Consider the following 72089-nt stretch of genomic DNA (forward strand, 5'->3'; position numbering starts at 1 on the left):
TGTTATCTTGCATGATTTATTATCACCAAGTAATACTTTTCCTCCATCTTCTTTATGGAATAACTCAAACCAAGATTGATTTGGGGTCATGTGAAATGAACATCCTAAATCCAGGATCCATTCATTGTTAGAAGTGCAAGATGACACCAGCAATGCCTCATATGATTCATATCCATTACTTACTACAGCAGCATTAGGAACCTGCTTCAGTCTATCAGGGCATAACCTTGGAATGTGATCTTCTTTGTGACAATGATATCATTTGATGGTGCTCGACTTTCTTGACACATACTTTGATCTAGACCTTCTTGATTTCCCATGACTCTAGTGCTCCTTCTTCTCTGATCTTCCCCTAACAGTGTGTTAAGTTTATTTTTATACTATTTTAGAGTGTGTTTTAGGTATTGTTTTTAATCTTTTAAATTTTTTTGTGCAGTATTATGCTTGTGTTTTGTGTGTTTTCAGGTTTTAGAAATTACTCAAGGGGTTGGAGTGGATGTGGTGTAAGATGCGCTAATTTGGGGATAAAATGTTGATTTCATGCATTAAATGGTGTTTGGTCATGTCGGGATGCTTGAGAAGCTGTCTGATAACTCTACAAAATAGAGTTATTTTACCATTTTTTATGTACTAATTATTGCTTAATTCTTGAGTTTTTAATTGATTTATTAAGTTTAAAAGTAATTTTGAATTTATTGGGTTTATTTTGATTTTATATATTTTTTGTGTGTTTTTATAGTTATTTTGTTGTAAAAAGTTGTAGTTAAGTAATTGAATTATTATTATTTAGTTTGAGGTAAAAAAATGTTGTAATATTGAACTCAAATGTTAAATATAAATTAAGTTATAATTAATATTTTCAAAGAATTAACTTGATTTATTTTATAGTGAAAATATTTTATTATGGTTTATTTTATGTTTATTTTGTTAGGGAATTTGTGATATTTTTGTGTTTGGAAAAAATGATAGAAAACAAGAAAAGAAAGGAGAAAAAAATAATGGCAAATTTGAAAGTAAAGGCCCACGCCAGCACTTCTGCCCAGGCCCAGCTGAGCATCCCAGCTCCTCTTCTCCTCCACGGTGCCAGCTGAAGCCCAGCTCAATTCGGCCCAAAGCTCCAGCCAGCCTCTTCACGTGCCCCTGCTGCCAGCTTCCCTTCAGCAACACTCAACAACTGAAGCTCCCATCCGAAGCACCCAACGCCCCAGGCCATCCAGCCCAGCCTCCTGGGCTCGCAAGCTGCCAATCCATCCCACCTTCAATCTCCACGGCTTAATCCTCAATCCCAGCTACTCCACCTAATGCACACAGCCCACACGCCTCTGCCCAGACCAGGCTCACTGCCCCCTTGCACCCCAAGTGCCACAAAGCTGCCATTTCCCATTTTTGAGCCCACAAATTGTCAAATTGTCCCCTTGTCCCACAATGTCCCAAAATACCATTTTTTTTGCCCAAACTTTTCTACACATTTTACCCCAAAACATCATCATTACACCTTATAATTTACCCCTATTTTCCATATTATTATTAATTTAATTAATTTAAATTGATTATTTTAATACTCTTATTTTGGCTATAAATAGGGAATTTTCAAGACCATTTGGGGTGGTTAATTTTTGAGAGGTTACCATACCACAAGTTCTACACTTTCAAAACCTCTCAATTCTTTTCATCTTTTTCTTCTTTTTGGTCATTTTTCTATGAGTTTTTAGAGGAAAAATTTGGGGGTTCATCCTCCAAATTTTCACATTTATGTTAGTAATTTTTTTGTTTGTACTATTCTAGTTATGAGTTTCTAATCTTTTTAAGATTATTAAGGTGATGATGAAACAATATGTAACTAGATAGTGTTTATCTTGTATGTTGATTTCCCATTTTGTGCAATAAAGTTTATTGATTTTCTTCTTCAAGTATTTTCTTTCATCTTAAATATCTTGTATTTTAGATTGTTAGAACATATTTACACTTTGTTCTTCATTTGTGCAAAAACATAATATTCTTTGTGTAAGATGTGTCATTAAATTGTACACATCCAATGCTTAGAACAAAAATATTATGTTTTGCTTATAAATAATGTTCATTGATTTATTTGTTATTTCATTAGATTGATTTACACTAAATGCTTTGAAATTATAATTTTAAAAGTGAAGATAAATCCTATATTTTTATAAAAACTTGTGCTTAAATAGAATATCTAATTTGAATAAGTGATGGTTTGATTAATTTCTACTATTACCAAAACTTGGAAATCAATGTACTTATAAATCTTATTTAACTTATATTTTGTGGATTCTATTATCTTAATAATCTTTCTTTTACCATCTTGATTTCTATTATTAATTTATGTTATATATATTATCTTTAATATCTTTATTATTATCTTTTATTTTATTTTTATTGTTACAAATTCTCATTAATCTTTGGAACTAGGTTAGAATTTATTAATTTTGGTTTAAAATAGTTTTCTTTTCGATTTTAGACAACTCATTTGGGTTCGACATCCTTGCTTACACGATCACTATTCTATATTAACGATTCATGCGCTTGTGATTTATAAATTTTTAAAACATACCCGTTTTGGGTCCATCAAGTTTTTGGCGCCGTTGCCGGGGAGTTGCAAGAAAAGAAACGAAATTTATCTCAAGGTTAGTAAATTCTTCTACTAGTTATTTTAATTTTTGCACTTAAAAAAAACTATTTATACAAAAATATAAAAAAATATATATCTATAAAAAAAAGATAAAAAGAAAATTTGGGACGGTTCTACCACCCATAAAAAAAAAACTTACTTATATATTTATATTTATTATTTTTTTTAGTTGACGATACTTGTGCTTCCTATCTATCTTTTTAATTTTTATAGTCAATGACACTTGTGCCTCCTAATTTTGTTGTAATTTATCTTGTTGTTATTTTTATTTTATTTTTGCAAGTTGCTAGTTGATGGCAATTTTGCCTCCTAGTATTTTATTTTATGTTTTAGTTGATGGCACTTGTGACTCCTAATTTTTACCTTAATTTTGTTATGGTTGATGGCATGCTATGCCTCCCTACTCTTGCCTAATTTTTTATAATCTTACTTAATTTTACCTTATTTTTCCTTGTCTTTTATCATATTATCGTGAAATTGTTTAATATCTTAACATTGTTTTTGTTCTCTTAATTTTATTTTCTTGTTCTTTTTTCTTTAATTGTCATCTTAAAACAAAAAAATATATAGTTTGTCATTTAGTTTTTACCATATGGATCATTTTAATTATAGTTGGAATTCTGAGTACAACTATTATGAGCAATCAAATTTAAATTATGGAGAAACTAATGATATGTATGATATGCATGAATCCTTTGATATCCATTTTACCCCCACCTATAATCCAAATTTTTCATGGAGCCATGCCCAATCTCTAATGAATCAAGGGCATGAATTCAACATGCCTAATCCAAGTCATGCCAAATCTGACCTATCATATCCTATTGAACAAGAAACGGGCCCATCTTTAGAGGATACCCTACAATAGTTTATGCAATCAACCTACCAAATCTTACTAGCCCAGTCTCAGTCGATCTCAAAAATTGAGACAATAGTAGGACAACTTGCAACTATTATAGAGTCGGAAAAACAAGTTTACCCCAACCAACACATTCCCAATCCAAATAGACAAATTGAAAATGAAAAGGAGAATGAAGTTGTTGAAGAACTTGTAATATGCATCCAACCCCCTAATGAAACAAAAGAGTTGGATGAAATAATTTTCGAGGCTCATGAAGATAATAAAAAAGATATAATTATATCTCAAGAGCCCATAATTGAATAAATTTGTATATTTACTCAAAATGAAAATGAGTCTAATATAGATATGCAATTTTCTTATTTTATTGATATTCCCTTAAAATTGCATATTTCTAATTTTCTTGTAGGTGTGATGTTATCAATTATTGTTTATGGCATTTACACCAATGTCATAACTCACCCTACAAATGAAATTTTACACCATCGATTGGGTGTAGGTTAAAAAAAAATTATAGTCGAGCTAAAGACAATAAACTAAAGCGCTTTGTGGGAAGCAACCCATACTTTTTATGTTTCATTTTCTATTTCACTTTATGTTGTGTGTTTCATGTTTTTCAAATTCCAAAAAGCTTGAAGGAAACTTCTTGCCCAAAAAGAAAATAAGAGAATAAAACAAAGGAGTCAAATCAAGGAAGCATTCATCAAAGAGAGTAGTTCTTAATTTTTTCCATTTTATTAAATATTGAGGACAATGTTTCATTTAAGTTTGGGGGTAATGTGTATGTATTTTTCTTTGTGTTTATGTGTTTTTCTTTGTGTTTATGCATGTTTTTTATTTGTTGTAAAATTCAAAAAAAAAATTATTTTCTTTGTTTTATTTGAAAAAAAAAATATTGGTGATTTTCATTTTCTAATGATAAGAATTATGATTGAAATTGTTATTAGTTCTTAGAAAAATATAAATAATTATTAAGCTTTACTTTCAATTTCTAAGTTAGTTTTGTTTAAATATATATTTTTCATAATATATAACTTTTCTATTCTATTCGAATTTGTGATATTTGGATACAGTTTATTTAAACATTAAATTCTTTAAATCTCTAAAAAAAATTGAAAAATCCTAGAATTCGCTTGATTATCTCTTGAGATTTAATTTATTTTTGTTTGCATAAGCTTGTCTAAATGTTCACATGATGATTTGATGTTTTTGTGTTAAATATCTATTTTGAAAATAATTTTAACTTTTTAATTAATTAAATAAGCTTTACTTTTATTTGTGATTTTCTTTGAACTATTTCCATTATTTAATTTTTGACGAAAACATTTGACATCACCGATTAAAAAAAATATGTGTGTGTTTTTAATTTTTCTTTTGCTTGAGGACTAGCAAAATATTAAGTTTGGGAGTGTGATAACTCTACAAAATATAGTTATTTTACCACTTTTTATGTGCTAATTATTGCTTAATTCTTGAGTTTTTAATTGATTTATTAAGTTTTAAAGTAATTTTGAATTTATTGGGTTTATTTTGATTTTATATATTTTTGTGTGTTTTTATAGTTATTTTGTTGTAAAAAGTTGTAGTTAATTAGTTGAATTATTATTATTTAGTTTGAGGTAAAAAAATGTTGTAATATTGAACTCAAATGTTAAATATAAATTAAGTTATAATTAATATTTTCAAAGAATTAACTTGATTTATTTTATAGTAAAAATATTTAATTATGATTTATTTTATGTTTATTTTGTTAGGGAATTTGTGGTATTTTTGTGTTTGGAAAAAAGGATAGAAAACAAGAAAAAAAAGGAGAAAAAAAATGGCAAATCTGAAAGTAAAGGCCCACGCCAACACTTCTGCCCAGGCCTAGCCAACCATCCCATCTCCTCTTCTCCTCCACGGTGCCAGTTGAAGCCCAGCTCAATTCGGCCCAAAGCTCCAGCCAGCCTCTTCACGTGCCCCTGCTGCCAGCTTCCCTTCAGCAACGCTCAACAACTGAAGCTCCCATCCGAAGCACCCAATGCCTCAGGCCATCCAGCCCAGCCTCCTGGGCTCGCCAGCTGCCAATCCGGCCCACCTTCAATCCCCACGGCCCAATCCTCAATCCCAGCTACTCCACCTAATGCACACAGCCCACACGCCTCTGCCCAGACCAGGCTCACTGCCCCCTTGCACTCTAAGTGCCACAAAGCTGCCATTTCCCATTTTTGAGCCCACAAATTGTCAAATTGTCCCCTTGTCCCACAATGTCCCAAAATACCTTTTTTTTTTACCCAAACTTTTCTACACATTTTACCCTAAAACATCATCATTACACCCTATAATTTACCCATATTTTCTATATTATTATTAATTTAATCAATTTAATTAATTTAAATTGATTATTTTAATACTCTCATTTTGGCTATAAATAGAGAATTTTCAAGACCATTTGGGGTGGTTAATTTTTGGAGAGGTTACCATACCACAAATTCTACACTTTCAAGACCTCTCAATTCTCTTCATCTTTTTCTTCTTTTTGGTCATTTTTCTATGAGTTTTTAGAGGAAAAATTTGGGGGTTCATCCTCCAAAATTTCATATTTATGTTTGTAATTTTTTTGTTTGTACTATTCTAGTTATGAGTTTCTAATCTTTTTAAGATTATTAAGGTGATGATGAAACAATATGTAACTAGATAGTGTTTATCTTGTATGTTGATTTCCCATTTTGTGCAATAAAGTTTATGGATTTTCTTCTTCAAATATTTTCTTTCATCTTAAATATCTTGTATTTTAGATTGTTAGAACATATTTACACTTTGTTCTTCATTTGTGCAAAAACATAATATTCTTTGTGTAAGATGTGCTATTAAATTGTACACATCCAATGCTTAGAACAAAAATATTATGTTTTGCCTTATAAATAATGTTCATTGATTTATTTGTTATTTCATTAGATTAATCTACACTAAATGCTTTGAAATTATAATTTTAAAAGTGAAGATAAATCCTATATTTTTATAAAAACTTGTGCTTAAATAGAATATCTAATTTGAATAAGTGATGGTTTGATTAATTTCTACTATTACTAAAACTTGGAAATCAATGTACTTATAAATAATATTGAACTTATATTTTGTAGAATCTATTATCTTAATAATCTTTCTTTTACCATCTTGATTTCTATTATTAATTTATGTTATATATATTATCTTTAATATCTTTATATTATCTTTTATTTTATTTTTATTGTTAAAAATTCTCATTAATCTTTGGAGCTAGGTTAGAATTTATTAATTTTGGTTTAAAATAGTTTTCTTTTCGATTTTAGACAACTCATTTGAGTTCGACATCCTTGCTTACACGATCACTATTCTATATGAACGATTCTTGCGCTTGCAATTTATAAATTTTTAAAACATGCCCGTTTTGGGTCCATCACTGTCCAGGGTCTAAAGGAGCTTAAAATGTAGAGATTTAAAAAAATGGCAATTTTGAGCTGCGGCGCTCAAAGCTGGGCTGCGGCATGGGCAAAGTCAGAGAGGATGCATTTTCCCAGGCTGTTGAACTCGTAATACCAGGGTTTTATGAGTATGGCAAGCACTTAACCAAACAAATTAAATATAACGATAATATGAAATGCCGAAAAATTTAAAACTTTTATATAATCTTATTAATAGAAACTATTACACATATGAATAATTTACATTTTATAGCAATACGAAGAAAAAAAAACCCTAAAACACTATCCATTACTACTGAGTCTGTGCTCCATAAGTTGCCCAACATCTAAAGCCACACCTGGAAAAAAGTTGGAAAATAACATTATGAGCTAACGCTTAGTAAATAAATCTCATGCACACATACACATGAATGTTGTGAGCTTGAAGTGCACATATACTTATATGCTAACTTTTATGCTTTTTCTTTTACTTTCACATTTTTATGGGCCCATTATATTTTGTGCACACTGTTCGATTTAGCCAATGATTGCCAGGCTTGTTACACATATAATATAAAATCTAATGGGTTCTCCTCCGGTTAGCCATCATCGCAGCTGGGCTCATCGTATTACTCATTTCATTGTTTCCATAGTTGCCATACTTATTACACATATAAATGGAGGAGAAAGACGGGAATATGGCAAACATATCTGAATGGTCAACTCTAACCTAGCCCACATTAGTGGGTTGCCACTATAAGCCTTATAGACCTCTGTCTTCTTTACTAAACTTACTTAATTGCTTCATTGAAACAGTGGCACCCTTTTTAACATCTTATTATCACTTTGCTTAAGTCTTGTTGTCATTAAAATGTTTAACTTTACATAAGACTTTTCAAGGCATTTCATAACTTTTCTCATATTCTTATGCATTGTCTTATATCACATAATAATGTATCACATAACTGTACATGACATGCATACATGATGATGCTGAAATGTCAATATTTATGTTCATGATTCATGTTTGATGGTATTCAATCAAGGCATTGTATCACATCTCATATGACTCAAAACATATTTAGTCATAATACATGAAACTTTGGGTTGGTGGCATTGTTATACCTTAACATAGAGCTATGGTTCAGGTCTAAGGTGTTGGGGGAGAGTGAGATAACACCACCACAAAAATAGAATTTTCACAAAATTTGGATTGACAGAAACTTAAAAAGGATTAAGAAAGAACATGCAAACCCAAGTAGAACAATGGTGTTCTTCAAGTTTTGATGAAGCTTCAAACCCTAGGCAAATTCACCACTTTGAACAATCCTTTGAGCAAACCAAAACACAAACCAAGGCTTATACATGTAGTAGAACGCTGTCCTAATACTCTATTTCCCAGCCATCATTGATGCTTGAGGCCTTCTCTTTGAGGAAATGAGGATTGAGATTGAACAAACTTTAAACTCTCTAAGTCAAGCACTTTCTTGTAGAATTCTTGGAGAAAACTAGAGATTCTTGGAGCTAGAGAGAGAATGAGTGTAATGCCCCAAATTTCCTAATAAGGTTGAGGACCTTGATTAAGAGGCCGGGAGGGCCATAATTGATTTATTATGTTATTAAATGATTATATGCATGGTTATGTGAATTATATTATGATATGATGATAAATGCATGCGTATGGGTTTATTTTTAATTATAAATGGCATTTTGGTAATTTGGCCCGTTGAGGGCGTAATTGTGTATTTTCGTGCATGTGGGTGAGTTATGAATGGTACCACATTATATGTGGATTTGTTCGAGCCTTTCGGCATGAGACGATCATGAAATGCAAGTGTTCGGTTTGATCATAACGGGTTTAAGTTCGGGGCTCGGGGTGAGTCTCGATGTGATTTTAATGATTAGAACATTACCGGGAATTTTAGGGTAATGGGATATGATTTATTGGTATTTGAGAATATTGAGAGTAGCGGGAATTGGAGGGTGTTAATTATGATTAACGAAATAGGTGCGAAATGACGATTTTGCCCTTTGTGGCTGTTAAGGTTTTATTTTAGACTTGAGGGCATTTAGGTCTTTTCACCCTTAAGGATTTATATCAGCCATTAAGGTTATAGAAGCTTACCAAAAACAGAGTCCCACTTCCTCCTTCTCTCCCGATGGTTTTCTTCCCCATTTCTCTTTGGATTTTCAAGCTCTTTTTTGAGGAACCAAGCTGTGATAAGCTAGGGTTATGCTCTACCATTGAAGAGGGTGTGTTGTTGAAATTGAGGTGAGTTTTAGCCATGAGAACTCTTGTTTTTGCTCTATTTTCCTAGTTGAGTTTCAGCTGGTTTTTTAGTTGGAAAGTTGGGAATTGATTGGAGTTTTGGCTAGGTTTCTTGGGGTTGTGGTGCCTAGGACATGTGGGGATGGTTTTTGGGTTCATTTGGGACTTAATTTGATGTTTGGAAGCTTTTGGTTTGGGTTGGAAATGGTGGAATCGAAGGAAGAAGTTGCTAGGCTTTTGCAGGCTGGAGGTAGCGCTACAGCGCCCAGTAGGTGGCGCTACAGCGCTACCTGATGAGGTGTTGGGGCGGTTTGGTTCTGCCTTGAGCGTTGGGGCGCTAGGAGGGTAGCGCTATTTCTTCAAAACCCCGTTTTGAGTGTTTTTAAGGGTTTTTGGCTCGGGGTTTCAATCCTTAAGCTCGGGATCGAATCTACTCACCGTGTGGGTACATTTTGGGGTCCCGAGAGTGGGGTTTAGATCAAGACCATATCTTTGTTGATTTTCATTAATCGGAGATTGTATTTGGTTATGACTAGGTGACTGCTAAGGCATTAAAGGATCGATCGTTCTCAAGGGTCGTTCTTGTTCTAATTCTCGCTCAAACCAGAGGTAAGAAAACTGCACTAGGTGTATATGTGACATGCATGGTTATTATTGATGCATGTTGGATGTCTAAATGTGATGCATGTGATGCACGAGAAACATGTGATTAGGGCATGCCGTGAATATTGGGTATGAGATTGGTCAGAGCTTGAGCCTCTGTTTTTATGCATGATCCTAATTGTGCTAGCAATTGTTAAGTAAGCATGCCGAATGCCCTGTATTCAGATATTTGACATATGACATATGCTTGGTAACATTGCTTACTTGTGTATTGCACTGACTAGTCAGGGTCGGCACTGGTCGCGTATTACGGACCGAAGAGCCGAAAACAGCATAAGCGTCATGAACGCAGGGCCGATAAAAGATTAGATCTAATCAATATCAGCGTTGAATGACTCTGGGAGCATTAATGCTGGACCGACCCTAAGGTCGATGAAAATTCTAAGCGCTCGACTAGTCTAGGACTAGTTACTTGGAGCCAGGGCCAAAGGCCTAGGTGACGATTTGTCACATGGCTAGGGAGCGGAATCCCACAGTTGTGACTCTATGGTCATGTGATAGGTTATATTGGTGACTAGTTCATCGAGCACCTATCTTGTTCAAGCTAGTGAAATGATCACTTATCTATAAAGCTCCGGTGACCCTATCGTCACATGGCTAATGGGAACGTAACCCATTTTAGTGACTATTACAACTGTCACTCTTCTATTTAGGGCTTTAAGCCCGGTATGGTTACCGGAACCACCAGTGTAAAATCATTTATCTGATTTGGATTGACTTGATAGTCATCCACTCAGGAGGGTAGGATTCCTTATCCTGAATACCCATCATTACGTGGATTTATTTTCCTGCTTGAATAGGGCTATATTTGCTAGGCGTGTGCCTTATGATTTGATGACATGTTATTACTAATCATGAGCATATTGAGTTTTCTTGATGGGCTTCAGCTCACGGGTGCTATGTGGTGCAGGTAAAGGCAAAAGAAAGCTGGACCATCCTTGAGTTGGAGAGCTTAGGTGACGATGTGTACATATACGGCTGCTCGACCGCCACGGCCAAGGGTTAACAGAGGAACTAGGGTTAAACTCTGTTTTGCCGCTTAGATCGGCCTGTTGTAAATATTTTCTTGTAATAGACCTTTAAATTATATTTTTGGGATCCCAATGTATACAGTAAACGTTCTAATGAAACGTTACATCTTAACCAAAAATTTTAATCCCTAAACCGCTAATCATATTTAGTTACACGATTTTGGCCAAATGACTCGATTAGAGAGTTTAGCACTGTTTATAAAGCACACCGTAATGGTCCCTGGAGTTTAAGGCGTTACAATGAGGGTAGAGAGAGATTAGAGAGAGTGATCAAGTCTCCCAAATCACTGTTTTTGACCCATATATACAGTATGCATCGTAATTAGGTCTAACCAATAGGATTAGACTTGCAAAACACGTTATTTTGAGCATTTACATAAATCCACGTAATACAGCAGGCGACGTGTCGTGTGCTAGGGTTTCTGGAAACCCTAGCTTCTAGGTGATGTGTCGCCTCCTGGGTGGCGACGTATCACCACCCCTCTGACTTTGGACACTTCCAAAGGTCCAAAAAATGCTCCAAATGCCACCAAACTTTTTGGGAACCCTTAGATACTTTTATGTATCACTTTAGACTCAAATTTGCATTTTATAAGTGCCTACAATTTGAAACTCAAATTCACATCTTCACTATGTGAATTAACACAAGCACATGTATAACAGTTCATATCATAATATAAAGATATGTGCTTTTCATAACACATTAGCTTACAATACCCATACATTCGATAACACCATAATTCATGCTATCATTTCAATTCACACCTTTCATAATAAAATTCATAGAAATTCTAGCTAATTTCCTTACCTCAATTCCAAGCAAAAGTAAAGTGCAGGATACTTCACAACCAGCATAAAATCACAATCAAACATTTGTCTTAATATCAAGTAAGATTACACATGCCCAACATACATACCCCACATGTTCATGGGCCATGCACACGCGACACAAGTTGCACATACCTTGCTTGTATGTCCATTCTATTATGTAATTCCCCACATGTGTTTATACATTGCTTGTATTTTAACACTTTATCATTTGTATTTAACCAATCATAACATAAGGTTTCCAGCCTAAAAACTTAAAGGCTTCATATATCATAACAGGTAACAAAATTATGAACATAAAAGGTAATCCACATATGCATCAACATGAGAACACATACTTGCACATAACTCATATCAAACTTAACTATTTAAGACAACTTTCACATATCACGAAATTCATCTATTATATGTCATACAATCCAATATGATATTCATACCACACATAACTCATATAATCATTCATCACATACTCATCATATGCATCATCATCCCATACTTAACTCATCAGACATACACAATGAATGTAGTCATGCATCTCACACTTAAGCACAAAATGTGAAATTTACTTACCTCAGGTACTTAGCTTATTTTAAAACTGCTCACCAAGAGTCAATCAATTCGATCCATACAAATCCTATTCAAGACACATCATTTATTAAATTCTATCAAAATCGTAAATATACACTATTGATAGTGTATAAAAACAATACTAGAAACCACATAAATGATAATAATAATTATTATCATTATAATGCTAATAACTTTTCTACATCACGTCTATTATAACATTAATAACAAAATACCTCAATAACAATATCTATGTGGATGTATATATTTTTAACAAAAAATAAATTATTCAAATAATCATTTTATTAAAAGAAATCATATTTTTAACATAAAATTGTAATGATCAATATAATGATAATAATATAAATATAAATATTTAAATTACTATTAGTTAGCCAGAAAATCTCACATTGATAAAATAAATATAATTTCTACAAAATTTAATGTTTTTACAAATATCAATAACTGTATGAAAATAATATTTTATATTATCTTAGTATTCAAATATTAACCAAGATATTAATACACCATAATTACTGTTAAATAACAATTTAACTATAAATCACGCTTTACATATATAAAAATTATATTCTTGATTTACCAAACAAAATAATAAAAATAAATTATTAAAATGTACTATTCATAATAATGTTCATATTTATATAAAATCAATATGTTTATCCAAAAAACAGATGTGGATGACGTGGCAAGAATTTTCGACACGTGGCAGAGATGTTGCTCGCCTATCGACCAGAGATACTTCCATATGCGGGGTTCAAGTTTTATATACGACCAACCTGGTCGTATACTCCGTTTATTTATGTATAAATTTGTATAGTTGTAATGATATCCGATAATATCTCTTCATTATAACCTGAATATCCGTTTATTAAGGAAATATATGATTAATTGTCTCATGTAACCCTCCTTGAGCCTATAAATATACAAGAAATAGCTCAAGGGGAGATCTTTTGATCTTTTTCCGAATTGTATTGCTATTATCCATCATCTGTATTGTTTCTCCTTCTAAGGTCTGTGAAACTCAGGAACCCTGGTTCTTTGATCACACCTTTGGAGCTCAACATTAATAATAGTATCAAGTGGACGTAGGTCATTACCAATCACTGGGGCCAAACCACTATAATTCTTGGTGTCCTTTACTTTCCATTAGATTGTATTCTCAAGCATCATACTATTTTCCTGTAGTTTATTTGACTCCGCGTCGTTGGCCAAAACGAGGGTCAACACAATAAAATATCTCTTTTTACAATATAGTAAGTGTCTATTATTTTCTAGAAAATTTGGCAGCACAATGGCTATAAAATAGATAATCCCAAAATCAAAACTTGTATAAAAAATACATATAATCCAAGACAACCAGTATAATTATAGAAAATATTCAGTGCATTAAGAATATATAAATATACATACTATAAATACACCTAATAACAATTACTATAATTAATCACAATTAAATTACAATATATTGGTCAAAGAAGCTGTTATCTAAAAAATCAGAAGTGAATGACATGGCAGGAAGTAATTGCACGTGGCTGACACCTGGCAAAACCTGTGTTCGATTATCGACCAGGAAGATGTTCGGAGTTATGCGATCGGTCTCTTCCTACGACCAGTCTGGTCGTAGGCGCGTAACACGCGGAGGAAATCTTAGGCAGTTATGATGGAATCCGAAATTCTCTCCCATGATTTCCTGAGTATCCGATTATTTAGGAAATAATATCTGTAACAAATCAATGTAAATCTTCCCTGAGCTTATAAATAGAAGAAGAGGGCTCAGGAAGGGGGATCAGATCTTTTTTCTCTTTTCCTGACTTCTAAATCGCTGGAGTTTAGAGTAATCATATCAATCATATTGTATTGTTCTTCAGAGGTTAGTGAAACTCATTGAACCCTAGTTCTTTGATCACTCCTTTGACTCTCACATCAATAACAATCTAAGTGGACGTAGGTTATTACCAGATTCTGGGGCCGAACCACTATAAAAGATCGTGTTCTTATTATTTTCGCTATTACGTTCTTTTCAACGCATTCATCCACGTCAAGCGTATTTTGACTCCGTGTCAGTTTCCCAAAATCAGGGTCAACATTCTGGTGCTTTCATTGAGAGCTTGATTTGTCACCGTTGAGAAAACCAATGGCGAAAACTGCAAGGAAAACTGGACAGGCGGCCGCCGCTGCACCATCAAACCCGCCTCCTCCTCCTCCTGCAAGCGTGGCTGAGGATGAGCCACATTTGGACTTTGAGGAGGAAGAAATGGATGACGCGATGCTAAAGAGTACTCTGGGGGCGTTGCATGAAGAGCTGGCCAATCTGAGGGCCAGTCAAGAAAATGCTGCCGAAATCATGTCGCGGCAGCAACAAGAGATTGAACGGCAGCACGCAGAATTAAGCGAAAGACAAGCGGAGATGGACCATCGCCAAAGCGAAGCCATGGAAACCCTAGAGGCAGCCTTGCAATTGGCTAGGAATCAGGCCGCACCTGTCTCGCAGCCTGATCAACCTGCGAATGGGCCACCCCACAGGGGTCCCAATCCTAGCCCGCCTATCCAACCGTCGAGCCCGCAAAGGCCCGAGCAGCCTCAGGTGCCTCATGACGATGTCCCACAGGACCCTGAGGCACAGCCTCCATCCCAAGCTGGTCGCGGCAATCCTCCGCACCAGAGGCAGAATAGGACCGAGCATCAGCCTCGTAGTCCTAGACGCCATAGGGGTGATGAGCCGAACCTTCCGAACAGAGGTCAGAATCCTCCTGGTAACAGGAGGAACTCAGAGTTAGGCTCTACGGTCTGGGGTCCCCCACGGCATGACAATGCACGGGGACACAGCGACCAGCGCAGGCCACCCTCTAACGCTCGGGCACTTCAGCCCGGGATGGAAATCGAGGGAACAGTCAATCCCACCATAGCCAATCAAGATTCAGAGATGGCCATGGGTATAATGAAGCCGACTCAGGCAGAGGAAATGCCGGTCGGAGGAATGAAGAAAGAGGTGGAAACAGGAATCAGCCACCTCAGGATGACCAACCCGGCAGACGGGATGCTGGGGGGCAATCTAGACAGAATAACATCTTCAACCGGCTCGGAGCTAGCGAGGAGCGGAGAAGAGACGAGGATTTGAGAGATGTGCTCAACGATCGCCACGAGCGACATGGTGAGAACATCCCCCCAGCAACAGAAGCCACAGTGATTCCTGTCGCTGTGCAGGCTCAGATAGATGCCCTCAACCAGGCGGTACAACAGCTGGTCGGGGGAAGAACATCTCATATCGACCACGACAGGAGGAAAGGCACTCCTTTTGTCCAAAGGATAGCTATGGCAGAAACTCCTAGCAAGTTTAAAATGCCTACGCTTCCGAACTTTGATGGGTACGGTGACCCGGTATCTCACGTTAATAAGTTTGAGATACAAATGGACATTCAGAAAGTGTCCAAAGATGCTCGGTGCAGGATCTTCCCTAAAACACTTTTTGATGCCGCACAGGAGTGGTTTTTTAAATTCCCTCCTACGAGCATAGTTTCCTGGGAGATGTTCATAAGAGAACTCTACAGACAGTTCTATGCAGGTCGTGTGCATCCGACCGAGGCGAACTAGCTGGTTGAAATTCGCCAGCAGGATGGGGAATCGCTGAAAGACTACATCCAGCGCTTTATGCGAGCAGCGGCTGGAGCGAAAACAGTGGGGGACGAAGGCAAAATGATGGCCATAACCGTAGGGGTTAAGCGTCGCTCCCCCTTCTGGAAGAGCCTCCGCAAAGATGGGGTTAGAACTACCCAGGAATTCTTGGACCGGGCTGATCGTTACATCAAGCTCGAAGATGCCATTGCCGATGATGGAAAGCCTTCAGGCAAGGATAAGAAGGTTTCCGAGCCCGCCAAAGCCGCTAATGGGTCTAAACCTAACGGGAATGGTAACGGCAATGGCAAGAATGGTGGAAAACGGCCACACAATGAGCCTTCCACCTCCGACAATAAACGAACCAAGGGTAACCGTTATGAACCTCAGTTCACTAACTACACTGCCCTTGCTGAGTCTCGGGGAGAGGTTTATCAGGCCACGAGTTCCAGTGTGCCTTATAAGAAGCCTGCCCCCATTCGAAAGGATATTTCGAAAAGAGACACTACCAAGTTCTGTCGCTATCATAGCGACTACGGGCATGATACCAACGAATGCAACCAGCTGAAGGATGAAATCGAGTTCCTTATTAGACAAGGACACTTGAGAAGATACGTACGGGCCTCGGGAAATTCCCAACGAGAAGCTCCAGGTGGCAACGAGCAAGCGCCCACACGCCAACGCTCGCCACCTTTGCAGCCTGCCCCCGTGACTGGCACACTGTTAACCATTTGTGGAGGCCCGCACCTCGCGGGAAATAGCGGAAAGGCCAGGGAACGATACGCTCGGACTCTGTGCCATGACCAGGACATCGAGATGATGACTGTGGAGGACCGTGCGCCAAAAAAGGCTCGATCAGAGGAGGGTGAGATAACCTTCTCTGATAACGATGCCCAACTTGTCCGGTTCCCACATTCCGATCCGCTGGTCGTGGATATCCAAATGGCCAACATGATGGTGAAAAGGGTGCTGGTCGATACAGGAAGTTCAGTGAATATCTTGTATAAGTCTTCGCTGGAACGCATGAAACTATCCGTTAAGGACCTGGAGCCTTACAACCAAACAATATACGGCTTCTCTGGTGAGGGACTCGCCCCCGCCGGATCGATCAGACTACCAGTGACGACAGGTACAGCGCCTGCTACCAGGACATTACTCGCTACTTTTGTGGTAGTCGATTGTCCTTCGGCGTACAATGCCGTCATTGGGAGGCCTATACTGGTTGACCTACGGGCCGTCATCTCTATGTGGCACTTAGCCATGAAGTTCCCGACAGACGTAGGGGTAGGACGCGTGTTGGGGAACCAAAGGGAAGCTAGAGAGTGCTACAACGCCTAAGTCACGAAGGCGAAAAAGGGAACATCAAAGAGCACTACCTCTGATAGGTTGCAAATGTCAATTGATACACAAGCCTAATCCGGTGATGAGGTCACCAAATAGGGTGTTGCCCAAAGTGAGGATACAGATCTAGATCCTTGCTTTGGGGATTTTGAAGAGAACGTTGGACCCGTCAAGGACCTGGAAGAGGTCCAACTCGATGAAAAAGACCCGACCAGAGTCGTGAAGGTCGGGAAAAATCTAGAACCAACCACAAAGCATACACTGGTGGAATTTTTGTGGAGGAACCAGGAAGTCTTTGCCTGGTCGCACAAAGACATGGCTGGGATAGACCCTCCAGTTATCAACCATGTCCTGAACATAGACAAGACTTTTCCACCCGTGCAACAAAAAAGAAGGTTGCTTGATAAGGATCAATCGAGAGCCTTAAAAGAAGAAGTTGAAAGATTAAAGGAGAATGGATTCATCAGGGTGGCATTTTATCCATCGTGGGTCTCCAATCCAGTGCTGGTTCCCAAGCCTAACGGCAAATGGCGAACCTGTGTGGAATTCACAGACCTCGATAAAGCCTGCCCAAAGGATTGCTTCCCACTCCCAAGAATCGACCAGTTGGTCGATGCTACTGCAGGACACGAGATCCTCTCGTTCATGGATGCATATTTGGGCTACAATCAGATTAGCATGCATCCCCTGGACGAGGATCACACCAGCTTTCGGACCGATACGTGCTTATACTGTTATAAGTTAATGCCCTTCAGATTGAAAAATGCAAGTGCGACTTACCAGCGGCTAGTCAATCACATGTTTAAAGAGCTGATCGGAGTAAACATGGAGGTATACGTGGACGACATGTTGATAAAGTCTAAAAAGGCAGGAGGACATGTGAAGGATTTACAAGAATGTTTTGATGTATTGAACAAATACCAGATGAAGTTAAATCCTCTCAGATGTTCCTTCGGAGTTGGATCAGGGAAGTTTTTGGGGTTCATTGTAAATTCAAGAGGAATCGAGGCGAACCCCGACAAGATAAAAGTCCTAATCGACATGAAATCGCCAGAGAAGATCAAAGATGTACAAAGTTTAACCGGGAGAATCGCAGCCCCAAGTAGATTTATTTCGAAGTCAACGGACAAGTGCGTCCCCTTTTTCAATCTACTTAGGGGCAATAAGAAGTTTGAATGGACAGGAGACTGCGAGCAAGCTTTTCAGGCCTTGAAGACTCATATGGCACAGCCTCCCATTTTATCCAAGCCGATCGAGGGAGAAACTTTGTTCATTTACCTGGCGATCACGGAAGTTGCTGCTAGGGCGGTACTAGTACGCGAGGAAGAAGGCGTACAAAAAGCGGTCTACTATGTTAGCAAGAGGCTGATTGGGGCAGAACTAAGATATCCGCCCATTGAGAGGTTAGCATATTGCTTAATCCTAGCCTCAAGGAAGCTACGTCCTTACTTTCAGGCCCATCCTATCACAGTGCTAACCGACCAGCCCCTTCGGCAAGTCCTCCAAAAGCCAGAGGCGGCTGGGCGCTTATTAAAATGGGCAGTCGAACTAGGGCAGTTCGATATCGCATATTCACCACGAGCAGCAGTAAAAGGACAAGTCTTGGCTGATCTTATTGCAGAGTTCACCGAACTCCCAGACAGCGAACAGTGCGATCAACCTAGTGCGCCTGAGCCTCAAGAGAGAGCTCCATCGTGGAAGTTATTCACGGATGGGTCGTCCAACGAATCCCACGCAGGAGCGGGAGTGATATTGATAACACCGGAAGAGCATCGATTTCACTGCGTCAAATAATGAAGCTGAATACAAAGCCCTCCTCGCTGGACTGAGAATGGCCAAAGACATGAGCATAAAGACGCTTGATATTTACAGCGATTCACAGCTGGTAGTGAACCAAGTTCTAGGGGAATATCAAGCGCAAGGCCTAAAAATGGTGGCCTACTTGAATAAAACAAAAGACCTACTAGCCCAATTCCCGAAGTATACCCTCCAACAAATACCGCGGGATCAGAATTCAAATGCAGATGCCTTAGCTAAACTCGTGAGCGCGAAAGATGCTGACACTTTGAACATTGTGCCAGTAGAAAGATTGAGTGAGCCAAGCATACAAGCAATAGATGCCAGTATGGAAATTCGAATGGAGGATACATGGATGGCGACTTACTTGGAGTATCTGACAAAAGGTGTATTACCAACAGATAGAAACAAAGCCAGAACTCTGCAAAGGCAGGCCGCTAGGTACATACTGGTCGATGGTGTTATGTACCGAAGAGGATATTCCATGCCACTACTCAGGTGTGTTACACCAGAAAAAGCTAAGGAGCTGATGAGAGAGGTACATGAAGGCTTCTGCGGGGATCACGCTAGGGGGCAGAGTTTGGCAAAACAGATTCTAAGGCAAGGATACTTCTGGCCAACTATTAACGAGGATTCGATGGGATTTGTACGAAGATGTGATAAATGTCAAAGGTTCTCCAAAATTCCACGAGCAGCTCCAAACGAGTTGAAACAGATGCAGAGTCCGTGGCCTTTTGCGGTATAGGGGATAGATTTGATTGGATCCCTGCCAACGGGAAAAGGCGGAGTAAAGTACGCAGTCATGGCAGTTGATTACTTCACCAAATGGGCCGAGGCTGAACCACTCGCTACCATAACGACCAAGAAAGTTCTTGATTTTGTCATCAAGAACATTGTTTGCCGGTATGGTTTGCCCCGAAAGATAGTTTCAGACAACGGAACCCAATTTGACAGCGACTTATTCACCGACTTCTGCGAAAGGCACGGAGTTATTAAAAGCTTTTCTTCAGTTGCGCATCCCCAAGCAAACGGGCAGGTCAAGGTCATGAATAAAACTCTTAAGGACACCCTGAAAAAGAGGCTCGAAGACGCTAAAGGAGCATGGCCAGAGCAGCTGCCTGAAGTCCTCTGGTCGTATAGAACGTCTCACCGAACAGCGACAGGTCATACCCCATTTTCCTTAGCCTACGGATATGAGGCTATGTTACCTATCGAGTTAGATCCCCTCTCACATCGACGCTTAACATACGACTAGGACAGCCAACTGATTATGGAGTCCCTAGACTCAATTGATGAGATACGAGAAAAAGCCCAACTCCGAGTTGCTGCGTACCAGCAAAAGGTCGCCCGGTACTTTAACTCAAAAGTAAAAGAAAGAAAATTCAACGTCGGTGACTTGGTGCTACGACGAGTTTTCTTGAATACCCGCGACCCCACTGCTGGAGTACTCGGACCTAATTGGGAAGGACCTTACCAGATTGAAGAAGTCCTTCATCCGGGCACCTACAAACTTGCACGCCTAAACGGAGTTCTCGTTCCACGTTATTGGAATGGAGAACACATGCGCAAGTATTATCAGTAAACAGTCCTTTTTAAAGGACTGGCTTGTATTAAATTCTACTTTTTACAAGTTTTGCAGAAAGGGTTAGCCACGTTGTATGGCTAATTGCTTATAAATGTAAGATCTTTTTTTTTTAAGATCACTCGTAAAGACATGTTTAGTCCATTTTTAATACGAGATTATAAGGGACTGTGCGCAGCCAGTCATTCTTGCCAACTTTTGTAAATTTAATTTTACAAGTATTTGTTCATTACATGTGTTGTTTTGCTGTATTAAAAGTGTTAATTTTGCATCGAGCAGTAATGTTCACATAGGTCGTGGTCCAGGCAAGTGACCAAGGACCTAAAGCTCCTCGATCACTTGGGGGCATATAAGGTCATCGATAGCAAAGCATACCACAAGGTATGTAAACACATGAACAAAATAAGTGAAAGCATGCTACGGTACTTAGAGTATTTTTCAAAATTTATGATTTTGTTAAATCAAACCAAAGTACTATGCTAAGTTCGGTCATGCGAACAGGTATTATAATAAAAGATTATAATATCAAAGGCAAATGTTTACACCACGAGCATCAGTGCTCGGATGTAAAGATAGAATTAAAATGAATAAAAACCTTTACACCATGAGCAGTATTGCTCGGATGTAATTGTTCAAGCATAAGCAAAAGAGCTGCCCTCGCAGCAATAAAATTAAAAAAGATTGTCTTTACAAAAAGACCCGTGGGCCATAAAGCGAAAAAAAGAAAAAAAATAAATATTAATTTTGCTGGGGGGCAGGAGGGTTTTCTGGATTAGGAGCATTTTGATCAGCCAGAGGTTTAGCCACAGCAGCAGCAGCAGGAGTTTGGGCCTTGGCTTTCTCTTCTACTTCCAGCCGAGCAACACACTGCGTCATCAGCGTCTCTTGCAACTGCTCGGAGAGATAGCTAATGTCTGCCTCCCGATTGTGCTTCCAGAAGTCGTAGAAGCAGAGGAAGGTGGCTTCCTTATACTTCTTCAGAGTTTTAACTCTGTCCTCCTCGAACTCCCGCACCCGTTCCTCAAGCTTCTTTACCTCATCCATGCTGGCGGTCAGGTCGAGTGTGAGCTGCTTGCACTCTTGGGTGTTGATTTTGCAGTTCTCCTTCCATTTGTGCCGCTCGTCGATGGCTTTGTTCCGGGCCGCTTCACTCTCTTGAAGCTCTCGGGTAAGATTGGATTGATCCTCGCATAGCTGCTCGTTCAGTTTAACCAGCTCCTTGTTCTCCTCGAGCAGTTTGGTCTTCTCATCCTCGAGCGCTTGCGTAGCCTAGGCAAGCCTGGAGTCAAAGTTCCTCTCTCGAGAAACCATCGCCCCAGCTCGGCGCCAGCTAGCAGTCAAGGACAAAAACCCCTGAAGAAAAAATGAGTTATGAAAGGAAATTTAGCATAAATGACAAAGCAGCGAAAGACGACTGACACTGGCTATCTCGTTCAGCCCTCTGTTAATGATTTCGTTTATGTCCATCGCGGCAGTGTCAGTGATGGCGACCTGGGAGCGCTTATGCTTGGAGAGCCGATATAATCTCTCCCTGGCCATGCCAACTATGTGGCTGGGCAGGGAGCCTTCGGACAAGTGGTCCGTGGTCTCTTTGTCTACGGCCTTTGAGAAAGACTGAGGATCGGCAGGCGTGGGAGTTTGCTGCTTGGGGGCAGGCGGATGTGTTAAGTTCTCTTTGGAGGGGGCGTCGGTGGGAGCATCTTCTGTTCGGGCTTTCTTCGAAGGGGTCTTGCTACTTTCCCCACGAGCTCTTTTGTTGTCCTTCTTCAGGACAGAAGCTTCGGCAGCAGCTTGGCAGTGTGCAAAGAAGTCCCCGGGGTCCATGCCTGCACAAAGAATGACATTTCAAACGATGAGATTAAAGGGTCGCAGAGAAACAAAGGTTAGAATATAAGAGATGCAAAAGTAAGGTACCCGAGCTACACCTACTGGTCGGAACATTATTTACTGAACTACCTAGTTCCTGGAAGAAATCAGAATTTAAAGAAGGAGCGTTCCTAAAATTGCCGTCCCCATCAAATAGGTGGGTGGGAATTGGCAAGTTATTTAAAAACGAGAATGGTGTACCGTATACATCCGACGAGTCGTCAGACTGTTCAGCAGGCTCTGCAGCCTTTTGTTTTCCCTTGCCCTTGGGGACTGACGGTTCTGCTGCTCGGTGGGGAGCAGCAGGTTCCTTGATTGTAACCCCAGTTGGCCTCCTCCTAGGAGGAGGTGACTGAGGTTGCTGCTCGGGACCCTGCTCGCGTCCCACGCCAGCATGGACACCACCCGCCGCAGGGTCACTGGTCGCAGGAAGAAAGCCCTTAAGGTCAGTCAGCCTAAGGTTAGCCTCAGTGACCAAGTTTTTCACACTCTTAGCAGCATTGGACATACTGGCTAAGAGTGTTGCCCTCGACTCCATTCCTGGAGTAGGGGTTGGGCGCAACCATGGACCTGGAGTACAGTAGAACAGTAGAGTATTATGACAAGAGAAAATTTAAAGGGCAAGAACTACTGGTTTAAGGCTCGTTATTCCCCTTACCTCCTCGTGCGAATGCCAGGTTGTCCACAGCGATGTCAGGTGTAAGAAAGTATTCCAGATGATACTTTCCCACATTGGAGATATGGGTGGTCTCGGACAGAAACGTGCGTCCGGACTCCTGATGGCAGAAATGGAAGAACCCCGTACCGTCTTGGTTGGGGTTGGACTTAAGGTCAAATAGATAATTGACCTCATGAGGAAAGGGGGCTAGCCATTTCTTGAGTTTGTAAAGGATATAGAGCGCGGTCAGCATCCTATATCCGTTCGGGGTAATCTGAAAAGAGGCCACCCCGAAGTAATTAGCCACCCCTTGGAAAAATGAATGCAGAGGCAAGGTGGCACTCGCCTCAATATGGTATCTCGGCCAGGCGCTATAGGCCCCCCCTGGCAGGTTGGCTCGCTGGTCGATGGAAGGTCTGACTAGGGTCACCCCCGTCAGATTGTACTTAGTTAAATAATTGGAGACCATGCGAATGGTCACCGTGCTTGGAGATACCACGTGCCACTCAACATCCAGTTGGTCGGCATGACGAGGACGGGCACGTGCTTGAACTTCAGTCTCAGGAAGGAATTCTCCTCGACCACTGGTCGAGGGGGCATCAGCAGGAGGCTGACTGGGAGTAGGGTTGCGTCTTTTTCTGGCCTTGGTTTTTGTTCTGGCCATTTTCTGGGAAGGAGCTGATGGAGGATTTGGGTTAGGACGTGAGAATGGAATTTCTGGAATCAACGAGGATGGATTCTCTTCGCCTTCGAGCAGTTGGGCTAAGAGTTCGTCTTCGATAGGTCTTTCTCCTCCCCAAGGGTCTTGCATATGAACTACAAACAGACAATGGAGGAGATAAGACACAATCTGCGAAGTAGTGTGGGGAAGCTGGGATAACGTTGCTCGTGCCTAAATAACCAGCAGCATCCTAATCCTACGCTAACTTCAACGCGGAAAAATAAAAATAAAAAGAGAAGGGAAAGAAGAACGTTTTCTGAAAAGAACTTTTTTTTCAACTCTTGGAGGGCGGAAAAAATTTCAGTTTTTCGTCTAGCTTAAAGGTTGAACCTTTCGACAACCTAACATCCCAAATCAGAAACTCTATCTATCAAAGTACTAATCCAACCCATACAAGGTATAAAGATGCACTTCTACAGAATATTAGGCGATTTATACCAAAAACCCTAAAAACCCTATTCAAGAACGCAGACATATCAGAGCACAAAAATAGCATGCATGGCGTAGTACAAAGCTTAAAGGATGGAGTCCTTACCTGAAAGAAGGAGGAGATTCAGAGAAAAATGAAAACTTGAGGCGGAAGACCTGCGGCACGATGTCGGACTAGTCTTTGAAGCTCTAAACATTGGTGCAAGTTCTTGAAAATTTTGGCAAAAATGACGGGTAAAGGTTTCTTGAAAAAGAAGAAAGGCTACTTATAGAGATCAAAGGGGTAGCCAAAAGGCGGTAATCATCACTTCTCACTTTCGAAACGTGGGGAAGTGGACAAGCCATTAGATTGCCTTTTTGGAAACCGAAAAGACTTGATTAGACATAATTATGTCACAGTTTTCGAAAATGCACGGGGATTCTGACAAACGTGGGAAGTCGAACAGTTGTTCCCTTAAGTTTCTTTATTACTGGTCGCACTAAACAAACTTGGGGGGCAAATGTTATCTCAAAAATCAAAAGTGAATGACATGGCAGGAAGTAATTGCACGTGGCTGACACCTGTTCGATTATCGACCAGGAAGATGTTCGGAGTTATGCGATCGGTCTCTTCCTACGACCAGTCTGGTCGTAGGCACGTAACACGCAGAGGAAATCTTAGGCAGTTATGATGGAATCCGAAATTCTCTCCCATGATTTCCTGAGTATCCGATTATTTAGGAAATAATATCTGTAACAAATCAATGTAAATCTCCCATGAGCTTATAAATAGAAGAAGAGGGCTCAAAAAGGGGGATCGGATCTTTTTTCTCTTTTCCTGACTTCTAAATTGCTAGAGTTTAGAGTAATCATATCAATCATATTGTATTGTTCTTCAGAGGTTAGTGAAACTCATTGAACCCTAGTTCTTTGATCACTCCTTTGACTCTCACATCAATAACAATCTAAGTGGACGTGGGTTATTACCAAATTCTAGGGCCGAACCACTATAAAATATCGTGTTCTTATTATTTTCGCTATTACGTTCTTTTCAACGCATTCATCCACATCAAGCGTATTTTGACTCCGTGTCAGTTGCCCAAAATCAGGGTCAACAGAAGCTATACCACAATGATCGGGATTTCAAAACAAGCTAAATGATGATTTTTGAAGCTCAAAACGAACTACGGAACCTTAAAAATTAAGTTTTGTCCGGCGGTCAACAGTGGATCACGGTGGCTCGTGGTGGGCCCGCCACCCAATTATGGTAGAAGTGGGAATAATTTATTGGGTTTTGAAGCCCATAACACGATGAACACGATGGTGGTGACAGATCAGCTAACAGATGCTCGAGATGGGCGAATCGCAACTTTGAAGTCGCGCGGTGGCCGAACATAAATCGACCGGTTGAGGTGCTCAACCGGCGAGTGAGTTCTATATTCCCACGCGATCGATATTTCAGAGGATTTTTAACATTTTGGCCAGGCGCGTGTCTATATGTAGTGGTCGGAAAGTGGTTGTTCGTCGTCAGCAACAGTAGCACACTAGAGAGGAAAAAGAGAGAAAGAAAGAGGAAGAGAAGGAGAGGGAAAGAAAAGAAATTTTTTCAGGAGAGAGAGAGAGGCTACGGCAAAATTAAGGCTGAAGCCTTTTTTTTAAATCACATTTGAACCCAAAATATTAAAATTCTTTTCAAATAAGCCCTCTGGAAAAACTTTCTTAATTTTATAAAAATCTTCAATTAAAATTATATAGCATTTGGGTCCAATACTTGACTACTCAAGTCTGTCTCTCTTTTTTTAATCTCGTTAATAACATAAAATCATGGTTTAAACACTATTTTCCATTACTGTTTCTTAAATTTGTAAACATGTACATTTTATGTATAGAAAACTGTAATTTATATAAAAAAGTGTATTATGAAAATATTGGGTGTTACAGCGGTGCTTCAAGGGTGCGTCGCGATGCTAGATCATTTTGAACTGCGACTCTTGAATGTTGAGTCGCGGTGCTATTGAAGCCAGAGACTCCTCAGTTTTGGGCTCATCGCGTAAGAGTCGCGACACCTGATGGACAGGCTGCAGCGCCTATGTTCGTACACGTGCTAAGCTAAAGGGCATTTGTGTCTTTTCGAAGGGAAAATTAGGGTGAGCTGAGTTTTAAAACGTTTTGAGTGAGAACAGAAGGGAGATAGATAGAAGGAGGCAAGGAAATATACAAAAGGCTACGTCGTCGAATATTGGATTGGATCTAGAGTTCTTTTTTCTTCTTAATCTCTATTTTATGTTAAATTTTGGTATATGGATTCTATAGTTATGATTATGAAATAATTTTTGTATTAGGATTTTCAATTGAATCACTTGAACCTCTACTATGACCTAATGCAAAGTTTGATTTTCTTCTTCTTTTATTAAGATCTTTTCAATTTATGCTTATTATATGAGAATTGATTGGCCATCATTTTTCATAATCTTTATGAGTTTAAATCAAAATTTGAAAAATGAGGTTTGGACATGCTATAATTGAAGTGACATAAACTTAATCTTGAACGAGATTATCACGATTGTTTGTGTAGATTTTAAGTTGTTGATGTTAATGCTTCCTAAATGTTGAATTTATCATAAAAATATAGAAAATTCTCACTTAGGTTGAATTTTATAATTCGTAACTTGATTATAAAATGTCTTTGACAACTTGTTATCTCAATATGGAGAAGAATTGTTAATCTTGCATTAGTAAATGGTAGAGTGGAAAGTTGATGAGATTGAAATCCCTAATTGTGTTTATTCTTGATTTAATTCTTGTGCTCTTTTTATTTTTTTACTCTTGCATTTTACATTCGTTTATGCTTTTACTTTTAGATTTTACAAACCAAAAATTTCATTAGCCAAATAAAAATTAAAGATTTATTGTTCGGTAATTGATAATTCAGTATTTGTGGGATGATAATCAGATTTACCAAATTTTATTACTTTTGCGATTACGTACACTCGCATAGCTTAAAAATCGCAACACAGTGAGACCTTCACCATTACTCTGAATATTGGCATCCTTCCTTTGGTTCAATTCTCTTGAATTCAACGCAAATTGTACTTCATATAGAGTTACATAATTTCTTCTATACCATAAAGTTTCTTTGAAGTTCTCATAGGACTTTGGAAGAAAACTCAGTAAGAGCAGTGCTTGGTCCTCATCTTCGATTGACATCCCTATATTCTCAAGATCAAGAATCAACTTACTAAACTCATCAAGTTGTTCATCAATTGATTTCTCGTCATACATCTTGAACGAGTATAGGGTCTACTTTAGATACAATCTATTAACTAGGGACTTTTTCATGTTTCAAGCTTTAGCCATACCCCAACTGCAGTTGTCTCCTTCGAGATTTTCCTCAGAACCTTATCACCAAGATTCAAGATTATTGCACTATGAGCCTTGTTCTTCATGTCTGCCTTCTCTTTAGCAGTCAAGGTTTCAAGCAAACCTTTCTCTCCCAAAAGTGCCTCTGACAAACCTTGATGAACAAGCAGCGCCCTCATCTTGATCCTCCACAGCCCAAAATTATTTTGTCCAGTAAACTTCTCAACATCGTACTTTGTGGATGCCATTGATGCATCAAGAACTTGGCTCTGGAACCAGTTTGTAGTGGAAGAACGATACTTCACGGTTCACAAGAGTAAAACTCGTACAATCCAAGAAACACCAATTGCAAGTTAGTTCAATACAATGTAAACACAACAGAGAATAATAGCTAGAATAACACCAAGATTTTTACGAGATTCAATCCAAGTGCAATGGCTTACATCCTCGGGGAGCAACACATTTCTCTTTATTCCTTTAAACTTCAAGTTACATACAATACAAGCTATAATCTTGATCCCAAGACCACCTTCTAGCTCGCTATGTTTCTCTCAAGCACTCTAAAGTGAATTACAAAAAAATTACTTACTTTTATAATGAACTAAAGAGCCTACATGTATAGCTTATAGAATGTAACTAACATAACTGTCAAACCAGTTAGCTAATCACATAATGACACTTGGCAAAATGTTGTAATCATACTCAACAACTTCCATGGGAACATCCTCTTGCCCCAGCTTACCATGGTAGTTTTGAGTCAATGCTCATTTTGCTAGGTTATCTGGGTCATGAAATTACATTCTTACTTGATGTGCTAAGTCTAGTTTGGTAGAACTATAACTTATTCAACAATCAACTTTAGTTATGCTATAAAAAGAAACAGCTAGATCATGAAATTGTTGAGTATTTAGTAAAATATAATTTAAAAGAACTATAATATGCAATAAATAATATTATAGTGTTTGTTAAACCCTATAATTAAAGTGATTTGTTGAAATAAAATTACTAAATTAAAAATATTTTTAAATATTTAATAAATATAAAATTTGAAGTTAAGTTGTACCAACTTTAGATTCTAAATTTAACTTATGTATAAATTCTTTTATAATGTGTTTTCAGTCTATCTATCTATCAAACAACTTTATTGCATTATTTTTTTCTTCTTCTAAAAGCTATACCAAACTAACCCTTAGCATCCCAAAGTTCAAACTCCCCAACAGCCGTAAGCAATAGCCTCTAGAAACCCTATAGAATAGGGTAGTAGAATAAAACTTATCTTTTAAGACTTGAACATCAATTTTTAAATCAATGAATCAATCAAATATTAAAATAAAACGCCCATGTTAAAATTGATTTAATAAACTAGTACTTAAACTCATAAATCATAAACAATAACAATAACAAGGTTTCAAAACTCATAAATCTTCACAACAACTCATGATACCTTGTTGACTCGGTTTTTCATCAACTCCAAATGTAAAGAGTATTAGGCTCGATAAAACTGTATGCAAATGATAATCACAAATACATGAATTTTACGTGGTCCACTGGTTAAAATTCCACCTAATCCACAAGTTAATATTATTTTTTAGTTTTCTTAAAGAAAATAATATGATATTATTTTTCCAAAGTTTTGGTACATCAAGCATTCGTCCTCTAAATGGGCATCAAGCCTTTATAATTATAGGTTGGCCAATGTTTAGGGTTTCCTAAAAAGATTCATTGGGTAACTTCCCTTTTTTACATTTATTATCAAATATTTGACAACTTATATGATCAAACAATTTATTTCTAAATACAGACGTAATCTCGGATTCTTAAGGGATTACAATATGCCCTTTGAACTTGGATAATAACGTACTCGAGCTTAACATAGGCGAACTAACAACCTCTTCACTCTCGCAGACAAAAACACACTAACAGACCAGAGCTTAACATAGGTGAACTAACAACCTCTTCACTCTCGCAGACAAAAACACACTAACGGACCAGAGTCTCAACACTGATCTATCCTTTCTTTAGCTCATCCATTTATCTTTGAGCTTGAAATTGACATGCATCATGCAATATTAATCCTCAAGGAAAAATATACAAACTGATTACTTAGTTTGGAATTCAACACCAAAAACAAAAAAAAGAGAGAGAAGGAATTTTAATATTTAATAACCTTTTATTTATAATTTTTTTATATATTTTAATTTATTTTTCTAGAATGTTATTTATTTTTCTTATTATTATTCTTCTATATTTTGTTATTCTTCTCTTCTTCTGCTATTTTGATGTTGTTTCTCCATTTTCAACTGTTATTTTCGATAGGTCTTTCTAATTTTGTATTTTCAGCTAGTTATGATCATTTTATAGCTTAATCATACTTTGATGTTTATTTATTAATTTTTTGTGTTTCTAGTAGTAACTAGTTACATAATATTTTAATTTCTATGTGATTACAGGTTGCTAGTTGACATGTCATCACAAAATTGGTAACATGTTACCATCTTATTACTAAAAAAAATTAGTAACCATCTACTTTTTATTACTCAAAAACATTAGTAACAAGTTACTTTTATGCTACTGGTTAATTAGTAACTAGCACTTTTTTTTTCAAGCTAGTAACTATCACTATATGAAACTAAGAAAATTAGTTTTTGCTTGCTATGATGTGATTTCTATATTTCAAATAATTTCATATTTAATTGGGATTTTTTTTTAAATATGGATTTTGTATCATCAATGTACAAAAATATGATAATTATATTTTTTTTAATTTGTATGAGAAAATTTATTAAAGAAAAAATTAAAGTATGAGAAGCACAATTAGTAACTAACTAAAATATGGAAATACCACATTTTTTTTATCATAGTTATGTTTTCTTTGATTTTGAAGGTAATTTTATTTATATTTTTTAATTTTTTTCTTTATTTTTTGATTATTTTTTCAATTATTTTTTATTTCTTTTTTTCCTTACTTATTTTATCTTCTATTTTTTCTTTTTTTTTCTACCAATTTTTTCCTTCATCTTTTTTTTCTTTCCATTTTTCTATTATTATTATTCTTTTCATTTTTATTCAGTTTTCTTTCCTTTTTTTTTCAATTTTTTCCTCCTATTTCTCTTTATTTTTGTATTTATTATTTTCTCCTTCCATATTTTTTTCTTTTTTCACACATATGAGTTTTTTTTCTTTATTTTTTCTTCTTCCATTTTTTTCTTTTTTTTTTTCATTTTTTTCTACCAATTTTTTCATTAATATTTTTTTCTTTTCATTTTTCTATTATTTTTCTTCTTCTTCTTTTCATTTTTATTTATTCATCTGTTTTTTTTCCTTCATCATTTCTTTTGTTTTTTTTTTTCATTTTTGTACTTATTTGTTTCTCATTCCATTTTTTTTTCACACATATATTTTAACATTACATAACTATTTTATTATTTTTTATTTATTATCTTTTATTATTGTAATTTTTATAGTTTTTTTCCAATGTATGTAAAATCATTCAAATCAATTTTTTTAGCATTTTCTTTTTACTGTAACACTTATAAGAATACCAAAATTTGGAAAGAAAACTAATAAAAATATGAAAATGTGAATGGGTAACTGGTTACCTTCACGTTCTTTGTGTGTATATTTCTGGGGGTAACTGGTTACTTTCACGTTCTGATGTGTGTGTATATATGTGTTATTTATGGTAACTGGTTACCTATATTACCAAAATCTTAGTTACTTATTCTTCATTTTTTAATGAAGTGTTCTTCCTCTTTTTCCTTCAAATTTGATGTTTCTTTTCTTATTTAATACGAGTAACTCGTCACCCTTCTTATGGTAATTGGTTACCCCTCTTACGGTAGAGAATTACTCCTCTCAGGATAACTGGTTACCCCTCCTGGTACATGTTATTTAACCTAACTCTAGGATTTTTTTTTACATAACTGTCAAATATAAATTAAGTAACTAGTCATCTTACCCATGATTTGAAAAAAAAACGTACAATCTAAAAAACAAAGGAAAAAAATGTTTATAATAAATAAAAAATAATTTTAAAAACAACTTATATTACAAAAATAAAATTTGCAAAACAACCAAAGAAAAATTTAATATAAAAATAATATGAAAAAACAAATAAGCTAAAATAATAATAATCAATTACAAACATACCCTTCTAAATTAATAAAACTTGATTAAGAGTAAAATCATGACATAAATCAACTTTTATACAAAAATATGGAAAAATAAATCTATAAAAGTGAAAACTCTTTAAAAAAAAGTCATAGATTAACTTTTTTTTTATTTTTAAAAAAGTCATATTTTTGCCCACTTTATTAAAAATCTCATATAAAATGTAATTTCTTCTATTTAAATTCAACTTAGAAATTGATTGTTACTGGAATTGGAAATCAATTAATTTTGTTCTTTAGTATCACAAAATCAATAATAAAAAAAATGATTCAAAGCCAAATCTTGTGAAGTTTTGTTCTTTGAGTTGCTGTGCTGTAAAGATATGGAAGGAGCATACGAAAGGATCAGCAAGATATGCAATTACTCTTTCTTGAATTTTTGTTGGATTTTTCAATTTTTTTTTTTGCGTGTGCTTTTTTTTTTTTTTTAAATGCTGCAGACTAGTAATTGATTAGTTAGTACTCGGGAAAGAAACAGTAACTGGTTACTGTGACAAGTTTTCTAGATTTTGAAAAAATAATTTCATATTCAAGATTCAAACTAGAAAATTGATTGTAAGCCTCGGTTCTTTAAATCGAAATTGTAGATCAATTAGTTCCATTATTGGGTTACATGAAATCAGTAGAAACTAATTGAAGTTATTTCACTTTTTTTTTTATATATTTTGAAATGTGTATTGTTTTTCTCATATTTATGAAAAAATCTCAATAATATATAGATTGGGCCTTGTAACAACATGATAATGATTCTCAATCTAAATTGGATAGGGGTTTTCTTACGAGGAAATTACATTTTATATGTGATTTTTAATAGTGTGTAAAATATGATTTTTTTTTAAAAATAAAATTAATCTATGACTTTTTTTAAGAATTTTAACTTTTATGAGTTTATTTTCCTATATATTTTTTTTTATAAAAGTTGGTTTATACTATAATTTTACTCTTAATTAAGTTTTATTAATTTGGAAGAGTATGTTTTGTAATTTGATTATTATTTTTTTAACTTTTTTTTTTATATTACTAATTTTATATTAAAATTTTCTTTGGTTGTTTTGTAATTTTTTTTTTGTAATACGAATTGTGTTTAAAATTATTTTTATTTATTATAAACAATTTTTTTTTTTTTTAGATTGTATGTTTTTTTTTTCAAATCCTCGGTATGGTAATGTAACGCCCTGGATAGCCAGGACCGCTACACTGTGCACTTATAAAGGTGCATGACTTGCTAATCAAGTCATTTAGTCAAAACGTGTCACTATTCCATAAATGTGCTAGGGTTAAAATGGTTTTGGTCTCAAAAGACACATTTCATATATTTAAATAGATACACATATGGGATCTCAAAAAGGAACAGTGTTTAAATGCTAGTTTACAAAATTTCCGAAATACAAACTTCCATTAGCCACTCTAAGGCAAAATAGACATTTATAGCTTTTCTGTTCTTGTTATCCTCTCAACCGTGGCGGCTGAGCAGCTGGTCATGTACATTTTGCTCACAGAGCTCTCCAAGTCAGGGTTGATCAAGTTTGCCCTTGCCTTTACCTGCACCACGTAGCACCCGTGAGCCAAGGCCCAGCAAGAAAACATAATACACATCTCAACAATCATATCAAGAGAATAATTCATCAAGCATGACCAACCACTTAACATCCCACATTATTCACATAGCATGTAATCAGAATCAAAGATACATCCAATCATTAATAACATTCAAATCACATAATAACTAGGGCCGACAACTTAGGTCGTACCATCTGTTTACCCCACTGACTCCGGCCCGCTTAAACCGAGCTCAGTGCATTATAAGCTGTCCTCGGCTACCAATGGCCGAGCCGCGCCCTGTGCGCAAGTGTAACCTTTGGCACTCTTAGGCCGTTGGTTTACTATTTACGTGGCATAATACCATCCTTTTCAAAGCATACATATTAGGGAACCCTTAGTCCCATTACAAATACACAATCGGGTGCAGTTTTCTTACCTTTGGCTTCCAAGTGAACTAGTTACGAGCGATGCTCCTTGAGCGCGATCCAATCCCCGAGCCCTAGCTTAGCACCTAGTCACAACCAAGATAAAGGATACCATCAACAATTTTAAATGAGCTTCTAGACAAAGTTCTAGTCCCCGGAACATTGAACTTCACCAAACATGGTAAAAGTTCAATCCCGAGCACCCTAGGTTAAATTCCCAAGCCTAGAATCTCAAAATCCCAAAATCTCTTAAGCGCCGCAGCATGGCCCCAACCAGAGGCCTCCCAATGCCCAAAAATAGGTAAGGGTCGCGGCCCGCCCTCCTTCCTCAGCACACATCAGCTTCGAAGGGCCGCGGCTCAACAAGAACTATGCCGCGGCCCGACCCCCTTTGAACCCAGAAAAACTTCCATTTTTAACTCTCAAACCTCATGCAAACTCACCCAAAACTACCCCAATTCCACAACTCAATTACCCAAAAACTTCCCACAAGATTCCAACAACACAACCCAGCTGAAACCTAGACTAGAAACCCATCAAAAACCCACTTCAATCACTGAAACTTTCTAACTCAAGAACTCAAAACCCAGCCATGGAAACATTATAACTCAACCTTTAACCATTAAATTAGAGCTTACCTCAACTACAGAACCAATCCTCCAAGAGTTTTCTGGCCTAACTTCCAAGGTTCCAGCCTCAATTTAATCTTCAAATCCAAAAACCAAAAACCTCTTAGAACATACTAAAAAACACAGAATTTCAACTACAGAAAATGGAATTCAATGCTTACCTCAACCTTGATTAAGTTCCTTTGATAATCCTTGAGCTAATCCTCTAAACTCCAGCTTCAATTCTTAGAATTCCAGCCAAGACCTCTAAGTTTCTGTGTTCTTCTTTGGGAGAGAAAGAGAGAAAGGAAGAGAGGGTCGGTTTATTATGTTCTACTGTTTTCTACAACTTCTTAAGTCTATCCTTAGGCAATTAAGCTAATCCCAAAGTTTGGGGTACCGGAAACGTCCCCAAGGGCAAAATAGTAAAATTCCCCAATATTCCCACCTAGACTTCCTAACCTCGAATATATCTCCAATTATTTATTTTCATAACCCGGTAATCTAAATAACCACCTGATATCTGAAATACCCCTTGACTTGTCCAAAGTCAAACATTAGGCCCCGTTGTGACTTTCCCGCTATCCAGCTCCCTAGGATTGCCTCAAGTCGCTCGCTGCAGATTTACCCACATAATAATGTGGTTCTCACAAGTATAACATTTAACCACATTTATATACATATAATCATACAAGCATGCTTGTCATGTAATCATGCATTAAATCAATAAATTCACACATAAACCAGTTATGCCCTCCTAACACATTAATCAAGGCCATTAAGCCACATTAGTGATTTTGGGTCGTTACAACTATCCCCTCCTACTGAGAATTTTGTCCTCGAAATTTACCTAAATAGCTTGGGATACTGATCCTGCATCGCTGTCTCTGACTCCCAGGTCGCTACCTCGATCTTGTTATTTCTCCACAATACTTTAACTAACGGAATTGTCTTATTATGTAAGACTTTGTCCTTCCGATCCAAAATCTGAACTGGTCGCTCTTCATTGGACAAGTCTGTCTGCAATTCTAAGTCCTCATACTTCAGCACATGTGTCGTCTCTGAAACATACTTCCGCAACATGGAGACATGGAATACATCATGAACTCCTGACAATGATGGTGGCAAAGCCAACCTGTATGCCACATGTCCAATCCTTTCTAAAATCTCGAAAGGTCCAACAAACCGAGGGCTCAACTTGCCCTTTACCCCAAATCTCCTCACCCCTCTCAGTGGTGAAACTCGCAGAAACACGTGGTCCCCAACCTGGAACTCCACGTCCCTACGCTTAGGATCAGCGTAGCTTTTCTATCTACTCTGTGAAGCAAGCATTCTGGCTCATATCTTCTCAATAGCCTCATTGGTCTTCTGAATCATGTTTGGCCCCAAATACCTTCTCTCACCCATCTCATCCCAATGAATTGGTGATCTGCACTTCCTTCCATATAACATCTCGTAAGGAGCCACTCCAATCGTAGACTGATAGTTGTTATTATATGAGAATTCGATCAACGGAAGATACTTACTCCAAGATCCCTCGAAGTCAATCACACACGCCCTAAGCATGTCCTCCAACACCTAAATCGTCCTCTCAGACTGTCCGTCAGTCTGAGGATGAAAAGCTGTGCTAAACTTCAACTGAGTCCCCATGGCTCTCTACAGAGCTCCCCAAAACTTGGAGGTAAAGATAGGGTCTCGATCAGATACAATAGACTTTGGTACCCCATGGAGACGAACTATCTCCTTCACATAAAACTCTGCATACTGTTCCACTGAATACGTCGACTTCACTGGCAGAAAATGAGCTGACTTGGTGTATCTGTCCACTTTCACCCACCCGAGTCACAAAGCCCCACTGTCCTGGGTAGTCCTCCCACGAAATCCATCGTGATGTCCTTCCACTTCCACTCTGGGATACCCAAAGGTTGAAGCAATCCCGCTGGTCGCTGATGCTCAGCCTTTACCTGCTGACATGTCAAACATCTAGCCACATACTCTACCACATCCTTCTTCATCTTGGGCCACCAATATAATGTCCGTAGATCCTAATACATCTTTGTGGTACCCGGATGAAGCGAGTATGGTGTAGTGTGCGACTCATCCAATATCTCTCGTCTGATCCCCTCATCTGCCGGAACACAAATCTGTCCCTGATATCGAAGCAAACCAGTCTCAGAAATAGAATAGTCCTTAGCTGTCCCCGCTAAGACATGTTGTCTAACCTCCTGCAACTGCGCGTCCACCAGTTGTCCCTCCTTGATCCGCTCTAACAGGGTCGACTGTAGGGTAATATTAGCTAACTGGCCTACTACCAATTCTATCTTTGCCCTGGCCATCTCATCAGCTAACTCCCTCGAGATCTGGGTTGAACTATACAACTGTCCTGGGCCCCTCCGGCTCAACGCATCTGCCACCACATTGGCTTTCCCAGGGTGGTAAAGGATATCACAATCATAATCCTTAACTAGCTCCAACCAACGCCTCTACCTCATATTCAGATCCTTCTGAGTGAAAAAGTATTTCAAACTCTTATGGTCAGTGTATATCTCGCACTTTTCCCCATACAGGTAATGTCGCCACACCTTCAGTGCGAATACCACTGTTGCTAATTCCAAGTCATGAGTAGGATACCGCTGCTCATACTCCTTCAGCTGCCGTGATGCATAAGCTATAACTTTCTCATTCTGCATCAACACACAGCCTAAACCCATCCTCGATGCATCACAATAGACTATAAACTTTCCTTCCCTCGAAGGAAGACTCAGCACAGGTGCAGAAATAAGTCGTCGCTTCAACTCTTGAAAACTGTTCTCACACTTCTCTGACCAAACAAACTTCTGATTCTTCCTCGTCAACTTTGTCATTGGTGAAGAAATCTTTGAGAACCCCTCTACGAACCGTCTGTAATAGCCTGCCAACCCAAGGAAACTCCGCACCTCCGAGGCGTTCCTTGGCCTCGGCCAATCTCTTACTGCTTCTACCTTGGACGGATCCACCTTAATCCCTTCTACTCCAACTATATGCCCAAGAAAAGTCACCTCTGGTAACCAAAACTCACACTTCTTAAACTTGGCGTATAACTAATGCTCCCTTAACCTCTGTAAAACCCGCCGAAGATGCTGCTCATGCTCTGCCTCTGAATTGGAGTATACCAAGATGTTGTCGATGAAGACAATAACAAACTGATCCAAGAAGTCCCTGAACACCCTGTTCATCAAATCCATAAAAGTTGCCGGGGCGTTGGTCAAACCAAAAGACATGACCAAAAACTCATAGTGCCCATACCGTGTCCGAAAGGCCGTCTTCGGTATATCCTCATCTTTGATCCTCGGCTGGTGATAACCAGATCGAAGATCAATCTTTGAGAACACCGTCTTTCCCTGCAGCTGATCGAACAAGTCATCAATCCTTGGTAGAGGGTACTTATTCTTGATAGTCAACTTGTTCAATTCTCTGTAGTCTATACACATCCTCAGAGTTCCGTCCTTCTTCTTAACAAACAACACTGGAGCTCCCCATGGAGAGTAACTAGGCCTGATGAATCCCAAATCCAGAAGTCCTTGCAACTATATCTTCAATTCCTTCAACTCTGCTGGTGCCATCCTATATGGTGCCCGTGATACTGGTTCTGTCCCCGGTGCTAACTCAATCTCAAACTGAATCTTCCTGCGCGGCGGCAACCCTGGTAGATCCTCAAGAAATACGTCTAAGAACTCACACACCAATCTAGTCTCTCCCGGCCCTGCTGGCATAACCCTAGTAGTATCCACTACACTAGCTAGAAAACCTATACATCCACCCTGTAACAAGTCTCTGGCTCTCAATGCTGAAATCATGGGTATGCGGGGTCCAGACACCGCACCTCCAAAGAAAAAAGGATCCTCGCCCTCAGGCTCAAAAGTTACCATCTTCTTCCTGCAGTCAATAGTAGCTCCATACCTGACCAACCAATCCATCCCTAAGATCATATCAAAATCCTCCATATCTAACTCAATCAGATCCACCGAAAGTTCTCTACTATTAACCATCACTGGCAGTGCCCTAATCCATCTCCGAGAAACTACCAGTTCACCTGTAGGCAATAAAGTCCCAAACCCTGCAGTCCGATATTCACTAGGTCTACACAATCTATCAATCACTTTACTAGAAACAAAGGAGTGTGTAGCACCAAAATCAATCAATATTGTAAAAGGAGAGCCAGCGCTAGAAAGCTGACCTGTCACTACCGAGGGACTAGCCTCGGCCTCTGCCTGAGTTAAGGTGAATACTCGAGCTGGAGTCAAGCTATCCACCTTTTCTGCTTCACCTTTCTTCATTGTTGGGCAGTCTTTCCTGAGATGCCCCACTGTTCCACACACAAAGCAAGCCTTGGCCCGACACTCGCCCAAATGGTGTCTTCTACACCTCGGGCACTCCGGATAGGTCCGCCATGCCTCGCAGCCACCCTGACAGCCACCCTGTCCACCCCGACCCCTCCTATCAGGACCAGCAGCGGTCGAAGTGTCAGGAGTCTTTCTCTTGAAGTCACTGGGGCCTCTACCCCTGAATAAGGAGGCACCACTCTACGACCCTCGCGCCTCACCACACTCTTTTTCCAAATCTTGTTCTCCGCTTCCTCAGCGATAAGAGCCTTCTCAACAGCTTGGGCATAAGTTGTTCCTCCAGGTACCGTTGTAATTCTAACATCCCGGGCTATCATAGCATTAAGCCCCCTGATAAATCTATCTTGCCTAGCAGCATCAGTAGGCACAAGATTTGGTGAAAATTTTGCAAGCCTGTCAAACTTCAGCGCATATTCAGTAACAGTCATATTGCCCTGCACCAAACCCACAAACTCATTAACTTTCGCTGCCCTGAAGGCAACATTGTAGTATTTCTGACTGAACAAGTCTCTGAAACCTTCCCAACTCAAAGCAGTAACATCCCTGGTTTGTGATGCCACTTCCCACCAGATGCGGGCATCCTCTCTCAACATATAAGTGGCACAAGCCACTCTATCATGCCTCTCTACTCTCATGAAATCCAGAATTGTAGTAATCATGATTAGCCATTGCTCGTCTTTAAATGGATCCGGTCCACCCTCAAAGATTGGGGGTTGCTACTTCTTGAACCGCTCATATAATGGCTCCCATCTGTTTCCAACCTCCCCTGTCTACACAACTGGTACCACTGCAGGTGGTACAATAGGGGCAACACTCCCTGATGGAGCCTGCTGTCGCAGAATACGAATCTGCTCATCTTGGCTCTGCAACCGAGCCTGCATATCGACCATGAGTTGCTGCCAGTTCTCAGGGACTGGTGGAGGAATCTGGCCTTGGTCATCACCCCCGGTCCCAGACCTAGTGCCGGCTAGTCGCGTAGATTTTCTTGGACGCATAGCTATCCAAGTCAATCTGCAATCAACGACTCGGGAATCAAACCATGATGACAAAGTAAAAGCTTATCCAAAATCCACCAATGGAACATAACCACACACAAACAATCAACATATAGGCATTTATCCTCATGCATCGGTTGCTAATAAGCATACCCCAAACTCATCACACAATAGCTATGAAACAAGCATTCATCCATACACAATATACAATTAATCATCCAAATATTCATTTACATGCACGGCTATGCTAATAAACATGCCTCAATATTCTCACACAACAGTCAAGGGCCAGGCCCTATCAGTATCTCATGCTCCATATTAATCCAACAGATAACAACAATCATAACTTATTCCAGGAATATAAGCATATAAACACATATACACATTACCAAACCCTGAATCGAGCTTGTCTCTAGCAGCGAATGTACATGTCCAGTTGGTCTTCAGGAACCCTTAAACCTAGGATGCTCTAATACCAAGTTGTAACGCCCTGGATAGCCAGGACCGCTACACTGTGCACTTATAAAGGTGCATGACTTGCTAATCAAGTCATTTAGTCAAAACGTGTCACTATTCCATAAATGTGCTAGGGTTAAAATGGTTTTGGTCTCAAAAGACACATTTCATATATTTAAATAGATACACATATGGGATCCCAAAAAGGAACAGTGTTTAAAGGCTAGTTTACAAAATTTCCGAAATACAAACTTCCATTAGCCACTCTAAGGCAAAATAGACATTTATAGCTTTTCTGTTCCTGTTATCCTCTCAACCGTGGCGGCTGAGCAGCTGGTCATGTACATTCTGCTCACAGAGCTCTCCAAGTCAGGGTTGATCAAGTTTGCCCTTGCCTTTACCTGCACCACGTAGCACCCGTGAGCCAAGGCCCAGCAAGAAAACATAATACACATCTCAACAATCATATCAAGAGAATAATTCATCAAGCATGACCAACCACTTAACATCCCACATTATTCACATAGCATGTAATCAGAATCAAAGATACATCCAATCATTAATAACATTCAAATCACATAATAACTAGGGTCGACAACTTAGGTCGTACCATCTGTTTACCCCACTGACTCCGGCCCGCTTAAACCGAGCTCAGTGCATTATAAGCTGTCCTCGGCTACCAATGGCCGAGCCGCGCCCTGTGCGCAAGTGTAACCTTTGGCACTCTTAGGCCGTTGGTTTACTATTTACGTGGCATAATACCATCCTTTTCAAAGCATACATATTAGGGAACCCTTAGTCCCATTACAAATACACAATCGGGTGCAGTTTTCTTACCTTTGGCTTCCAAGTGAACTAGTTACGAGCGATGCTCCTTGAGCGCGATCCAATCCCCGAGCCCTAGCTTAGCACCTAGTCACAACCAAGATAAAGGATACCATCAACAATTTTAAATGAGCTTCTAGACAAAGTTCTAGTCCCCGGAACATTGAACTTCACCAAACATGGTAAAAGTTCAATCCCGAGCACCCTAGGTTAAATTCCCAAGCCTAGAATCTCAAAATCCCAAAATCTCTTAAGCGCCGCAGCATGGCCCCAACCAGAGGCCTCCCAATGCCCAAAAATAGGTAAGGGTCGCGGCCCGCCCTCCTTCCTCAGCACACATCAGCTTCGAAGGGCCGCGACTCAACAAGAACTATGCCGCGGCCCGACCCCCTTTGAACCCAGAAAAACCTCCATTTTTAACTCTCAAACCTCATGCAAACTCACCCAAAACTACCCCAATTCCACAACTCAATTACCCAAAAACTTCCCACAAGATTCCAACAACATAACCAAGCTGAAACCTAGACTAGAAACCCATCAAAAACCCACTTCAATCATTGAAACTTTCTAACTCAAGAACTCAAAACCCAGCCATGGAAACATTATAACTCAACCTTTAAACCTTAAACTAGAGCTTACCTCAACTGCAGAACCAATCCTCCAATAGTTTTCTGGCCTAACTTCCAAGGTTCCAGCCTCAATTTAATCTTCAAATCCAAAAACCCAAAACCTCTTAGAACACACTCAAAAACACAGAATTTCAACTACAGAAAATGGAATTCAATGCTTACCTCAACCTTGATTAAGTTCCTTTGATAATCCTTGAGCTAATCCTCTAAACTCCAGCTTCAATTCTTAGAATTCCAGCCAAGACCTCTAAGTTTCTGTGTTCTTCTTTGGGAGAGAAAGAGAGAAAGGAAGAGAGGGTCGGTTTATTATGTTCTACTGTTTTCTACAGCTTCTTAAGTCTATCCTTAGGCAATTAAGCTAATCCCAAAGCTCGGGGTACCGGAAACGTCCCCGAGGGCAAAATAGTAAAATTCCCCAATATTCTCACCTAGACTTCCTAACCTCGAATATATCTCCAATTATTTATTTTCATAACCAGGTAATCTAAATAACCACCTGATACTTGAAATACCCCTTGACTTGTCCAAAGTCAAACATTAGGTCCCGTTGTGACTTTCCCGCTATCCAGCTCCCTAGGATTGCCTCAAGTCGCCCGCTGCAGATTTACCCACATAATAATGTGGTTCTCACAAGTATAACATTTAACCACATTTATACACATATAATCATACAAGCATGCTTATCATGTAATCATGCATTAAATCAATAAATTCACACATAAACCAGTTATGCCCTCCTGGCACACTAATCAAGGCCCTTAAGCCACATTAGTGATTTTGGGTCGTTACAGGTAACCAGTTACTTGATTGATTTTTGACAATTATGTAAAAAAAAAATCCTAGAGCTAGGTTAAATAATATATACCAGGAGGGGTAATTAGTTATCGTGAGATGAGTAAATTTCTGCCATAAGAGGGGTGACAGGTTACTCATATTAAATATGAAAAGAAACATCAAATTTGAAGGAAAAAGAAGAAGAACACTTCATTAAAAAATGGAAGAATAAGTAACTATGATTTTAGTAACATAGGTAATCAGCTATCTAAAGAACCCATAAATATACACACATCAGAACGTGAATGTATCCATTTACCCCAGAAATATACACATAAAGAACGTGAATGTAACCAATTACCTCCTGAAATACACACAAAGAACAGGAAAGTAACCAATTACCACAGATCTGAAGATAGAAAAAAAATTAGATCCACCCCCTTTCCCTTTTCTCCCATCTTCTTCATATAATTACCCATTCACGTTTTCATATTTTTATTAGTTTTCTTTCAAAATTTTGGTGTTCCTAGAAGGGCTATAGTAAAAAGCAAAATGCTGAAAAAATTGATTTAATTTTTTTTCCATATAATGGAAAATACTATAAAAAAAGTTACAATAATAAAAGATAATAAATAAAAAATAGTAAAATAATTATGTAATGTTAAAATATATGTGTGAAAAAAAAGAGGAAAAAAATAGAATTAGAAAAGAATAAGTACAAGAAATGAAGAAAAAAGAAGGAAAACAAACTTAGGAAAGAAAACTAAAAAAATATGAAAAAAACAAAACAAAAGAAATGATGAAGGAAAAGAATAAGAAGCAAAATAATGGAAAAGAAGAAGAAGAAAAATAATGGAAAATGGAAAGAAAAAAATATGAATGAAAAATTGGTAGAAAAAAATGAAGAAAAAAAAAACTCATATGTGTGAAAAAAAAACAGAAGGACAAAATAATAAATTCATAAAAGAAGAAAATATAGAGGAAAAAAAAGAAAGAAAACTAAAAAAACAAAACAATGCAAATGGAAGAAAAAATAGATAAATGAATAAAAATGAGAAGCATACGAATGAAAAAATGGAAGAAAAAAAATAATGAAGGAAAAAATTGTTAAAAAAAAAAAAAAAAAAAAAAATGGAAAAAAAAAAAGTAAAGAGAAAAAAAAAAATTAAATAAAAGAAAAAATAAAATAAAAATAGCTTCAAAATATAAAAACATAAATACGATAAAAAAATATAAAAAACATGACATTTTCATAGATATTATTATTTATATTTTGTAAAAAAGTTAAAAAGAAGTCATACTCTACTCGGTGCATCTTTCAAATTTGTGGCTGTGGCTGTGGGAACACTGATTGAGCTTTGACTCGGCCCATTGAGCCTATCTACTCCACTCTCGACTCCCATGGCCATATGGCCGATAATAAGCTAGTCATCATCGCTCTACTGTTAGTCTGCTTTCCAACTGGGTGTCATCACTTCGAAAGCGATTCATTTCAAACGACGAGTGAGGAAGAGGGAGAGAGAGAGAGAAATTTGCGTGCATTTGTTCTTGCTGACTTCTGAGGCGTAATAACTCGCGCCATTAATTTCTCAACGACCCAAAACTTATCATATTCAATTCTGTAGTACTACTCAGTCAGTGTCAGCAGGGGAACCCGGGGCTAGCCTCTATTTTCTCAGTCCCTTATGGTAAAGTTTGGTAAAAAAGTTACCTCGCAAAATTTTGAAATGGAAAGTGCCCATCTTTCAAATGTGGGCAATCTCACAGAAACAACTGAAAAACACACAGCCCATTTAAGGAAGAAAACAAAAAGACTCTCTCTTTATCTCTTACCTTTTCTCACCCATGTGTCAAATAAATATTTTTTGTCTAGTTTTTACGTACTGAGCACCACATTTAAGAGTCATTTTTTGATATTTTGTGTGAATGAAATGAAAAGTATCGTTAGTATTTATGGAGGAAGAAGTTTGAGAGTGTTTCTTTTCTGGGTTTTGGGGAAAAGAAGAAAATAAGATTTATATATATATATATATAGAGAGAGAGAGAGAGAGAGAGAGAGAGAGAGAGAGAGAGAGAAATAATGCGTGGTTTCATTGTAGGAGGAGTTGGAGATGATGATGAAGCAGGTGGGAAGAGAGAGAACGGAGATTCTTGGACTGGCTTGCTTGTTCATGGTCAACACAGGCGCTCTAAGAGGTGTAGTCTCATAACTTTTTTTTTTTTACTTGTTGTTATCAACACTATGGTTATTATTATGATTATGGTGATGTTAGCTATTAAAATGAAAAGGTAAACGTTTTTGGAAGTTTTGAAAAAAATTATATATTAATTTATTATTTGCCAAAAAAGGTTTCTTTGTTTGTAGCTGATTATTTATCTACCTGAGTTTGTGACGACATCACACTCTTGTTTGATGAGCTCATTGTTATTACTTTTAGAGTCCACTCTGATGTTTTTGACTTTTGGAAATAAGAGTTTGTGTTTCTTGTTAAGAAAATTTATGGTGCCTTGAAAATTACATTATTTTTTTGGGTAGCATTTATTGGTTAGATCTTAATTTGAAAGAGGCTTGATGCTTATGGCTTAGATCTTGAGTGAACTTGTCTAAGATATTGGTAGGTAAATTTGGTTTCTCTTCATATGCGAAGTGCAGGATTTACTGTGTTCTAATTAACTGAAGTTTTTCCTTTCTGCATATATGTGTGTGTATATATATTGTATAGGTAATTTGTGTTCAAAACCATATTATAAGTATCATCCTTGATGCTCCCGTTACTTGTGTATTATTCCTTCTTCTTCTCTTTCGGCCTAATGCAGTTCCATGACTCTTTGCTTCTCTCCTTCTAGTGCTTCTGACAGGAACTCTAATGGTTTGAAAGGTGGATTTTTAAGTACCTCAAATGACAAGAATGAAAAAGATGTGAGACACAAATCTCAATCAATAAATAGAATCTCGTGTTAGTTTTTATATTGCAAGATTGTGATGCTTGTTTACTTTACAAATAGCAAATCCTAAAACTATAAAGATAAACTTTATAATCATGGATGTATAAGATTAGATAGTTAGTTTTACTCTATGCTTTAATGAATCTAACAGGTATCACTTCCTTCAACAAGTGCTTCTAATGGACGTATATCGCTCCATGAAAACTCTACTTACATTAACAAGAATATGTCATCAAAGCACCGAGCCTCCTTGGAAAAAGATGTAAGCAAGAAAATCTTCTTTATCTACTTTAAGTTTATAATAGGAGGGATAAACCTGTTTATTGTGCTGCATCCTCAAGTTATTGTCTTGTGTAGGCTTTAGTTAACTAAGGGATTGTTTCCCTGTTAGTGTTGGCATAAAGTGTCACTTTGCCAGTCTTGACAATAGTTCAAACAGAGAGTAGTGATCTAGAATATGACAGTTTATTAAAACGCCAATGGTGTATTTTGGATGTGTTGAGTTTATTTACATTTGTGCACATTAGCATAGTTGTGAGTCCATTTTTTCTTCATTTTCACCCTTTCTAAAATGATTCAGGTGGAATAAACAATAAAAACAATCTATTGACACATTTTGCAAACAATACTACATAAAATTCAAAATCAAAGGTAGTTCTGATTTTTCAAGTGAACCACTGGAGATTCTATGGAAGGGATGTTTATGGTTTCTCACACATGATATACTAATTTTCAGATTGAGCAGTTGCAGTCGCGTTTGCAGCAAGAGAAATCAATGCGCATTGTTCTTGAGAGGGCTATGGGTCGAGCTTCAAGTACTTTATCTCCTGGACATAGACATTTTGCTGCTCAGGTAATTATTTTGTTTTAAATCAAGTAAAGAGCTGTTTCTGAACATTCCACCTATTTCTTATTTAATATGTTTATTTTGTCATAGCTTGTACTTGTTAGAGTAATGGCTAGGAGATTGAGACATGCTGTGCCTGAATCTTCATGTTTCAGAATTTTTATGAGGATTAAAAATTAAAATTTGACTTACTTTGTCAACCACATTTGTAAGAAACCGTAACCTTTATTTTTCAAAAAACAATTCTCAACATTTCCGATAATCCTTGATGCTATCCAGCAGTTGGTAAACAGTTATTGTTGTTGGTTTACACTTTATGCCATCAACAAACTTGATTAGGCCTTCAGAAAATAGATTTTGATTTTATGTACTCTTTTCACCTTTCTAAGCAACAGACAAAGGAATTGATTGCTGAAATTGAGTCACTTGAAGAAGAAGTTGCAAACCGCGAGCAGCAAGTTCTCACTCTCTATAGAAGTGTATTTGAGCATAGTGTGAGCAGACCGCCATCTGAGCAGAACTCAGTTGTGGTTTCTCCTGCACACCCAAAGCATGAATCCAGGAAACATCCAAGTATCATTTCGAGTGCATTCTGTTCCTCTAAAAATTTCCCTTTCCGACCATTGCAAGCTCTAGTTTCTATAGATGACCCGGGGAAAAGACACTCCAAAATTGGTCAGGCACAGTTATCTGGTGGTAGAGCTCACATTGATTCTGCAAAGAGTTGTCCAGGCTTACCGAAGGTATGGCATACACTGTTATCTGTAGGTAAATGTAAGTTGACACATTGTGATTACATTCTATTTTCAAAGAAAATATATAGTTTTTAATTGTTTTACTTTTATTCTATTTGTCTTTATGAGCTTTAATCGTGTTATATTGTATAAAGTCCACACGTGAATTCTGGAGTTTTGACATCATTTTGCATTTCCATAAGGATTGAATTTCTTAATGTATTTTAGTTCAACATAATTTTCTAGTTCCATCCTTGAGGATTTCTGACCTCCACATGCTACAGAAACAATAATTGAACAGATTTAAGGAAATCTATGGGCATTTGGACATCTTTTTCTTTGATTGCTAAACAGTAAGAGTTATTAGGCGCTTCATGTTTCATGTAATGCCTTAATGTCAGTGATTCTCATTTGAATCTTTAATCACGTACTTCAAAAGGTTCGGCCAATGGAGAAAACTTCTATACTGAGAACTCTCAGAGATCATCTCCACCAGTGCCCAAGCAAGTTGTCTGAGGAAATGGTCAGGTGTATGGCTGTTGTCTACTGTTGGCTTCGCAGTGCAGCATCTGTAAAAACTGAGAAAAACAGATCACCTATGTTGTCAAGGTCCTCCACCAATGTTGTACAGCCTCGACGTGGTGTTGGGGAGGACCAAGATTGGTCTGGAAAATCCACAGTGGAAATATTATGGATATCAACTGAAAAAGGCCAATTTTCTCACGCTTCTTATGCCATTAACAACTACAGGTTGGTTTAACATAATTAATCCAAGGGGAATATTATGTCTTTGCCTTGATCAATTGTTATTTGATTTGGAGGAACTTCCTATTGCAATTAATTTAAGCCTTATTTTTGTCGTTTTCACTAGTCAGGCCTTTTTTTCCCCTTCTTGTTTTGGTTAATTTCATGAAATGTAAGTATTTTATCATTATAGTTTTGCCAAATGTATTAGGATGGATATCTAACATTGTTTTGCTAATATTTACATGGTGTGTAGCTAATCTTTTAAATAGAGAATCCTTATCCACATATGTGCTAAATTTAAGAAAAATCTGAGATCATAGGGATGATTTAAAAATTCAATGGGGCCTTAGTTCACAAACTTTGGGTCCCAACATAACTAAGTTACTCCCTTTTGCATGTCGCTTCAGGTAAACTTTCTGTAGTTATGTTTCGTATTATGGCTGTGTGAATTGCACTTGATATCCTCTTGTACTTTATGTCATGCAGAATGCTGACTTGATGAAGTAGAAAGACTAGCCTATTATAATTGTCTAGCTTTAGTTTATTACCTGTCGCTAGTTTTAATAGTTTGCCATTTGGTTTGTTTAATTTATTATTTGAGCATGCAATAGAGCTATATATACCCCCTCATTAGTGAAAACAAGGACCCTGTGGAATACTAGATATTTTGAGAAAAAGAATAAATAGTTGAGGTTCTCTTTTCCCTATTACATCACTTTACAGTACTTTATGCTCTCAATTTCAGAGTCTTAGTTGAACAGCTGGAGAGAGTGAATGTCAGTCAGATGGAACCCAATGCCCAGATTTCATTTTGGATCAACGTCTACAATGCTCTTGTTATGCATGTAAAAATTTCACAGCTCATTTTTTATTTGGTGCCACAAAATTGAAAAAATGTTTATAACTATCTGCTTTATCACTTCCAGGCATATTTAGCATATGGCATTCCCAGCAGCTCTTTAAGAAGATTGGCCTTGTTTCATAAGGTAGCTCACTTCTTATTTAGCCTAAATTAGCTGGGTGGATTAATCGTTTTATTGTGAAAATTGCGATAGTGAAACCACATGAAAGAGCGTACGACATATGTTAGTTTGCTTGAGTTTGCCTGTAAGGCTTTCACCTGATTATACATGCCTGCCCTTTACAGATCCCTTATGCTCCAGCTCACTTATTCAGGATACTAAAGGGCTTAATTATTGACTATTGAAGTGTTTTCTTATCGGTAGCGCCAAAACAAAAGGGGGAGGGGGTCCCCCCCTTTTTTTTCCTTTCTTGGGGTCCTTCATTGGAGTCTTTTAATAAACAATAAGAATAGTTTATTTATGTAGAAGGGTTTTATTTGGAAAAGGTTATGGAGCAAAATGTCAAATTAAAGTAATCTTTTATTGTAAATGGCTTTATGTATTTTCAGCCGTTTCCATTGGAAGCTGTCCATGTCTTGTACATTTATCAGTTTATGTGTTTTCTCTGTGTAATACAAAATTAGTTATGTGCTTCTTGGTATAGTGCAGGCTGCTTACAACATTGGTGGCCGTGTTATCAGTGCAAACACCATAGAGCAATCAATATTTTGCTTTCGAACGCCCCGGGTTGGATGGGTACTCACTTTATTCTTTTTGTAAAATTGAAATATGCATTTCTAGATAAACTGGTAGTAATCACACCCATCCAAAGTTTTGTTTATAGAATTTGACTCTTTACAGTTTATTGTATTGATATAAAAGAAATGTAGTACAAAATAAATTTAGAAAACAAGTCTTTCAGACAAAGAAATCTAGAAAAACAAAAACCAAAGCACACAGCACACAGCCCACAGCCCACAGCCCACAGCCCACAGCCCACATTAAATTAATGCACCAGGAACTCATCAAAGATATGGGATACTGTCTAAATTCTTTTACACACATATAATATGTACATAATTTCCATGAAAAATTCATTTATTGTAGTTTTCTTTAGATTTGGCATAATCTCAATATAGAACAGGTTCCTTTTCTTTCACCACAATGTAAGTAGACGATGAGAAGAGGATTTTTATGCAACTTTATAGGCATTTTCAGCTATTCTTTCATAAATACATATTTAACATTAGAGTAATGATATGTGCACCTAGAATATGGGTCTCAATTTTGATAATTGTGATTGGCTAAGCTAAACTGACACGTCACTGTGTCTAATGTTTAGGTGCATATTTTGGGTATACATATTATTACTCTTAACATGATTGTCAATGTATGATTTCTCATTGACAACCTTGTATTAGCTTAAGTTCTCTTTTTCTTTTGTTTTAATTTTTGACATGAAAATTTATGAACAGAAGCTCCTTAGCACTGCAAAGGAGGTTCCTTCCATTCCTCTTTTTTTTCTTTTTCGGAAAATGATCTTTTTCTCTCACACACATAAAAGGAAAAATGATTTTTTTACTTGCAACCTGCTTTAGATGACTCCGATTGCTGATATCCTAACAAGAAAACGAAAATGAATCATTACTTGCTTTGGATGAATATGAAGTAGCATGCTTTATCATTACTTGTGTTTGGATGAATACGAAGTACCATGATTCTTATTCTCACCTATGTTTTTATCTGATTTTTTTAACTTACAGTGGCTTGAAACCATCCTTTCAGCTGCCTTAAGGAAAAAATCTGGCGAAGACAGACGACTCAGTTCAACATTGGGCCTTCCGAATTCCCAACTCCTTGTCTGTTTTGCCCTCTGCACTGGAGCTTTTTCTGATCCTGTGGTACCTTGTTAATTCTTACCCCACAGCATACTTAGTATCAATCTTTTTCCTGAATGTTTTTTTATTCATTTTAGAAATGCCTACTACTTTAATTCTTTATTGCTCTCTGCTGCAACTAACTACTAGCATATAAGGGAATTAAAAAAAAAAAAGGTGCCTCTTTGCATGATTTAGAAATGTGACATCAAGTATGGTGATTTTAGAAATGTAACATGACTGTGTACCTTGCATTTATCCTGAGAGATGCTTTTTTTTTTTTTTTTGCTTTTTAAACCACAAGTTTTGAACAAATAGAGTATTCATTTGCTGATTATGAGGGGGCTTATTAATTGCTTGTAGTTGAGAGTCTACACAGCCTCAAATGTTAGAGAAGAATTGAATGAAGCTAGAAGAGAGTTTCTCCAATCAAACGTATTAGTAAAGAAGTCAAAGAAAGTATTTGTACCAAAGATGATTGAAAGATATGCAAGAGAGGCATCGTTTAGCTCGGATGATCTTTTGAAATGGATCACTGAAAATGTTGACAAGAAGCTCCATGATTCGATACAGAAATGTCTCGAATGTAAGTCCATTAAGAAGGCATCTCAGATCATAGAATGGTTGCCTTACAGTTCCAGGTTTCGGTATGTGTTCTCGAAGGACCTAACCGAGAAGCCATGGTGGCTGTGACTCATTGAGGCTTTTCAAATTCTCAGCTTGAGCCATTGACAGCTTCTTGGTAGTAGGTACAAGTTATTTATCATACTCGGTGAATTAGTATATACCTTTCATTTACCTTCTTCATCTTAATATGCTTCATCTGATCTTGATTTTCTCAGCTGCCACTGTGTAACCTACAATCCAAAGTTAATCCTGGTGTGGTTCGTTGTAATTAACTCAGTAGTTTCAGTATTGATCTTACTAGAAAGTGTTTGGTGCTTAATGGTTCATTGTAATTAACTCAATAGTTAGTATTGCTTGATGATTTTGGTTTACTTATCTTTCATGCTAGGAAGTGTGTGGTGATGGTATAGAAAATATCTTAAAATTTTGGTCCTTAAATAAGAAGAAAAGATCCTTAGAGTTAATGAGCTCAAAGAAATTTAATTGCTGTGAAACCTTGCAACTTTTCTTTTTTTCTCCTTGCTAGGAAATGTTTGGTGTTGAAACAGAAAATATCGAGAAACTAATCCTTAAATTAGAAGAAAATATAAAACAAATAAATATTTGTTTAATGGTGTTATTTAAAGAAATTAACCATTGTTTTACAGGAAGCTTGTGTATTTCTTCTATGACTGCTCTGCCGGTGTGACAAAATTATAAAAATATTCATTTCATCTATGTGGAGGGCCGACTCATTTAGTGAGAAATTGTATTGTAAAATTTAATAACAAAAATTAGCTAGCCATTTATAATTTTACAAAATATAAAATTATTTTTCACTTTATTCTCTCATAAACATAGTATCTCATCTCATGAGTCTTAATTTAGTAGATTCTCTTAAATATATTTATCTTGATCTTTATTTTAAACTCATCATACCAATTTTTTTCTCAAAAATGTTTTTTAATTTAATTAATATATAGGGACCACTTCGGTGCAATCATTTTTGTGTTTGACACCTAAATAATTTTTTTTTCCACATCCTGCAAATTTTCTCAAGTAATTTGAAAAAATTTACAATGTCAAAAACAAAGTTCAAATAATTTGTTGCACACGTGACTATATTTTTGTATGCGTGTGTAAAATTCAATTGTTTGAATATTGTTTTTAGTGTTGTAAATTATTCTAAATTTATTGAAAATTTGCAAGATGTCTTAAATGACTACAATGTACACCGTTATAAAAAAAATTATTTAGGTGCCGAAATACGAAAATGGTTACACTGTAGTCGCCCCTATATATATGTGCATGCACATTTTACACCAAAATATTACACAAATTTTTCCAACGAATCACATTATTTTAAGATGTGTCCTACCAGATTAAAAAGTCTTGCCATGTAATGTAAAGCATACCATATGGAACCTATGGTGCCTAACACCACCTTACATTAATTAGTGTAAATTAGTATTGATCCCACACTTATATTTTAAATTAAAATATGTGGGGCTGATACTAAATTGCACTAATAGCGGTATGACATATCAAATGTTGTTGGGCACCATTAATGTCCCTTAACAATACTCAAAACTAAAATGTGTACACATATCATTCCTCTTTCAATTATATTATTTTAAACATTAAGAAATCTATTAAATGATTGAATTTTGTGGTTATGAATATATAAAACTAGGAGCTAGGAGCATTGTGTGGTATGATGGGTATCCTCCCTTGATATATTTTTCTTTATGATGTTATAATATGGGAAACATAATTGTAACGTCCTAATTTCCCTAACAAGGCTTAGTGCTTTGATTAGGGGCTAAGAGAGCAATAGTTGAATTATTATGTGATTATATGAATCATGTGAGTTATATTAGGATATGATTGTATTTGCATGTTTATGTGTATTAAGAATGCACGTGGGTCTGTTTCTTATTAAAATGACATTTTCGTAATTTTGGTCTGTTGATGGGATATTTGAATATATATATATATATGTGTGTGTGTGTGTGTGTGTTTTATTGATTGAGACTACATTATTATGTGGATATATTGAGGTTATTCAGCACGAGACGATCCTAGGGAGCAAGTTAGCGGTTTAGTTATAACGGGGGTCCAATACCTGGCTCGGGGTGAGCCTAGGGGTATTTTGGCGATTTAGTACATTATCGGGATTTATCGGGTAACTAGAAATTATTTGAGGATATTCGAAGTAACGAGAATTATGAGGCGTTAATCGAGATTAGCTAGAAATGGGCAAATGGAAATATTAGCCTTGGCGGCATTAAGTGAGTAAGGCTTGATTAATGGGCATTTTGGTCTTTTCTTTCCTAGTAGTGACTTAGTCATTGAGTTCCTTCAGAGGTAGGAAACAAAGAAACAGACACTCAGCTCACCTCTCTCTCTCCCTCTCTTGAAGTGCTTGGGCTTCCTTGAAGTTTTGAGGAATTTGGTTAGAATTGAAGGGAGTTGAAGTTAAGGATTGAATTGGAAACAACTTAGGGGGTCGTGATTATTCATTGAGGTAAGATTGTGCTCTGGTTTTTGTTGAAATTCTGAGGTGGTTTAAGTTTTAAACTTATGGTTGGGTTTTGATTTGGGTTAAGTATTTGATTTGGTTTTGGGGGTGTTTGTGTTGCTTATGATGTGTTATTGAGAGTCTTAGACTCATTTGGGGACCTTGGTGCAATTTTGGGGTGAGATTTTGGGAGTTTTGGCACGGAGAAAATGGTGGAAAAACCCAGAAAATTTGGGTTCGCGCAGGGGCACCGCGACGCTGTTCTTCCGAGCCGCGGCGTTGGGGTGGTCCAATGCAAGGTGGCTCTGGCTGGGTGCCACGGCGCCAAGCCATTTTCAGGGGCCTTAGTTTTGTAGTTTTTAGGACATAGGCCCAGGGGCTCGGGAGACGATTTCACCACCCCGTGTGGGGGAATTGGAGGTCTCGAGAGCATGAGATTAGTCCCGGGGTTCATTTATGGAATCGAATGGTAATGAGAATGTTATTTATGGGTTGTGACTTGGTTATCGCTAAGGCTCGGGAGAGGATCGTTCTCGAAAGTAGTGCTTCCTTGCTTGCCTGCATGCTTGCGCTTGGACCAAAGGTAAGAAAACTGCACCCAATACTTGATGTATGTGATTAGGGCTTGGCCCAATTGTTAAATATAGTTATGATTAGGGCTCGGGCCCCTGTGAATGAGCATGATTATGATTATGCCTGTGATTGTTTGGTTAAGCATGTTTGATTGTCTGTATTTGGATAATTGTTAATTGATGTATACTTGTCTGCATTGTCTGATTGAAAAGGCTTGACTTATAAGTCAAGGAAGACAATAGCGCACTGAGCGCTGGTTGAAAGGCACTACAAGAAAAAGAGTCTAGTCGTCGATATAGATCAAGAAGTCGTCGCCAAAACGACGTCGCTGTAGGTCCGTATGTGTAGCAATCTACAGCGACGACAAAACGCAGTCGTCGCAGTAGTGGTTTACTACAGTGATGACATGTCGGTCGCAGTAGGGAATCCTTTTTTTCGGTTGGACTGGGATATTGCGACGACATGTCGTCGCTGTTGGTGGTTGCAAAATTTGAAAATTTGAAATTCAAAAACTCCTACAGCGACGACATGTGGTCCTTGTAGGTCCGTCGACCGCCCCATCTACAGCGACGATATGTCGTCGCTGAAGAGTGCGTGGGTTTATATGTCTTCAGCAACGTCATGTTGTCGTCGTAGTGTCACGAAAACTCAGATTTTCGTGTTCAGCGTGCACCCTACAGCGACGACATGTCGTCGCTGTAGGTATACAATTTAAAAAAAATAATTAATTACTTATATTGATTAAAATTTATTCAATAAAATATTAAATATTAATTAAATAAATAAAACCAAGTTATTTAATTAAATAATAAAATCAATTTATTAATTAAATAATAAAACCAATTTAACAATATCCATAGTCTCCAAAATGTAAGATAACAAAATATAAGTAGTATTGTCTCCAAAATAAAAAAAAAGAACACAAAATATTAATAAGTTCAAAATAGTAATATAATAAAACTAAATGTCATCAAAATTAATTCTAAAGTCATTATCGTAGGGCTGTTGTGGTGGCTGTGGTGGTTGTGGCTACTGTGGTTGTTGTGATTGAAAGCTTGCCATCATGGACTGTATCATATTCATGTCCAAGTTGACAGGCTGAAATTGTGGAGCTTGGATGTTCGGATTTGTTGCTTGCAAAAATTGTTGCATTTGCTGGAAGTTGTTGTTCTGGGTCATAAAGGCTTGACTGAAGTGTTGAATCATAGACTGGAAAGCCTCGAGTGGTATCGTTGGAGGGCCAACTATGGTGGACAGAAACGGTGATGCCTATGATTATGAAGAGGATCCAGTGGCACTTGAGGCAAAGGTACTAGTGCCCTTCAACTTGCGTCCAATACCTCGGTTGTGGCCATGACGTTGACCAAGTACCTTTGAGACGACTTGTGTCTCATTGATAGTGGTACTTCCTGCTTCAGATTCAGATATAGATTGAGATTGGGATTGGGATTGGGATTGTGTCTGGGCTTCTTGCTGCAAGGCATCCTGCAGTTTAGAAACAAGACAATTAATACACAATATAATTGAATAATACACATATATACAAAACTGAGAAAGTTACTTACATATGCATCCTTAGCATTCGTGTTCACCCATCCACGTGTCAGATGATTGTGCATGTCATGGAACGTATTAATAATGTTGGGCAGTTCCTTAGTCTGAAGATTCATCTTTAGAAAACAAAATTTAACAAAATCTCAGTTAAATATTGAAATTATTATCAAGATAACTTAAAATATTTCAAATTATTTATACATTTTTATTTACCTTCTTAAATCGAGCAGATGCATAAGAAGTCAATCCATGGAGACTTGGATACTTCTGTTTTGCTTTATTGGCAGCATTTGCTTTTGAGCGTGCCATGAACTGTGGAATGGTGAAAAGGTCAACCAACTTCTGCCAACTCTCATTGTCCATGTCTTCCGGTGGATTCTTTCTGGCTGTCTTGATATCATCATACCCTCCATGTTCATCGAAGTGTCTTTTCTTACGACCTTTTCTATCCTTGTAGCGATCCTGAAACTCTCGCTCAAACCCAGTCGCCACTCAGGGAGAGCTTGGGGAAGAATGAAAAATTCCTTTAAAAAAAATGGTAAGATTTTTTAAATTATAAAAGAAAAACATTACATGTGAATAAGTAGATAAATTTATTTCAAGCTTTTGCATCAATCCAATCTTGTGCTCATCCGGAACACTCTGCCATGAGTCATAATATAACGAGACATGGTGACCAATAAGGTTACCAATAAGTCTCGTGAACAATGGAATAAAATCACCAACTGCTTTGTAGGTTCCCTCCTTCAGATCAAATTGTAGAGCCAATAGACATTTATTGTCGTTGACGAGCTGCTGCAAATTTTAGGATCGAGACCGACCTCTTCTTTTTGCGGCAGCCGCTGCATATGTTAATTAAACAATACAATACAATTAAATAAAATAAAACAATAATAATTTGTCATTTATTGAGAAAATATAGACTAATTATAGTATATTACTTGTCTCACAGGAGGTAGGAACTCGTGTGGGATATGGAGGAGGATGATCCGCTCCATCACCGCCATGAGAACGAGCAACAGTAACAGACATATTTTTGCATTTTAAATAATTATTAACTTCAATTTAGTTATAGTTGGAGGTTAATTACACAACTTAAATAATTTTGGTAATGCAGTTAAAACTATTGAAAAACATACATTGTTGAGAAAAGTCATATATTGATTGAAAAGTCTTGAAATTAAAACATACACATTAAACATACAAATATGAATATGCATAAGAAAATATTATTCCTCATCAATGTCGATTCCTACATCATCATCTGTACTTTCTAAATTATCTTCACTAATTTCGTCATCATCATCGTCATTGATGAAATCTTCATCCACATCCATAACAGATCGAGACATTTCCCCAATTATGCTGGTGTGACTAGGTCGATCCAAATGCATAATCTCCAACTCTCCTAATTCAACAGTGAGTACAAATTGATGATGCGTTATCGTGCACGACATCAACCTTGTTTCGATGATTGACTTCTTCTACTACCTTCCAATTTTTGTTTCTTGAAGGATCTTCCAAGTATAAAACTTGTTTTGCTTGAGTGGTGAGAATAAACTGATCGTTCTTGTACCATTTAGAATTAATCATGATACTAGTTATGTTATTCTCAGTCACATTTCGACCCTTGCTTGCATCAGTATTCACTGTATAGCACAAGGATTAAGGTAAGATAACAGTTTTCCATGAATTAAATTTAATGAATTCATATATGTGTTGAGCTACTTACTCCATATATGATTGTATTTCAGGGCAATTGTTGAGTACAAACCACTCTGCTTCTTTTCGATGGAGATAGTCAGGGATATGATTTTCTTTTTGCTACTTGGACGACATTGTGATTCAAAAACTGACAAATGTCTTTTAGGAATAACAATATCCGCATTTCTTTCCGGACGATTAAATTTAGTTTGTACGCCCTGAAGATATTGCGAACAAAAAGTCAAAGCTTCATCGGCAACATAACCCTCCGCTATAGAACCTTCAGGGCGCGCCTTATTCTGACATAAATTTTCAACTTCTTCATATATCGCTCAAATGGATATGTCCACCTCTTGTAAACTGGTCCTCCGAGGATAGCTTCTTGCGGTAAATGAAGAATTAAAGGAATCATTATGTCAAAAAAGGCTGGAGGAAAAATTAACTCCAACTTGCACAAAATTTGTATCACTTGATCTTCTGCATTCTCCATGTCCTCAACAACCAATGTACGAGCACAAATTTGCTTAAATAAATTGCAAAAATCAATGATTGTCTTTGAAATAGACTTATCCAAGTAGCCTCGAACTCCTACCGGCAACAGACGTTGCATAAGAATGTGACAATCATGGGATTTCAACCCAACAAAGTTGCCATCATTGTTAGTTACTTTCTTAGAGAAATTTGAACCGAAGCCATCAGGAAGTCTAACTCCTTTTACGAACTGGCAAAAAAACCGTCTATCATCCGGTGTGAAAGAGTACATAGGATATGGTTTGATCAACTTCGTATCGTCTTCCTTGAGGTGCAACTCTTCTCGGATACCCCAATTCTTCAAGTCTACTCGTGCGTTGGTGGTGTCTTTAGATTTCTCATTCATAAGAAAAGTATCGAGTAAACTGTCGCAAACATTTTTCTCTAAATGCATCCTCCTTGAACTCTATAAATAGGACCCTTCACTCAGCCATTTTATTCATCATTCAAGCACAGTTCAGAGCCTTCAAGCTGCTAAGATTATTTTAAAGAGAGACACTAGGGTTTTGGGGTTAAAGCTTTCAAATCTAAAGCTTTTATAAACACTTGGGAAGTGTGAATTTGGTGTTCGAGGTATAGATCGAGGTTTTAAGCTATCCAAGGTATTCATTATCTTCAGGTTTAGTTCACTATAGTTTCTATTATTCTTTCATTTTCTTCAAATCCTAACTCATTATAATGACTTTTGGTTAGGTGTTCAATTTCTTTGAAATATAAAGTTTTCGGTAAGTTCTTATTCCGATGGTTTAGATCTTCTCTTCATCTTATTTTTCTTTAGGAAACTTATGGTTTCTTTATGTTTGGTTTTAGGAGTTTCAATCCCGCTCTTGTCTCCAATATTCCAGTTTTTGGTAAGGAAAATTAGGTAGTTTAGTATTATGACCTAATTTATGTAGTTTATGATATAGTTTATGTTTGTATGACCTAACATTTCAGGTACAATAAAGGGGTAGGTGTGTCTGCACCTAAGGTGTCCAATGATGTATGACGGACTTATGTCCGATAGGCTCGGTTGCCAAAACTTTATGACGGAACTAAGTGATATCCAGTGTATGACGGACTTACGTCCGGGTCTTAATTGCCACCCCTGTATAAACACTTATCTTTTTATTATATATGACTTGTTATTATGACCCATAGTTACTATTATGATTATGACTTATGACCTATGACCCATAGTTATGATTATGATTATGACTTATGACCCATAATTATGATTATGAGTATGACTCATGACCTATGATTTATGATCCATGATCTATGACTTATGATTTATGGTTATGCCTTAGATTATGATTTATGATATGATTTAGGTTATGATATAACCTAGGGTTTATTGTTGTGTGATTAGTATAAATAAGTTTTGGTATGACTTTGATGAAATGTATGCTATGTTTGATTATATGATTATATGACTAACTCTTGTTTGTATTTTCCTTACTGGGCTTAGAAGCTCACTCCTTATGATGTTGTTATTTAAGGAAATTAAGGATAGAAAGGCCGGTGGCGAGTGGGACCTAGGAGCTTCGTGATGTACTTGTAGGGACCATATAGTCAAGGAAGATTAAGTGGCCCTATTTTTATTAAAGCATGTTTATTTTAAATTTTTTATTTAAATGTTGCTCATTTTTATGTTAAAGACAATTATTTTATTTTTGTAAAACCATGGATCCATGTATTTATCTTCAAGTTTTTATTCAATAAAAGAGCAATATTTATGATTATGACCCAACGCTATGTTCCTGGTAATTTATGAGAAATTAGGGCGTTACATAAGTACCACAACACTTTGTGGGCGAATTTTCTCCCCTTTGTGTCTTTGTCAACCCATCGGCTCTCACCACATATAGGACAACTCTGTTTTTGGGAATTCTCCTTCCATAATAAACAACAGTGGTACTTGCAAGCATGAATTGATTGATAACCTAACCCTAACTTCCTCGTTTGTTTCTTAGACTCATAGAATGAAGCCAGAATCTTATTCTCCTTCGGGAATGCAAATTTCATAAACTTCAAAAGTTCATCAAAGGAACTATTTGTCCATTTATTCATAACCTTCATGTGCACCATCTTCACAAAAGAAGTTAAAGGAAGACAACCAAGTACAACCAGGGTATAACTCAGCTTCGACCTCTTGAAACATGTCATCAAATTGACTCTCAGCACTATTGCCACCACCATTTGAAATTCCTTCATTTATGTCTTATTCGTTAGTGTCTTGTTCACCAATAACATCATTAATGATGTCAATCATCTCATCAGTCACTAGATCCCCGTTGTCCACTACTAGAGGCATATCAACTTCACCGTGGTAGGTCCACTTCACATATCGCTGCAGAATCCCATATCTGTGTATGTGAGCCTCCACTACATCCAGTTTCTGATTCAGCATATTGACACACTGAACACATGGGCATCTGACTTCTCCTGAAGCATTCACATGATTCTTGCCCATTTGTATAAATGCTTGAAGACCATTCCAAAACTCATTAGAGTTACGTTGTCTATTAGTTATCCAACTCTTATCAATCGTCATAACCGATTCAAGTGGAAAATAAATTATCACAATGTGATAATCATAAAAAACTACATTTATTTGCTAATAATTTTTTTTATCACCAAAACACTAATTTGTTCAAGTAAATTGTGAAATCTTATGAATAAATTATTAAATTTTATGAATATATATTATCAAATTTAATGAATATATATTATTTTTAGTTATGAATGTATTATAAAGTTTCGTTATACAATCAAATATTTAATTATAATTATTATTATGTTATTTAATAATTATCAAATTCTTAATATAATTTTCACTTTTTATTTTTTTTGACAACAACAATAAAGTTTTATTATTTTAATCTTAACTTAATTTTAAAAGTAAAGTTAACTTAATTACCTATTTTATCAACATATATTTTTAAATTTTATGAATATATTATAAAAGTAATTAAATAAAAAAATATTTAATTACAAATTTATTAATTTACCATTAAAGATTATTATTTTAATTTCTACTTATTTTATAAAAAAATATTGATAATGTTTTATAATTGTAAAATTATTATTTTAATTTACACCTTATAATTTTTTAATTAATTTCTATTAATTGATTTAAATTTTATTAATTAAAAATTTTAATCACACTAACTTTAAAACTATTTTGTAATGTTTAGTTTTTCTAAATCTACAAAAATTTCGGCAGCATAACAGCTGTAATCTAATCTATCCCAAAATTTAAAATCTACATATAAAATAAAAAACCAGTCCCAAAGCATACATAAAATTGCATAAAATAATTAAATTCTCATATCAACAAAAAATATATTATAAATAAATAATACAAATTCTTAACATGATTTATCAATAAATTATCATCATTTATTTATGTGTATCCTAATTTCAGCACGAGTCTTTCACTCAGATCATGTATAGCTGGCAGATGACTGCAGGGAATGAATAGCTTATAAATCCAAGTATTCTTTACGTTAACGGCAGGGTTCTCGTGCTGATTGTTTGAGCTAGGGATACCTAAGTTGAAAAGTGCGAGCTTATAATATTTATCAGACATGACCTCCATGATACGAGCTTGATGGTGTATTAAGATCGTGGTAGATTGAGGATATGACGTGTTCGCGGATCCCCGAAGACTTGGATGATTTATACGATCGTCTATGGCCAGCCTATGATATTTAATGTCCCAGATATTAAGAATCTATTTATTTCATGATCAAATCGTATCCTAATATAAATGGGAATATCTTATAATAAATGTAATATATATGCAAATCTGTGATTAACTCACGCGGTTACCCAAACCTGTCCAAGGAGTTTCTCTATAAATGTTGAGAATATTGGACAGGAAGAAAGATGGTTATTCTGTAATACCGAGACTCTGTCAAAATAGAGAGAGAAAAATAGTAATAATATAAACTAGGTGGATTTTAACTACTGAACCATGTAAAAAGGCTAGTGTTCTTGAGGGTAATTTTCTTATTTCGGTTTACCATTATGCATTAATTCATCCTTGTTATTTTCTTGATTCACTGTTGGCAAAAAATTGCGTCAACAGTTTGGTGCTTTCATTGAGAGCTAAGATTAGTGCTTTCATAAAAACCCAAATCAAATATCATCATGGTGGTCACCCGCTTAATGCATGACAATGAGATGGAACAGCCTGGTGGGCAGGGGGCCCATCATACCACTGTTTCAAATGAGCATGGCCCTGAAGTTCAGCAACGACCTAGAAAGCAACCGGTAGGCCACGACGATACTGGGAGTTTGGCGTCACTACCACTGAACCCAAACCCAGGCTACTTAACTGCGGTAGAAATGGAAAATATGCAGTTAAGAAGCCATCTTGCTAGGGAAAACAGGCAGATTGAGGAGGTTTTGGCTAGGTTACCCCCTCTTGCAACCAACGTTGATGTCGGAAAGAGGCAAAGTGGGTCTCATAAGTCCCACAGGAATAACCGATCCAAGCCAAGTCGGTCAGTTAGAACTACCACCCCAAGTTCTGTGCCCATAGCACAAGATCACCAGATTGCTCAGCCTAGTGGCCCTCCTACGAGTCATCGAAAAATTAGTCGATCGGTCAGAACCACAACCCCAAGTTCGATACCACCATCACGCGCTCATGGGAACACCCATGGCAACTTAAGAGGAGGAGCCAGAGTAGGCTCACAGAGAAAAAATGTTCCGACCAATCCTCCTACGCCACGATCGGATCGCCAGGCACAAAGAGCTAGAAATGGTGGGGAAGAGCGACCACAAGCTAATTTAGTTCGCCCTGATGGGAAAAGAATTGCCTTGCCAGTCAGGCATCCCCCATCACCCATAAGACATCCGAAACCTCCTCATTTTTCACGAGATATTCTGGTTCATGGGAACAGTAGGAGAAATCCTCCTCCATCTGCCCGGGACATTCCTGCTTATGGGGACAGCAGGAGAAATCCTCCTCCGTCTACCCCTCTTATGTCTCGCGGACACGTGTCAATAGTCCAGATCAGCCTCAACTGCGAGCAGTGAGCTTCGCTAATGGAAGTTATTGGACTGAGAGCCATCGAGGTACCAGAATCGAAGGCAATCTGAGAAATCACCTGAGTTCGGCTCAGAGTCCCTGGTTCGACCCACAACCTAACCTGCGAGATTGTTTAAACTCGCAGAGAAGAAATTCAACTCGAAATGAAGGAGTTAGTTACACTCGTCAAGGGGGAGGTCCTTTCGAAGTACATGATAACGGGAATGTCCCACAAAACCAAGCCCGAACTTAGAGGGACAACAACCCGCCAAACGCGTACGACAGGACGAGAGCTGTTGAACAACCCCAGAATAACCTAGGAACCAGGGACCAAACCCTCGAAAGGTTAGCCCAGATGGAGGAGCTGATGAAAAGGCTCCTATCGGAAAAAGAGAAAGATGAGTGTGATTCAGAGGATGAGCTCGAGCTTTTCGCCCCGAATATTGCGGCGACTGCATATCCACCGGGTTTCAGGATGCCCCATCTGTTGAAGTATGATAGAGACGGATCCGTCTGACCACTTGGGGATGTTCAACACCATGATGGTGGCCCACAACATCGACCCCGAGCTAAGATGCCTAATATTACCCTCGACTTTAAATGGGCCACCTAGACAGTGGTTCAAGTAGTACAAGAAGCATTCAATCAGCTTATGGAAAAGCTTCTCAGCTGATTTCAAAAGAGCATTTAGGGCTTCTCAAACAGCCAGAGTTAAAGCTGACTCTTTGGAAAATGTAAAGCAACAACCCGTTGAACCGCTGAAAGCATACCTAAGTAGGTTCGCCAATGTTGCTGCACGAGATAGAGATGCCGACAAGAGTTCTAGCTTATGGCAATGAGGACGGGAATCCTTGTTGGAGGCGATCTATGGCAAGAGTTGCAGAGGAAAGGAGTTAAACTGTTGATGAGTTCTTGAACCGAGCTCAAAGTGGGTTAACCTAGAAGAGGCACGGGCTTCCGTCGCAGGAACCAACCAAGTCCCTGTTCAGCCCGTTGGAGCAACAACGGATGTAGCAACTACTGCTCAAACCATTGCTAAGAATAACCAAGAAGGGAATAACAAGAGAAAGGGAAATGATGAGGGCGACCAAAACGGAACAAAGAAAAAAAAACCTGTGGAGAAATTTAAACCGGTCTATACAGCATATACTGACCTCATGGATACTAGAGAATGCATCTTCTTGGAAAATTCTGCTCGCCTTCCGTGGAAGAAGCCAGAACCATTAAAGAATGAAAGGGCGAAGAGAGACCCTTCAAAATTATGTCGATTCCACAATGATATCGGTCATAATACTGATGACTGCAGACACCTGAAGGATGAGATCAAGACTTTCATCAGGGCAGGACCTTTGGCTCAGTACGCCCGGAATTAAACAACTCCCAGTTAACCCGCTGGACAAAACACTCTGTCAGCTCTGGAAGCTCCAATGAATCAAACCGGAGCTCAGGTGAATTAGGACAATCCTCCTCCGATAACAGGAGGAGATATAGCCACCATTTTGGGAGGACCTCATTTGGCAGGCACAAGCAGAGGTGCCCAGAAAAGGTATATCAACGAGCTGAAATCCCATAACGGAGTCGAGTTTGTTCTGGAGCAACGATTATCAAAGCAACAACGATTGGAAAAACAACCAATCAGTTTCACAGAGGAAGATGCCAGCCATGTTCAATTCCCACATAAGGATCCTCTGGTGATAATCATTTAGCTCGCCAATCGGAGAGTTAGGAGGATGCTCGTAGATAATGGAAGTTTTGTGAATCTGCTATTTAGGTCCACTTTAGAAAAAATGGGATTATCAGTTACCGACCTGAAGGAAACTTCCATGATTCTATACGGGTTTTCTGGAGAAGGGTCAGCAGCTATCGAAACAATTGAGTCAGTGGTGACATTGGGTGAAGGTCCAAGAACCATCTCCAAGCTTCTTGAGTTTGTGGTCATTGATTTTCCAGCCGCATACAATGCGATTTTGGGCCGACCTGTGTTAATGGCCTTCGAAGCCATAACCTCTATCCGTCACCTAGCAATAAAATTCCCCTCGTCTGCGGGAATATGCACTGTCAGAGGCAATCAGCTCACTGCTAGGGAATGCTATAGCATTTCCATGAAGGGAAAGTCACAACCCGGGCAGCACACGATGGCCATAAGTGACAGAGGTGAGGAGTCCCATGAGGTGGAAGTTGCCTCTAGGATGGAAGAACCTCGAGAAACAACGGATAGAAGGGTCACCCCAAATGATGACATCGATCTACGAATGGGCGAGGACAGGTCAGAACTCCAAGCTATTGAGGAGCTCAAGGAAGTAAATATAGATCCCACAAACACTTTAAGAGTCGTTAAGATTGGAAAAAATCTTGACGATGATAGGAAGGATGAGTTGATTAATTTTCTGCAAGGGAGTCTAGATGTCTTCGCCTGGTCTCATGAGGACATGGTGGGAATAAGCCCAAGTGTGATCATGCACACCCTGAGCTTGGATAAAAGTGTGCCTGCGAAATCCCAGAAACAGAGACGTTTGGAAACAGTTCGAGCTGAGGCATTTGAAGAAGAAGTAGCTCAGTTATTACAGTGCGGATTCATTCGGGAAGCTAAATATCCGATCTAGATAGCGAATCCCATTCTGGTACCGAAGTTGAATGGAAAGTGGCGGACTTGCATCGATTTCTCCAACCTGAATAAAGCTTGTCCTAAGGATTGCTTCCCAATGCCGAGGATTGATCAGTTGGTAGATGCCACAACGGGGCATGAGCTCATGTCCTTTATGGATGCGTATTCTGGGTATAACTAGATCGTGATGAATCCTACGGACCAGGAGCATACTAGCTTTATGACTTCAACAAATGTATACTATTATAAAGTTATGCCCTTCGGGCTGAAAAATGATGGGGCTACCTACCAACGGTTAGTCAACAAAATGTTCGTTGATCAGATCGGGAAAAACATGGAAGTGTATGTCGACAATATGCTAGTTAAGTCAAAGACTACCGATAACATGTTTCCGATCTGTAGGAATGTTTTGAGATCCTGAGGAAATACAATATGAGGCTAAATCCCCAGAAATGTACTTTTGGAGTAGTGTCGGGAAAGTTTCTGGGGTTCATAGTCAATACAAGGGGGATAGAGGCGAACCCAGAGAAACTCAGGTCATTGTTGGAGATGCCTTCGCCCAGCTCGCGCAAAGAAGTTCAGAGTTTGACTGGAAAAGTGGCGGCGCTAAACTGATTTATTTCAAAGTCCATTGACAAGTGTTTGCCCTTTTATAACTTGCTCAAGGGAAATAAGAAATTTGAATGGACTGAAGAGTGCGAGTCAGCGTTCCTCGCCCTAAAAACACATTTGACCGAACCCCTAATATTGTCTAAGCCTATATCCGGAGAGCCCCTGTTCCTATATTTGGCCGTAACAGAAAATGCAGCCAGCGCTGTGTTAGTTCAGGAAGAAGATCGTGCTCAGAAACCAGTATACTATACAAGTAAAAGACTTCTTGGGGCTGAATCGCGGTACCCGCTAATCGAGAAGATAACATTCTCCCCGATATTGGCTTCTAGGAAGCTTAGACCATACTTCCAGTCCCATTCTATCCACGTCATGATCGACCAGCCTCTAAGGCAGGTGTAACACCCCACGCCACTATGGCTGCTTCTTGGAATGAGGACTGGTCCTACAAACCAACACGAGTCTTTCCAACGTGCTTTGTCCTAACTTGCACGCTTCTTGGGAAAACTTCCCAGGAGGTCACCCATCATTGGATTACTCCAGGTCAAGCAAGCTTAACTTTGGAGTTCTCAAGTGATGGGCTACCAAAAAGAAGATGCATCTTGTTGGTATAGGTAGTACCCATCAATCCATTTAAGCCATCTTCAACTGTGTAGTCCCATACTTACACAGTCTTAGAATCATCACACTTGACCTTCCCCAGGTGGTGTGGGATTGCACAACTTTTTACCCGGTCTTTCCTCCTGCGGATCACGGGATTCTAACTGTCACAATCACCCACCCTTATGGGTTCGACGTCCCCGTCGACCACATTTCCAGCTGGGTCAAGGCTCTGATACCATTTGTAATACCCCACGTCATTATGGATGCTTCTTGGAATGAGGAATGGCCCTACAAACCAACACAAGTCTTTCCAACGTGCTTTGTGCTAACTTGCACGCTTCCTGGGAAAACTTCCCAGGAGGTCATCCATCATTGGATTACTCCAGGTCAAGCACGCTTAACTTTGGAGTTCTCTAGTGATGGGCTACTGAAAAGAAGATGCATCTTGTTGGTATTGGTAGTACCCATCAATCCATTTAAGCCCTCTTCAACTGTGTAGTCCCATACCTACACAGTCTTAGAATCATCACACTTGACCTTCCCCAGGCGGTGTGGGATTGCACAAATTTTTACCTGGTCTTTCCTCCTGTGGATCACGGGATTCTGACTGTCACAACAGGTATTACAAAAACCTGAAGCGTTAGGACGTCTTTTAAAATGGGCAGTAGAGTTCAGCCAGTTCGAGATACTGTACGTACCAAGGACCTGATCAAGAGCTAGGCCCTTGCTGACTATGTGGCTGAATGTACCAGATTTCAGGAAGAGTTGTTGAAGGAGCCGATATAGGAGTTATGGAGAATATTCGTGGATGGCTCATCTAACGAAAATGGATCCGGAGCTGGAATCATATTGATTTCTTTAAAGGGGCATTGATTTCATATAGCGCTGAGGTTTGGATTTGAAGCCTCAAACAATGAAGTCGAGTACGAGGCTTTGTTAGCCGGGCTCAAAGTGGCAAGAAAATTGAAAGCAAGGGCCGTCCAGTGTTATAGTGATTCCCAGCTCGTGGTTAATCAAGTGATGGCGGAATATCAAGCGCGTGGTACCAAGGTAGCAGCTTACCTAGCTAAGGTGAAGAAAGAGTTGTCAGAATTTGAGTATGGTACTATCGAACAGATCCCTCGCGAGCAGAGCACTAATGCTGACGCTTTGGCAAGACTTGCCACCACCAAGGAAGCTGAGACTTTGAACATAGTACCAGTGGAATTCCTGGAGAGTCCAAGCATGGCAGAAAAAATGAAAGAGATCGAGATGATTGACACAAGGCCGACCTGGATGACCCCCATAGTGGAGTATCTTACAACAGGATGGCTACTAGAGGAAAGAAAGGATGCGAGAAAGATACTCTATCAAGCTTCGAGGTATGTGATAGTAGATGGAACGTTATATCGGCGTGGTCATTCACTACCGCTTCTACTATGTGTTCTACCTGAGGAGGCTAAAACCATTATGTAAGAGGTGCATGAAGGCTTTTGTGGAGATCATGCTAGGGGGCAAAACCTAGCTTTGAAAATTTTAAGGCAAGGGTATTTTTGGCCCACTTTAACAAAGGATTCCATCTCCTATGTTCAGAAATGCGACAAATGCCAGCGTTTTGCCATAGTTGCACGAGATGCTCCAGTCGAGCTAATGATGATCTCATCCCCATGGCCATTTGTAGTATGGGGAATTCATTTAATAGGATCTTTACCTATGAGAAAAGGAGGAGTTCGTTATGCGGTGGTTGCCATCGATTATTTTAAGAAATGGGTAGAGGCAGAGCCTTTAACAACCATCACTTCAAAGAGAGTCCTCGACTTTGCGGTCAAAAATATTGTGTGCTGATTTAGGCTTCCTAAAAAGATTGTGTCAGATAATGGAACCCAGTTTGACAGTGATCTTTTCACCAATTTCTCCGAAAATCACGGAGTTATTAAAAGTTTTTCTTCGGTTGCATATCCATAGGCCAATGGATAGGTCGAGGTTGTGAATAAGACCCTAAAGGCAAGCCTTAAGAAAAGGTTAGATGAGGCCAAAGGAGTATGGCCCGAGCAGCTCCCGCAAGTACTCTAGGCATACCGAACTTCCCACAGGACCTCCACAGGACACACTCCTTTCTCCTTAACTTTTGGAAGTGAGGCCGTCCTTCCCATCAAAGCAAAGGTAGCCACACATAGACTAAGGACATTCAACCAGGAACGAAATGATGAATTACTCAATGCGTCTCTCGACCTGATTGATGAAAAACGAGAGGATTCACAGTTACAGCTCGCACATTACCAACAGAAAATCACTCGTTATTTTAATTCTAAGGTCAAAAGACATAGTTTTGGATTGGGCAACCTAGTTCTCCGAAGGGTCTTTTTGGCAAATAAGGATCATAAGGACGACGCTTTAGGCCCGAACTGGGAAGGACCTTACCAGATCATGGAAGTTTTGCGTGAGGGAGCTTTCAAGTTAGCTCGGCTTAATGGAGAGATAGTCCCACGGACCTGGAACGCCATGCACTTAAAGAAGGATTACCAACCATCTATGTAAGACTTAGTTATAAAAGCCGTTTAATTAAATAACGGAGGATTACTATGTAATTTCTCTCGGAAGCATGATTTTAAATAATTTTCCTTTATAAGGTTATTTATAAATTAGCTAGTGTATTGATGTTTGTAAAAGCAACCAAGAAAGTCCTTACATTCTAGTTACTTGGGGGGCATATAACCTGAGGTGGATCAGAACAAGGTTGCCGATTGAGTTTAAATTTTTAAACTACTTATAATCCTGGATACAACCAGTTATAAAAATATCTTGGATACAACCAGGTCAGAAACTTAGACGCTTGGAAAATTGATTATCCGACAGCTTTTTAAGAGCTCGAGGTGTCAATAAACCTAGCACGAACTAAGTTCAAATCACGTAAAACCCTGGATATAACTAGGTCCAAAACTTAGAAGTTAGCAGAATTGAATATTCAATGGCTTCTTTAGAAGCTCGAGATGGCAACAAACCTAACACAAACTAAGTTTAAAATATTTCAAATCCTGGATATAACCGGGTCTAAGGCCTGATACTTAGCAGGTATGATATAAATCAACACATTAATTTTGGATATAACCAAACTCAAAATATCTATCCCGATCTAAAAATTGATTCCTAAAATCTTGATTGTGCAAGTATAAGAAAGCATAAACACGATAGACAATCAAGGAAAAGACAAATAGATTATAAGTTAGATATATGAATTAAAATTCAAATTGTCCTGAGGAGACAAACCTCGAACTGGCCAAGAGGCGAATGTTTACAAAAAAAAATTAATAAATAAAGAAAGCTTCATCAAGCCCTTCTAGAGCGTTCTGAGGACATAACCTCTTCAGTCTCCTGCTCGCCTGTAGTAGAAGCATCCCGTGTCTCAGACTACTCTTGCAGGATTCGGACTTTGAATTTCTCGAGGTATGGACCCCACAATTCAGGAGCTAGGAAAGAGAAGTTACCATCCTGGTTAAAGGCCCAGCAGTGGTATAACATGCCTTCCATGGAGGACAGTGAGGCAGCTTTCTCCTCTTTAACAGCAACCTCGGCCTCTAGCTGCTTGGCTTTGGCCTCAGCAACCTTGACTTGAAGAGCAGCCAAGGCAACCTTTATGACCTGCTCGCTTTCTTGAGATGATGCAAGAGCAGCCTTGGCATCCTGCTCGCCTTTTTGAGCAGCGGCCAGGGCGGTCTTGGCAGCCTGGAGCTCATCATTCCTAGCCCTAGCCCAAGCTATACTGCAGTGCTGAGCCAGGATCGACTACAAAAATAAAGAGACAAGTTAGACACATACTAGGGCTAAATAAAAAAAAATGTTCAATAAGGAAAAATATCTTACTGTGAGGGTCATTCCCAAGGTGGATTCCAGGACGTTCTCCGGGCTCCTCTCTTCTATCGTCCTCAGATCCCTCAGATTGGCTTTATATATGTTCTCCACCACGTGGTTCGCCATCTCGTAGAGGGTCCCCCGAAAAGTATCGGGGATCTTCTCCAGATCCTGGGAATTGACTGGGATGCGCATGGTAGCGGTGGGGACAATAGGAGCTGGGGGATCAGCTTGTATAATTTGATCCCGAGCAGGAGTAGATGGAAATCGAGGAGGAGGTGGAGGATGAGCCCTTTTCTCCGTTACGGTGGAAGTCGGAGCTGCTGAGTTCAAGCCTTTCCCCTTAGCCAGAGATTTAGAGGTATTTTCTGTCGCAGGAGGCGTTTTCTTTGTTGTGTACCGATGCTTCTTTATGACAGGACCCGAGCTGATTTTTCCCTCCTGGAAAACTGTGCGGAGGTCGGGAGCTCCTGGTCGTTCCATCTCTTCGCCTGAAAAGAATAAGAAGGGAGTTAATACACAAGTAAAGTCTTAAATTTACCTAAAAGAAATAAATGAAAATCCTACCCTCCGGGCTGGGGGAGGAGTCTATTATCACGACCTCTGGCCTTGGGACTATTGAAAGAGATGGGGAGTCTATATCTACAATTTCTTAGATTACGGGAGGTTCAGGCTCAAGTTCTACCTTGGGGCTAGACTCATCTACATATTGCCTAAATCCAGGGTCAAAAACGTCCTGGAGCAAAGAAGGCCACGACCTACGATTGGTCCCATATTCCTCAAAAATAGCTGACCTAAAGTTTAAGGTGTTGTCTACAACAACGTTACCCTTAGGATAACCCATATCATAACGCAACACTAGATGGTCCACGCATTGGAGCAAGGTTATGTTACGGTCTAGATTGCTAGGATGGCGGTGGACGAGCTGGTTTGGGTTAAATCTAACTAGCCTAAAATCGGCGACAACCCTTTCTAATTCCCTATAAGGATATGGGTTACCTTGGCCGGAAGGGCTGGCTACTGCCCCTGATGCAGCTCGTTCTAGGTCAGGGCCCCGAGCAGCCTCGGGAGCCCGCCTCTTCCTCACAAGAGGGACCTCGTCTTCTTCTTGTTCCTCCCCCTCAGCGGCCTTAGAGTTTCCTTCTTGGGGAGGCGGGAGCACGAGGACTACCGAAAGGGTAGCCCGTGTCCTTCTCAAGGCCAAAGTCTGGCCTTCACCGATCAATTTGCATGCTAGCATCGTGACGTCAGTCATGAGCTGGCGGTGATCCTTCTTGCGGGCCGGGAGCCCAGATAAGGTGTCATACTAACCCCTCGAGGGTCGCAGACTTCTCTGTCCTTGCGAATATGGCTGCACGAAAAATGGTAAACTCAATTAGTATAAATACAAGGAGTATGTCTATTAAAAAAAAGTGAATGATTTTGCGAGCTGAGAAAAGAAAGGATACTTATGAGGACGGTTGAAGTATCGATGCTCGC

At 38.2% G+C, this 72089-nt stretch overlaps 1 protein-coding gene across 4 annotated transcripts; it reads left to right on the forward strand.

Annotated features, from left to right (window-relative positions):
* Positions 1-43811: 43811 nt before the first annotated feature.
* Positions 43812-51903, forward strand: LOC133778156 (uncharacterized). Of its 4 annotated transcripts, none has more exons than XR_009869038.1 (12): positions 43812-44656; positions 45308-45380; positions 45558-45668; positions 46143-46259; positions 46643-46996; positions 47427-47737; positions 48480-48579; positions 48661-48720; positions 49246-49332; positions 50340-50477; positions 50817-51202; positions 51728-51903. XR_009869038.1 is itself a non-coding variant. In XM_062218002.1 (11 exons), the coding sequence occupies exons 1-11, from the start codon at positions 44541-44543 to the stop codon at positions 51144-51146; spliced, it is 1797 nt and encodes a 598-aa protein (XP_062073986.1). In that variant the 5' UTR covers positions 43812-44540; the 3' UTR covers positions 51147-51451. The 4 variants fall into 4 exon arrangements, 2 of the variants coding, with proteins under 2 accessions (XP_062073986.1, XP_062073987.1); XR_009869037.1 differs by lacking the exon at positions 51728-51903 and adding an exon at positions 51296-51451; XM_062218002.1 differs by lacking the exon at positions 51728-51903 and having other exon boundaries at positions 50817-51451.
* The last annotated feature ends 20186 nt before the right edge of the window (positions 51904-72089 follow it).

Source organism: Humulus lupulus, chromosome 5 (assembly GCF_963169125.1).
Source record: "Humulus lupulus chromosome 5, drHumLupu1.1, whole genome shotgun sequence".
NCBI classification, from domain to species: domain Eukaryota; kingdom Viridiplantae; phylum Streptophyta; class Magnoliopsida; order Rosales; family Cannabaceae; genus Humulus; species Humulus lupulus.

Excerpts from the sequence above, each read along its gene's own strand:
- LOC133778156 (XM_062218002.1), top strand. The coding sequence starts at position 44,541 with ATGCGTGGTTTCATTGTAGGAGGAGTTGGAGATGATGATGAAGCAGGT. Across the intron at positions 47,738-48,479 it reads TATGCCATTAACAACTACAG|AGTCTTAGTTGAACAGCTGG; the intron begins GTTGGTTTAACA and ends TCTCAATTTCAG. Across the intron at positions 50,478-50,816 it reads GAGCTTTTTCTGATCCTGTG|TTGAGAGTCTACACAGCCTC; the intron begins GTACCTTGTTAA and ends AATTGCTTGTAG.